This window comes from Cupressus sempervirens, chromosome 6 (genome assembly GCF_028749045.1).
Source record: "Cupressus sempervirens isolate cs-2001-9-10 chromosome 6, ASM2874904v1, whole genome shotgun sequence".
Lineage (NCBI taxonomy): Eukaryota > Viridiplantae > Streptophyta > Pinopsida > Cupressales > Cupressaceae > Cupressus > Cupressus sempervirens.
This window is the reverse complement of record NC_143123.1, coordinates 239605002-239677090: the sequence shown is the minus strand read 5'-3', so window position 1 is coordinate 239677090 and position 72089 is coordinate 239605002. Positions and strand designations below refer to the sequence as shown.

Here is a 72089-nt window from a genome sequence, read left to right as displayed (position 1 = left end):
CTGGAGAACATTGTGGAAGAAGTTGAGAAAAGACTTGAAATTCAGTTCCACACATCACTTGCAGACTGACGGCCAAACAGAAGTGGTAAATAGAAGTCTGGGCAATTTGCTAAGATGTTTGGTTGGGGATAAGCCCAAGGGGTGGGATTTGATTCTACCATAAGCAGAGTTTTCTTACAATAACTCTATAAACAGGAGTACTGGTAGATCACCATTTCAAATTGTATATGGAAGTAGCCCAAGGATTGCACCAAAATTGAGGAAGATAGAGGAAGGGGAGAGAACAAGTATTGAAGCTGAAGAATTTGCTGAACATATCAAGCATCTACATGAGGAGGTCCAGGCACACATTACTAAGATGAACCAACAGTATAAAGCTAGGGCTGATCAAAGGAGAAGACATAAGGAGTTCCAAGTAGGGGATCTAGTCATGGTACACTTAAGAAAAGAAAGATTTCCAGCTGGTACTTACAACAAGCTGAAAATGAATAAATTTGGTCCTTGCAAAATTTTGAAGAAACATGACTCAGGAAATGCATATAAAGTAGAGTTGCCAGATGGAATTCACATTTATTCTATTTTGAACATTGTAGACTTAACAGAGTATCATGATGATGGTGCAGATGCAAAGTTGATATTAGAGCCATATCCAATTCCTACTTCTAATAAGGAGGAGATAGAGGAGATTCTAGATAGTCATGTGGGTAGGAGTACCAGAAATAGGCAGTATGAAGAGTATCTGGTCAAGTGGAAAGGACGGCTAATAGAGGACTCAACTTGGATATCAGCAGCTGAGGTTTCCCATTTGGGATTTCCTCTACCATTCATAAAGTGACAGGGTCACTTTTCTATCTACCCTGGGTTTATGATGCAAGAGCATCCAGAGGTATAAGGGCAATCCTGTGTCACCCAAAAAAATGTTCCAATAAAGGTTCCAACTCTCACAGTTCCACTATCAGTGTTCTAAGTTAGAGTGTTTGAACACCTTGGGATATGTGTAAATGTCAAAAAAATAGGAGTATGTAATTGAGCCATAATTTTGGTAAATTAGAGGGTGTAAATTGGTCGGATGAATGTAATTGTAATTTAGAGCATTCCAAAAAAAGAATCAGGTCAAAAGGCCCCACGGTTTGAAAGTTATCGCAGTTTTTCAATTTCTGGAGACCTCTTAAGAATGCTTCAAAGTCAAGTTAGGGGCATTAAATGACCTCGAACAAGGCCAAAAAATGGGGGATGAGCAAAGCTAGTCCATAGGGCTATAGAGCACTTTGAAAGCTTTCCAAAAATGTAAACGGTTTGTCAATCAAAGCTATGGTTCAAAATTTATGCCTCCCAAAAGTTTGGTTACCATTTCTAGATTCTTCTAATTTTGTGCCGACTTCTAATGTGACTTCTGGAGCCTTCTATTTGGTCGGTGGATGCCAACTAGCACTTTCTAGAATGTATTCCTAATCCTTAACCCTTCGGGGTCTGTTTAAGAACATTTCTGGCATTGTAAAAGGTAGTTCGGAGTGGAGTTTGAGAGAAGGTACTGGGAGAAAAATTTATCTTCAGATTTATGCTATTGTAAGCCCATAGGGCATGTTTTGGAGTTTGTTTCTCTGCACTAAGTGTACTAGCATATTTTCAAAGTTAATAAAATTTTCCCTTTCCTGTTGTGTCCATTATGTGCTTGGGTTGTGTCCCCATCATTCTTACTTCTTGTAGAGTAGCATTCCTTACTAGTAGATCTTGTATGGTTGCATCTGCTTCTTCTAAAATTCTTTCTTTGCAAAGCTCTTTTATTCTTTCTTCTATGTATAGATTTCCATTCATCTATGTAGCCAATTCTTTTCTTCTCTTTAGAGAGTGAGTGGGTTGCTCCTTGAGTTTCTTGACTTATTTCATAGCCATATGTAGATCAAATTTGTCATTCTCAATAGCTTTCTCTAACTTATACACTTTAATTTCCTTAGATCTTTTCTCTTAAGCTATTAAGCCTCTAATAAGAGAACCTTTCTCTAATACCAATTTTAGGAAATGTAATGACAAATAGTTGATTGGGGTAGGGGGGGTGTAAATCAAGAACCACTAAAAACATTTGACTTAGAATACTTTTTCTTTACTTCATTAGATTATCTAATCTACTATCATGCATGAACATAAAGCAACAAATAAATCAACACCTTGACACAATATTTGATAAGCCAAAAACCCTCCAAGGAGAAGGTAAAATTGGGGTGGGGATGACACGCACAATGCTTCACTACTGCAGTAATAAAGTTGGCCTGTTAGGACTTACAATTGATCACTTCTAGTGATCTACTCTATTAGGAATATGAAGGACTATTGGGTCCACTTTGTGACAGGATTTTATAATACAATAAAGTATGTACTCTATTAAGAGTTTTACAAAGGACTGTTAGGTCCACCTTGTTAGAAGATTTACCTAATGCAACTATTAGGATGCAATCAATAGGATGATCCTTGTTAGTAACTAATTTGTTGATATATATCCTTTGAAGATTGTAATCCCTTGACTATGATAGATATGTCTCTTCTTTGCCCTTTATATTGCTTGGTAGCTTGTTTATCCAATCTTCTCTATCTTCCTTTTTTATTCCATATTCACTTCTCATTTTTTTCACACCTTAGAGAAACTAATTTTCTTTCCTTATATATCCATAAAACAATATCTCCATTCCAAGTCAGCTCAAACAAGAGATGTCTTAATAGTAACCAAATTATACCTTCAAGTTGGCCAAATGTTGATGCTTGGGTCACACTATGCATTTTAGTGTTATGTTGATGCTCATGAAATATAGTGAGCTTGACTGATACTGTGTCACTTGGGTAGCACTGGATGCTCGAGTGATACTCTGGCACTCAAGTGACACTGAAGCATGCCTGATTTGAACTAGATGCTTAGTTCATACTAAGAACTTAGGGAATACTGTGAACTTGGTTCACACTGCTAGCTTGGTTCACACCAAGAACTTGGTTTATACTATGAACTTGTTTCATATTGTAGAGTTCAGTTAACATTGGACATTTTTTATCTTCTCGAGCTACACTGAAACATGTTGACTAAAGGAAAGCTTGGTTGTTGTATTAACCAACCTTCCCATATGTCTTAAGTTATTTGTCACCAATTGACAATATGTCTTGCCATAGTGTCAACAAATTTTGACATTATAAGTATGGAAATTAGTATAAGAACAATATCTAGTCCTTATTACTTAGCGCCTAATTCCATTCCAATGTCCTAGAAGAGAACACATTTAAAATTTCAAAATTTATTTAAGTACCCAAGAGGAGGGGTCTTGCAGAAGAGAGTTGATAACATTAGAAACTTAGGCAAATGATTAATAGGTCTCATAAGTATGAGATTTCTCTTAACCTAAAGCATTGTTCCTTCAGGGTCACTAAAGGGAAGCTCCTTAGGCATATTATTTCTAAAACTAGTTTTTCAATTGATCCATAAAGGATGGAGACTATTCTAAATTTGATACCACCTAACAACATGAAAGAATTAAATTATTTCTTCGAGAAGATCAACTTTTTTTGGAAATTGATTAAAGGTTTTATAGATATAGTCTTCCAGTTGAATGATATGCTCAAGAAAAATGCCAAAATTAAGTGGACACTGAAAGCAAAGAAGGCATATGAAAATATTAAAACAATGATTTCTATTGCACTAGTCTTGACTACTAGACACCTTTCAAAGTGTATTTGTTTTCTTCATAACATTCATGTGCATGGATACTCACAGAGAAGAAGGATGGAAAATATGAAAGACCCATAGACTTTATGAGTTATTGGCTAAAAAATGTTTAGATGAACTATCCCAACTTAGATAAATAATCTGTTTCTTTTGTCAAGGTTGTTATGTAATTCAAGCATTGTATCGTATAGAGTAAGGTGCATGCAATTATGCTACTAAAAGAGGTAAGACATGTTCCAAGGTTGAGTAAGAGTTTAATCTCAGCAAGGAAACTAGGTGATGAAGGTTGCACAATTACTTTTAATGATAAAAATTGGCAGGTATCAAAATATTTCTAAGAAATAGAAAAAGGTGTAAAAATAGGTACCTTATATGTTTGTAAATGTCATAGTGTTCCTTCTAGTTTAATTTTTTTGATAGAAATCAATGTTTAGAAAGAGTTGTAGTTGAGTAGGAAGCGCATCAAATAGTTATTGCAGATTTTAAAAGAACACAATGGCACAACATGCTTGGGCACATGAGTGAAAATGTATAAAATTTCTCCATTCAAGAAAAGTTTTTCCTGGTCTAAAATGTGTTAATATGGATTTATATGAAATTTATATGTGTGAAAACAAAAAGATAATTTCCTAAAGAGTGGGGAAAAAATGAGAAATTAGAGCTTGTGCATACAAATGTATGGGGACTAGTTCATGTATGTTCCCTCAGTGTCTCTTTTTATTATGTTACATTCATTGATGATGTAACTAGAAAAGTATAGATTTATTTTCTTAGACATAACTATGATGTATTTGAAGCTTTCAAAAATGAAAAATCTTGGTTGAGAGTGAGACTTGTAAAAGACTAAAATATCTCAAATTAGATAATTGTCATGAGTATTGTAGTAAATATTTTGAAGATTATTGTTTCACTAATGGTATTTATAGGCATAAAGTTTATTTTAGAAATCCACAAGAAAATAGAGTGGTTGAATGCATGAACATGACATAATGGAGCATGCAAAGAGTTTGAAGTTGTATGTTGGGATACCCTTAAACATGTGGGAAGAGGTTATAAATTTTTTTGTTTATTTAATAAATAGAGATCCCTCTACTCATTTGAGTTGTGGTATTTTAAAGGAAGCATGAACAAACAAGAAGGCGAGTTATTCTTTTCTCAGAACCTGCAATTGTAAAGCTATTGCACATGTAGATTCTAAAAATTGGAGCAAACTAGAATCTAAGTTAATGAAATATATATATTTTGGATATGACTTTGATAAATTTGTATATAGAATTTAGAATTTTAAAAATAAAATTGTAAGAAGAAAGGATGTCATATCCAATGAGAAAGTTTTATACAAAAATCCATTGTCGTAACATGAGAAGAAATAAAATGATAATGTAGTATTTAATGATACTCCAAAAGATAATGTTCCAATGGTTCCTCATGATCCTCGCCAACAACAAAAAACAACACAAAATCCATTGAATGTTAGACAATAAAAAATGCTAAGTAGATGTCCTTAAATTTTCTCTCCCTCTTTTTACTCTATTTTATTAATAGATGTTAGTGAACTAGAAGGATATAATGAAGCTATTCAAGTGGATATACAAATTTAGTGGGAGTTTGTAATGACTGAAGAAATAGACTCATTGCTACCTAACTAAACTCGAACATTATACAAGTTATCTGTGGGTAAAAGGGTTTTACAAAATAAATAGGTTTATTAGTTGAAAGAGGAGGATAGAGGTATAAAAATATTGAAAGTTAGATTAGTTGTAAAAGGATTTGCACCAAAAAAGGGCATTGATTTTGATGAGATTTTTTTTTAAATTGTTAAAATAACTTCTATGTGTATTATTTTAAGTATTCTGGTTACTAATGTTTTGCATCTAGGACAACTTGATGTTCAAAAAAATTTCTTAATGGTGATTTGGAAGAAGAAATATATATAGAACGACCATAAGGATTTGAGGTCAAAGGTAAAGAGAATGTAGTGTGCAAATTGAAGAAAAGTTAATATGGATTAAAGAAAGCACCTTTACAATGGTATATGAAATTTGATTACTGCCATAGATACAGTCTATGTCATTCAGGCCATTGTATTTATTTTAAGAGGTTGGATGATAATAGCTATATTATTTTATGTTTATACATTAATGATATGCTTCCCACAAGGTCTAGCATGAATCACATTAAGAGGTTGAAATAACAGTTGACAAATTCTATATAAATATATATGTATATGTATACATACATACATACAAACATAAAATGAAGGATTTGGGGGCATCAAAAAAAATCCTTGGTATGAAAATTTGGATGGATGGGATGAATAAGAAATTGACTCTATCTCAATTTTATCATGTTTAAAAGGCATGGCAAAGATTGTATATGGTGAATGCAAAATCTATCAACACATCTTTTTTCTAGTAATTTGAAATTGACTAAGAAAATTTGTCCAACGACATAGGAAGAGGAGGTTAGATTGTCCAATGTACCTTATTCTTCAGTAGTAGGTGGTTTAATGTATGCTAGGGTATACACTATCCCAAATATTGTATTAGTAGATATATGAGTCATCTTAGAATTGAACATTAGAATGAAGTCAAATGGATTCTCATATGCTTGAGAGGTACATTCAATAAATTTTTTATATTTTGCAGGTTCTACAATTGATTTATAAGACTTTGTTGACTTGGATTTGGTAGGGATTTAGATACCAAGAAAAGTACTACATGATATGTATTTAGTAATGGTGGGATAATAGTGAGTTGGTTTCTTGATTATAGAGGTGAATGCTTTATCCACTATAGAGGTAGAGTGTGTTGCTACTACAAAGGCAACCAAGGTGATGATATGTCTACAATCATTCATGGAAGAGCTGGGAAACTCGCAAACTAGAAATTCTTTATATATAGATAGTTAGAGTGTCATTCATCTTATCAAAATTTTTTCTTTACATTCAAAGACAAAACACATACATTTGTGGTATCACTTCATTTGATTAGTTTTGGATGATGAAAAGTTAAAGATGGAAAAGACACATATAGATAACAATCCAACACATATATTTACTAAGATGGTACCAAGGGAGAATTTGAAATCTTCTTAAACTTTGGTTGGTCTTCTAAAGTGAAAAATAAAAAAAATAATGAACAATAGAGTCTAGGGAGTATCAATCTAGTGGGAGCTTCAAGGGTAACATTGTGGCTATAGAATTAGTCTCCATGTGGGAAGAAATTTAGTGTGGATATCGATTAGTCCTCAAGTGGGATATTATTAATCTATGTGTTAGAAAGTAAAGTCTACCAAGATAACTTAGAGAGGGGAGTGAATCAGTCATGCAATCAAAATAACATTTTTATTGTTATTAAATCTAAAACATGTGATCACTAGGTGAAATAACCATAAGAAGAAAACCATAGACAATAACATCATATTTTTTAACTAGGGAAACCCTTGATAAGAGGAAGAACCCTGACGGGGATGGCACCCACAAAATGATGTACTAATATATAAATTCCTTGCAAGAGGATGGACTCTCCTAGGAGTCAATGAAATACATTTAGAACATATTAGTCCTTGTTAGGACACTTTGAATCCCTATAAGGAGATTTCAACCATGCTAGGAGTTGTGGAAGGTAGAAGGACCAACTATCCAAATAGTTTCAAGGGAAATACCACTAAACTCGCTATCCAATTGGCCTTTGTATTTTTTCTTTAAAAACAATATCAAATAATCAACTCTCCACTAGCACTCTCTACCGAATATAGTCATTGCATTCATTAATTATGCCTCTGTTGCATCAAATACTTCTTAGATTTCAATACAAGATTTGAAAATTCTCATCACACAAATCCCTTAGATTATTTACTTGCATGCAATTTTCATTTACAATTGACTTTCTTACATTTACACATTCATCACTTTTTAAAAGGAAAATAACTTTCCTTTATACCAAATCCTCAAATTAACTCATTGAGGCAACCTTGAGGCTTTCCCAATTTACAATTACAATATGACCTCATTAAGATAAATCAATGCATGTTATATAACATCTTTTCATAATTATATAATTTTTGAAAAGAGATTTTTTGAACTATAGAACCTATCATATTGTAACAATCATTATTTTGTTAGTGATGTCAATCCTGGTACTTGTTGGTGAGATAATTGCTTTTTGGTCTAAATGTTATCATTTGTTTGATCGATGAAGATATTTTGAAAAGAGAATATAACAAGTGAACCTAGAGAAAGGTTAAGTTATTTAGTGTATAAAAGGATCACTAAGACCAAGCAAGACATTGATGATATTATATATTTTTTATCTACTTAAGGATAAAGTAAATGGTTACCTTAGCTATGCGAAGAAGAAGAGTTTCATAAAAAGTGTCTATGGCTGAGCAAATAGTGTGAGCCAAGAGAATTATAGTTTAGGCTGAGAAGAAAGTTAGTATATGCCGAGGAACAACAAAATTAAGTGTCAAGAATCAAGGAAATAATAGTAGTGACCAAGCTAAGAAGATGTTGTTGGCTCTGAGCAACCTAGTGTTGGTCAAGCATTAGAAGATTGTTATTGCCAACTAAATAGTGTAGATGTCGAGTGACAACAAAAAGTCTTAAATTGAAGATTTGGTGAATTTGAGCTCAGTAATTTGATTTCTTGAATTATGTGATGTGTGTAGAAGATACGTATGATAAGCTGGGGGCATAGAATTCAAGATAAACCATTTTGAGGTGAATTCAAGGAAGATTGTAGGAGTTTCTAAAGGAACTAAAATGGAAAAGTGGATAGATTCATTAAATATTACCTAACCCTAAAATGGATGATTGTGGTTAAATAAAAAAAATCTAAATTCTCTATTTATAGAGATAGCAGGCTAGAAGCAAAGGTTGTCATGTGTGAGAACCTAACGAAAATAAGAAGTGGTGCAGCAACACACCTAGAAAACCTCCATTGTTTGGCTTGTACTTGACTCTAGCCAAGTCAAGAGCATAGATTAATTTTTTTTGGACCTTAGAAGGTAATTTTTAATGTTGGCTAGGTGATTTAGTCATTAGGACTAAGGTCGCACTAATAGCCTTTGTTAGTCATTTTTACATTTCATAATGTTAGGAGTTAGGGAGATTAAGCCTTTAAGGTGTCTTAGATGTTAGAGTTTTAATGGTTGTGGAGATTCTATTATGGCCTTAAAAGGCTTTGGATCATTGAGACATGGAGGTTAGAGGTTCTTGAAACAAGGGTAGAGGCATAAGTGCAAAGATGCCAAATGTTGCTAAAAAGTTGTCCTTACAACATTTGCAATTATTGCAAATATTGCATGCAACATGGGAAACTTTGGATTCCTTAAGTTATGGGAAGTTATGATTAACTAATAGGCCCTAGAATTATGGAGATAGCATCATATTTATCCAAGACTCGAATCTAGAAGAAAAATAAGTTACTTTGTATCCTTTTGGTGTGAGGAATAGAATTTTGGACAGTGTTACAACAACATTTTGAGCTTTTGTGTGAACAATGCCACCTTAATCCATTAAGTGTATTTATATAGTTGTTGGAATGTGTTCTATATTGCATCAGAAGACTTTTTCATTTTATAAGTTAAGGGTTTATATTAGGTTTAACATGCTTAATAAATTGTTTTAGCATTTAGACAATTTGGTAGTCTTAGTGAGGCAGAATTAGGAAAAATGGCTCCCACATGAGATTCAACCATGGGAACTCTAAATAAGTGGTTGAATCTTCAATTAGGGCCTTTTTACATATTTTATATAAAGCTATAAGTCCAAGAGAGTCATACTACTATTTTAAATGTCAAGCCCTAGGTGATCTAGGAAGGTTTGGTTAGTGGTTTGACAGTGTTGAATCAATGATTTCATGTAGGGGATAGAAGTATTGTACAGGAAAAATATAGTTTTAGGCAGGGGATAGTCTTATCTTGAAAAACCCTGGAGGTTGAGGTCTTACCAAACCATTTAGGTGAGTTTCTAAACAAGTTTGTGGTATAGTCCTAGGAAATAGGTCTTTTAGTCCTATTTGCCTTATATAATAGGAATCACCTGTATGGATAACTTGAGGTTTAAAGACTTAAAAAATATTTTAGAAAATCCAAAAGGGTGTTCAAATCTAGATTTTATTTTTTAGGTTTCTTGGAGAGTTTCTGCAAGGAAGAGGAATTAGTGGTTTACTAGGGCTAATTGGAACAAGGCCTAATTAGGCTTTTTGAGTCAAAAAATTGAAATTGGTAAGGAAGAGGCCTAAAGATCTTTCTAAGTGGCCACAAATGGGAGAAAATGGAGTAATCTCATGATGATGGATGACCCTACATTGAAGGATGAAGTTAGAGAGAAAATTGCACTTAGATCCTTCTCAGTGAGTGTGGAGAAGAGTACTAAAACAAAGTGTTGTCTTTTGAGGGTAAGTACAAAGGATCAAACTCTTGGAGAGGAGTTTGGATTGGTGTTAGTTAGTCACTTAAACCAATCAAGGACCTAGTTTGGTAGGTTCCTAGAAGAGACAAGTTAGGTCTCTTAAGGAGCAGTGCAAGCAACCCTTGGAACACTCACACCATATTGGTATCAGAGCAAGTTGATTAGACTTGTGGTGGATATTGTAGCCTACAAAATAAATGGGAGATAATACACCAAGTGGAAAAGTAGAAGACACAACCATGGTGACTAACATTGAGTTAGCCAAGAAGGTTGTGTTAAGTTATCATTTTACACGATGCTAAATGACAAGAATTATTGCGAACTCCTCTCTTGAAAAGTTGATTTTGTGAATCAACTCCAAGGTTCTGGGTGATCTTGCAACCTACTAGAACCCACCCAATTGAAGATAAATGTGAATTCTCATGAGGAGGCCTTTGCTAGTGTTTTTAAATTTTGGATGGAATGTAGAATCTGCACACTATTTCAAAAATAACACTAAAAGAGAATTATATTTTTGTATTTTTATGTTTTTTATGAATGCAATCTAATCATGCAGCTAGTATGAAATCCTATTCTAACAAGGGGGTTAATAAAGAAAATAACATGAACTTAAAGAAAATAACATGAATCTCAAAGAAAATAACATGAAATTGAAATCCTAACAAACATAAGCTATAGAAAACAAAACGTTTGTGAGTTAAGCTTTTGAAGAAATCGATGGTTAACCAATGAAAATAGGAGCAACGCTTCTTAGATTCCACTGATGCAATTGTCGATGAGAAATTTCAATAATCGAATGATGTTTCACTCTTCATCAAATCACAAGGCCATGGAAACTGCACTCATTCGAGACAAAGAGTTATGCAAGCACAATTTTGTGATTTCTTCTCGAGCTCGTTACATCAGCAAAATTCGTAAATCTGTAGCAAACACCAGAACTAAAAGATTGCACAACCAGAAATAATGCAATAAACCTTTGGCTCAATCACAATCTCATTAACAAAATTCACAGAATAATGACACATTTAGGTAAGAATCACTACACTCCAAATGCTAGCACCAAAAGCATAATTTTATTACAATAATGGTGGCCTTGATTACATATTACAATAGGGTATTTATAAGAAATCATCTCCTCAATTTGTGTTGAGAGTGAGAGATATTCTACATGTAATAAAATGCTTTTAAACAATAAAACAAACTAAATATATACAAACTAACAATTAATCTCGTGCTTAGTAGGACTCCATCCATATTTTATTCATTAATTGGATGCATGAGCCTTTACATGTCAAAAACAAAGAAATTATGAGAGAAGAAAGAGGAGGAAAGCCTTCAATCAAAGTAGAAGTGTCTGGAAGTGCTAAAAATAAAAGTTAGTCCTTTACTAGGCGTGTGTCGAAGTTAAATTGTAGTCAAAATGCATTCTTGATGCATGTAAAGCACTATTTTTGGAACAAGTAGTTAACTATCGACACACCTCTAAATTGTAGAGCTATGGACCTATGTACCTGCAGACCTACGCACCTGCAGAGCTATGCACTTCGATAAGTTCAAAATCCCAAAATTTTGCTGAGTGTCAAAATTGAAATTCAAGAATCTGGGTTTTGTTCTTCTTCATTCCAAAGCTATTTTTGGATGTTTGCCCTTGGATTTCTCTATAGTCTTAGTAATTTTGGCCACATCCGATAAATCCAAAGCCTCATATTTGTCCTTGACCTTTTGTCTATAATTGTCTACCTCAATTTAGGTATCAGCAAAATCCCTAAGTTTGGTATCTAATTCTAACAATGCTTCTTCAGTTCTGAAGGCTTGTCGGATGTCCTCATTGTCAACAACTTCCGCAAAAATCTTCCTAAAATTCTCAACTACTATCTCTATAGGTAACAACTTTTCTCGTAACTCATCTTCAAAAATATCCAAGAATGCATCACTATAGTGTCTCTCTACTTCCAAAATTCACTCTCGGGCTTGGTCCTTAAGCTGATGAATCTCCTCATGTAATGTTCCCATTACTTTATTGTTATCTGCTATCTTTTCTATCCAGTCATTGATCATATCTAATTCTTCTCCGGTATATATATCAATCAAAATCTAATATCTTTGGCTCTTTATGACTTGCAGGGTTTGTAAATCCTTACTCCAAGCCCATAATTCATCCATAATATTGAAGTCCTACTTCAAAATTGCTACAATTTTATTCACATTCTCCTACGTAGAATGGAGTAACTTCAAATTCCTTGTGATGATCAAGATACCTTTCTCCTCAAAACTTTCCTACCACTGATGACAGGCTTTCAAAAATGGACCAATGTGCACTACTCCCCCTTCTCTAAGAATAGTATTCAAAGTCTTCTCAGGGTGCTCATGATCAAGAGGACCAACTACTTCGATTGGATATCCTTTTAGGATCTCAACCTACCTTCGAAGTGTTTGGAGTTCAGCCTCATCTTGCTCCATGTTATTGAGGACCTCTTTGACCCCCATGGTCATCATTAGTTGGGTTGAATCCCATGTAGGTCTTCCCAACATAACATCATTCAATTTGTAATCCTTAAGACCAAGGCCTTCTCCATTCATGTCTTCTCGAGGGATAGCCACTTGTGCAAACAATTCCTAGATCCATGTACTAGTGACAAATGCTAATGGCATTGCCTCATGTGATGAAGACTCAAGTTTATTCAAAATCTCTCCAATGTCACAAATGTCTTCCTCTGAAGCATGGAATTGAGGCTTAGTACTCCTAATTATTTTCTTCTAGATTCATCTAGGGATGCATCCTGCTAAGCACCTAGCTCTTAATGATGGAGTATGTTCTACAACTTCTTTCCCTTTGTTGCTGCTACTTGGAGTTGTCTCCTATTGGGAGGGCTCTTCTTCTGTAGCCTTAGTCTTTGTGGATCCTATAGCTTGCACCTTAGTGTCTTGGGAAGGTGGTTGACAATATTCCACCATTCGTCCCTCTTTCGACACTTCATCAAAAACCATTTATTCTAGTCCCTCATCCTGTGATGGTTCCTTCTGAACCTACTCTTCCACTAAACTCTGAGGTGGAGGAGTCACTGAACCACTATCTGCCACCATAATTTTTGGTGGAGATGGGGGAGTAAGATCAAGACCCTGTGTATTTGGCAGCATCTGCGTCCAGTCTTCTTGTTGAGGTTAACCTATAGGGGTGTCCCTGATCTTATCCCCAATCAACTCTATACCCACAGACATAAAATCAAAATCTAACATTGAAAAACATCTTCACCCTCTTCATTCTACTCATCCACCCACTATTGTACTTCATCTTTTGAAGAAGAGAGTTCTAAAGGTTTTTCTTGGGTGGATGGTGAGGTACCTGTGGCACTCTTTCTTCTTTGTAACTCTATGACTCTTGCTAGTTGAGTTCTTCCCTATAGGGGCACTTGTTCCTCTTCCTCTTCTAATTCTTCTTCTTCTTCCTCTTCGTCCCCTTCCATAATAGTTTTGGGAATAGATGAAGAAGGCACCAATCTTCTATTGATCCTTTACCTCTTTTTCATCTGAATCTTAATCCTCTTCTTTTGCTTCTTGGGAATAGAAGGAGATGCTGACTCTTGCACAAGAGGAATGGAAACTTGTGGAATCTCTCCCTCTTCTAGTTGGCTGGGCAAAAGAAGAGGCAATTGAGGTTCATCCTAGACTTGAGGAGCTCTAGTATCTTGGGACCCTTGTGTACTCTCTTCTTGATATTGGGGAGGTGCCTGTTCTTCAGCCTATTTTGTTTGAATCCTCTGAGGAGAGGTCCTCTTCCTTTTGTTCTTTCTCTTCCTCTCTAGAGGGTGATAGTATCCAACTAGGTGATCAAGCTACTATACTGTCTCAGGCCTGATAGGAGACTAGGCTGCAAAGGTAGGAATTGTTACTTTCTTCTCTCTACCTCTTTCTAGGTAGGCATGTGCATGAAAGATCACTATATCAAGTATTGGATCAAGCAAAAAAGGCTTCTTGATCCAATCCTTCATCATTTTGATGACAAGCCTTGCCTGATGATTAATATCATTAGCCTCCTCCTTGTCAACCTCAACATTCATAATGGGTCTTTCACCAATTTTGTCTGAGTTGAATAGAGGGTCCAGTAACTCCTTAGAATCCTATTGCCTTATCTCCTCTGGGACGTTCAACTGGAGAGCCTTCTCTGCTAGATACAAAGTCATCAAACAATAGTCCCTTATGCAGACATTGTAGGCATTTGTTTCATTCATCTAGTGATCTTCAACAACATCCTCATGGTGAAATTCCTTTCTTTCCAGACTCTCCACTCTCCCAATATTGTCAAAGTATGGCCAGGGAGAGTTGTATTCTTTGAGAGGATAATTCTCCCATTCCCACTCGAAGGACAAAATATCTTGTTTCTATTTCACCTAGTATGATCCAATGACCAAGGGCCATGCCCAAAAAGGTCTCTGTTGTCTCTTTATCTTCTCATATGCCAACTCAATTTGTTGAGCAATCTCCAATAGCACCAGTTTGTCACTTGGATATCTTGGGAGCTTCTTAGGATTAATGGAGGCACCGGCTACCCAAAGATATGTGAACATTTTGAATTGGATGAAGTAGGCTTCGAGAACTATAATCTGTGCTTTGGCTTCATTAGATAGCCTCTTCCCATAATCTCCCTCAATGAATCGAATGATTACAAAAATGAATGCATCATTCACAATTTTGTAATCCTTGCTCTATGCTAAGAGCTTCTTCTTTACCAACTAAGGGTATACGATGTATGGCCAAGCATTAGGATCCTACATACTACCTCTTCTATACAAATTGGGGTAGTTTGTTTCCCTCGCTACAAGTAGGTATATCATGGAAGAAGTCATGTAAAACTTCTTCTTGTCCTTTACCATCCTCAATTGCTGACACAAGTTTTCACTTAGTGTGGTGGCCCAGTCCAATGGTATCTTTGCCACTCTGATGGTCTCAATGAAGTTGACCATAAAAGTGCTAAGGTGGCCTGTTGCGAGTAGACCCATGACTCTACTTAAGAGAATGATAGAGTATCCAACGTCCTCCTTCATGTATCCTTGAGTCATATCGACTTTGCCCATTATCCTTCCCCTAGGAGGCTTCTCAATGAGGTAAGAGGATTGTATGATGTCAGTTGCCTCCTGCTAGTGCTCCTTGTACCATCTCTCAGCTGCTTCATATGAGATTCTAATGAACTAGTCTACTATTGGGAGTTGGAAGACCCTTTCAATGTTTTTAGGTTGTAGATCTAACACAACCTCTCCAGTGACACTCTTGACTACCCTTTCTTCAGAAACAAAATGTTGTGCTAGTGCCATGATTAGTTCTATTGATTGTACTGATACGAGATGTGATGCTGCATTTACCAGCATGGAATGAATCAGTGAAGATACCAGAGCCGATCTCTTATTTGGTTTATTATATATTCTGAGGAATTCTCCTAGATCTATGTGCCCTAAATCAATATCTATGATTTCTATGTGGTCATCATAAAATCTCAATTTTGAAGGAACACCTTGGAATTTGAAAATAACAAGTTTGGGGGTCATCTCAAATGTGGATGCCATTTAAATCTTTGATCTGTAGGATGTGGAAAATATTTATTAGTTCAAAATTATAAAGACTTGGAAATAAAATACAAAAGTCTTAAAATTAATGAAAAATAAACATAAAGAACAAAAATGAAATGCCCAATTTGGGCACTTTTATTTATTTTTGAAATCTATTCTCACTCGGTGTGTGTGTGTGTGTGTGTGTGTGTGTTTGTGTGTGTATTTTTTTTTTTTAAATTTATTTTTGGCAAAAAGGGGGGCAAAAAGTGGATTACAACCTTATTACAATCAATAATCCCTTATAGCTCAATACTGCCACAAGAACCAATTTTCACATCACAACACTAAAAAAATCTCTAACCTTAAGCCCTTTTATACAAGTATTTTTATTGCTTTAGGGTTATAATTAATAATTACATGTCAGCCCAAAATCTTGATAAAATAGGGCCCAATTTTTTTTATGAAGTATGTACAGTACTTTCTTAATCAGTCACCACAGTCTAACACAAACCTAGTTGCCAGCTCAAGTCCTATGCCTAATCACAATAACAAGCCACCCTAACAACAAGTTTACCCTTCTAATATGTATTGGAAACCAACCCATTCCATAAATATCCATGATATTCACTTAATGTGAAGAACTCCTCTTCCTACACTAATTGAGCCTGTAATAACAAAAATAATTGTTGACGACATTCCACCTAAGGAAGATAGAGTTGAGGATACTTCTATACCTATTCCTAATCCTAGAACCAATCTTATACCATTTCTTCAAAGGCTTTCCTAACATGACACCCCAATTGAGAATGCAGTTGCTAGTGAACTCTTGAATCAATTAAAGTAAATGACTATCAAAATGCCTCTGCTAGATGATATTAAGGAAGTATCAATCTATACTAAGACTATTAGGGATTCCTATGTCAAAATACCTAACAAGAAGAGGAAAGATCCATAGACTATTAATGTTCTTGGACAATTATGTAATCTCATTTTGGAGAAGTTGTATACAATGTAAGTATTCTGATCTAGGATGTCCTATTGTCACAGTTTTCAAAAATGGAGTTTAGGTTCAAAATTATTTGGTAGACTTGGGGGAAAAAATTAATGTAATGAAAAAATAAATCATGTTGCAACTAAGCATTAATAGTATAAGAGAAACCCCTACTATTCTATAGCTTTTTGATAGTTCAATTGTTAAACCTGATGGCATGGTAGACAATGTGATAGCAACCTTAGACTCGTGTGAGTATCCAATTTACTTTTTCTTTTTTAACCCAAAAGTCACCTTGAGAGGGTATCCTATAATCCTAGGTATCCCATGATTGGCCACAACAAATGCTTATATAGCATCTGATTCAAGAAAAATGACAATATTAGATGAGCTCAAAACAAAAAGATAGCATTATATTATACTTCTCAACCTCAATTAGAAGATAATCAAGCCCTATGGTGAGATTTATGTGTATACACAAAAGAGTTCACTTCTCTAAGTCATGTCCAAAGGTTCTCATGGATTGAGAAGTTTGAATGTTTACCTAGAGATCCCTAGTCATGATGTGCAAATGGTGTAGAAGGAATGTTATGTCTCTCAAATGAGATTAGATATGTAACTCCTTGCAAGGTATACCATGAAATAAGAGATTTAAGGACAAATAAAAGAGTGAAAATGTCCAAGAACCTACGTGCAATACAATGCAACTATGGATAAGCTAAATGAGATGCAAATGCAACTATTTAACGAGAAATGAGAGTGTTACAAGCCATCTAATTAAACTAGATGAGATAAAACTAAAGCTAAAAGGAAACTACACTAATGCAAGCATGAACCAAGATTCTATGATGTGCAAGAGATGAAATGATGCAACAACTCTTTAAGAGCTCCTAAGAGCACTTAAAATTCATGTAGCATAATGTTAGTACAAAAATGAGCGATATGAGATGAGGAGAGAGCTCTCCCTTTTGAAATAATGATGGATGATGGAGATTATGAGGTAAGATGAATCTAATCAAGGGTGAAGGAGAGTGGAGTGATCCATGTACAAGTGTTTCCACCAATCATAATCAAGAGTTGACTTTTGCGCCCCATGTGAGACAAAAAAAGGCTTTTATTTTTTTTTTAAAGTGAGAATAATACTTTGTGTGTGCACAAATTAGGATAAGTGGGGAGTGGGGTCTTTTATTTAAGTAAAGGGGGTCATGTTTCTTTTAATTAAATAATGATGACTTAGGGTATAGTGTTCAAACTATAGGTTAAAATCAAATAAATTATTTTTTGAGGATTTGGTCAATAATAAGCAATTTAATAAATTTAGAAAAAATACTAGAAAGGGATTTAATAGTATAGGTGACCATTTTTGGGTGATTACAGTAGGTAACAATGAGATAGAAGCTAATTTAGTAAGCCAACTTATGGTGATAGATCATAACCCATTCATGGTACCTCAAGAAGAGGTTGCTATCCTCACTTCCATCATTTCAAATGAAATATGAAAAATGAAAAGTAAAAGGTGTTATATGATGATGGAGGCAGGAGTTGTGCTAGGGTACTTTATCTTAGCCATGGGTATTCAAGTTGATCAATCCAAGATAGAGGTAATTGTTACATTTCCTACACTAGACAAATAAAAGGATGTTACAAGATTTCTAGGACATGAAGGTTACTATAGAAGGTTTTTAAAGACTCCAATTAAATTGCATCATTGTTGTATAATCTTCTTAGGAAATAGGAAAAATTTTCATGGAGCCCTACCTATAATAAACTATTTCAAAAATTGAAGGACGTATTGATAAAGACACATATATTGAGAGGACCTAATTGGACTCTCCCACTCCATATTCATGTATATGCCTCTAACTTTTCTATGGGTGCATTCCTTGGTCAAAAAGAAGGGACAATAGAGCATGTCACCTATTATATTAACAAAAATTTACAAGGAGTTGAACTCAACTATATAGCCATTGAAACTGAGTTATTAGCTATCATCTATGCCCTCAACAAATTCAGGCATTACTATTAGAGTGGGTTTGTCTTTGCACCAAAAGATTGATCTATCAATGCCTAATACAACCACTCAACTTATAGTACACAGGAGGTAGTTAAGCCCTTATCATGAATCCTAAGGGGAGCATTGAAAAAATTTCCAATAATCTCCCCTCAACGTTACCCAAGGGTTTGAGGATTTGAACATGTGATCAAGCTATAATACCACTTGTTAGAGTGGGGTTTCCATTGCACCAAAAGATCAATCTGTCAATGCCTGATACAACCACTCAACTTATCGTACACAAGAGGCAGTTAAGCCCTTGTCATGATCTCGAGGGGAGTACTAATTTTTTTTTCAGAAATTACATCATAGGGTGGGAAATATGTGTTCGCACATGTCATGCAAACATCAAATATTTAATGAACAAGCTAGTTATCTTTGGGTAGTTGGCTAGATGGCTTCTTCTCATGCTAGAATTTGATATCAAAGTGGTGAACAAATTGGGAAAAATAACTGTGGTTGTAGACTTTATGTCTTTCTTGAAAATTCTAGATCATCTTGCAACCATTGATGAGAGCTTCCTTGATGAGCACCTTTTCTCTATTACAACTCATAATCCTTAGTGATAGCTTCCTTGATGAGTACACTTTTCTCCAAAGGAAAGATAACTATTAGTTGAGTTTTTTAAAAACTTTTCTTGGACAACAAGATGTATGTTCTACACAAGACCTAATAGGCTTAACTAGGTTATGCGTAGATGTATTTGAGAGGATAAAACATATGACACACTTTATGCATTTCTTGATGAGCCTTAAAGGAGGTCATTTATCACTCCATTTGATAAATGGGGAATTTATTTTTTAAGTCACATAAAACCTTCTTCAAATGAAGACAATAAATAAGTTCAAACCTTTTGATCTAGTAAATGGAAAGGTGACTACCATTCACAAAGAGTTTGAGCACAAAACTCTTCACACATATCTGGATTTGGATATTGATTTAACACTATATTAGCATGAAAGGATCTAACAACTAAATGGATTGGATGAATATAGGAAATCTGCATTATAAAATATTGAAATTATTTAACAACAATAGAAGAAGTGGCATGATAATTTCATTAAAGACAAGAATTTTATTGTGGTGGACTCGACATGCCTCTATGACTCTTGCTATAGGAACACAATAGGTAAATTTAAAACCAGGTGGTTGGGGCCATATGAGGTTATCATTGTTTATGACAATGAAGTGGTATAAATGATAACCATTGATCTTATTTGACTCAAGTTATTAGTAAATGGGAATAGGCTTAAGCTTTATCAAAAGCCTCAAAGTAGGGAGGCATTCCTGCTATAATTTCAAAGTAATGAGTATCACATTACTCCTACAATTGAGACTATTAGACACATGACTAGGTTTTGGTGTCTCTTTGAACTTATTCAAAGGATTTCTTATAAATATTTCACATTGAGTGAAATAAAACTTCTTCATGATAAAATCCACTATGTCTTCTCTCTTAACCATTTCCCATCTCCAATAATCATTTCAGCATACTGATCACAACTAGTAGAATGCAATCGATAACATCTAGGTATGTTGTATTGTACATATTAACTCAATATTGTTTTTATCATTTTATTTCTTTTTAGCATTTTTATACAAAAAAAATTCTTGCATTCATTACCAACAGTGTGACCAATTGTCCATTTTTAAGTTGGGAGGTAAATATCATTATGTGTCATAATTTTACAATCTTGTCATAAGTTATATTATCTCAAACTTAAAATATGTCATGTCATGAAATGTAAAGGGTCTTTATCATTATGGTGTGATATGACTTGAGATACATGACACTTAATTTCACATTACACAATATTCATGAAAAAGAATGTAAATTACTCTACTAAATACTTCCATCATATTATGGAGTTATTAGAAGTTTTGAAAATTTGTAGTTTGTCCCTTTGTAAACAAATCTCTTTCCATGTTTCTATTTGCTTGAACTGATTCCCTAAACATCTAAAAAATTATCACTTAGTCAAAAATAAGGGGAGATTTAATACATCATCAACCTTATGTACATGATGTTATATTGTCTTAGCAAGCTTATAGGCCTAAATTCACTACTAGGGGTTGGATGGACTATTTTTAGAAACTCACAGAGTATGACAAAGAGGTGGTATTTGAGATTTTGAATACATTACCAAATGATGAAGCACAAGTGAAAGGGTTAAAGGTAAAATACAATGAGAAGATTATAATAGAAGTCACAAGATTACCATGGGAAGGAGAGAACTTAACAGGAGACTTGGACCCTCGCTCGACTTGAACCCAATTTTCCCTACACTCAAACCCTCAATTAGAGGTAGATAATAAACAAGGAGAGAAGAGACTCTTATTTTGTCTACCCTATATGAAATGCATTATATATATCATGAAGTATATCACATGTGAGGGATGACACAAATACTTGCATGGGATTTATTTCAAGTTACTCAATTGCCTATGTTATGATAATAGACCAGTAAACCTCCTAAATTTTTTGTTGCGTATTATGGAAAAGAGAGTTGGTCAAGCTCAAGAAGGTATGCCTAATTACATTTATCACCATTTATTAGTTAAAATATTAGTATAAAGAGATTTATGAAACTATTCCACACTTTCTTGAGATAATTTTATTATTTTTGAACAATTTGTACAAGAGTAATTAGGCCCAAAAGGGGTATGTGTAGGAAGAAGGGTTCATACTAAGGGAGTGTGACTAGGTTCCCTCTTCTAGTTATTCTTCTCAAAACCTTAGTCACACTCCATTACAAGAGAAAAGGGAACCTAGAGGGTCTTCTAAGACTTCAACCTCAGGACAAGGTAAAAGAAAATCATCCTCCAAAGAAAAACCTCAATCCCCTCAACCTACTATCAAAACTAGGTTTTCTACCTAGAAAGAAAGAGGGAAATCTATAGAGAGGGAAGAAGATCCATTAGAAAAGGAGGTAAATGATGATAGGGAAGGGATTCCACAAGAAGACCTTACTACTAATACTCCTCCTCCCTCTAAGAGGAAACTAACTCAAGAAAAATCTCATGCAACATTTTCCATAGAAAAAACCTCTTGCAAAAAGATCAAGATGATTCCTGAGCCTAGGACATAAATCATTGTTTAGAGAATTGGGTGTATTATAAGAAACCCTAGCTAGGGTATTCCACTAAAATTATCAATTGTTAATTGAATCCTTAGAATCTCCATTACAAAGGATGTGTGCATTAGAGGAGAATGTTGAAGTTTCTACAAAAGGCATCATTGAACAAAGAGGCTCAAAAAAGCCCTTTGACACAGAATAATAGTGTGGAAATGTGGAGATCAGGGAACAAACAATGGAGAAAGATTTTAGGAATGTTCAAGAAGAGGTTCATGTAGATAATGTTGAAAATAGTGAATATATAATTGAGGAATAAAGTTTACTAGAATATATAGATATTAAGGAGCAGACTGAAGAGAAAAAAAATATTTTCAGGAGAATATATAATTTTCAAAAAGAGCCTCTAATGGAAGAAAGCATTGAGAAGGATGTTTTAGAAGGTTCTACTAATAATTTATAGGGTGAATAAAATTTCATGATGGAAAACCCAAACATAGAGGAAGGTTGTGTTTGTAAAAGAAGATAATAACATCTAGGAAGAATTCCTCAAGCTAAAACTAGACATTTTTCTATGAGAATCATGAAGTTCACATGGAATATGTAAGCAATGTAGTTGAACAAATTTTCAATGAAGTAGGTTTAGATACCTTGGCACAAGGTGCAAAATGCCTTAGGACTGACAATCTAGAAAGGGCAATTGTAGTATGGACAAGAATGCCAACTCATGATCCAATGCATAATCCAAAGGTCAATACACATACAACTAATCTTGGACATGAATGGATTTCCATTGGAAATCAAGGACCTTCCTCACCTCTTGATATATTCACTAATGGTAGGGATCATCTTGTATCAAGAAATGTTGATACAAAGAACAATTTGGAAAGAGGAAAAGAAGAAATTATAGTGAATCATCGATGAACAATATCAAGAAATAATTGTAAAAAAGGAGGAAATAACATCGGTAAAGAAAAAATTTACATAGATTACATGTGTGTTTCCATAATTTATGAAATGCATACCCTCAACACAAGTCTATATGCTCTATTTAAAGGAATAATTCTTGAACCTTAAATTTACTCTTATTATTCAAGGATTCTATCCTTCCCTTGATACTCCTCATGAGTTTCATTATGCATTTGCATCTTCTCGTACTCCCATTAAAAACCTATTATGTAAACTATACCTGCATAACTACACTATCCCCAATGATAGAACATGGAATTCTCTTCAGTATGTAGGAGACATTTAATTAACGAATTCATGTCTTGGGTCCAAAATTAATTAATCTAAGAGAATAAATCTAGACCTTATAAACATAAGGAAGTGGATACACTGTTAGCTATAAGATTGCGAAGGATGCCAAAAACTATTATTGTGGCTATTTAAAATTTACAAAAAAAATAATGTTGGAAGCCAACAAATTTATCCTCTTAGAGAAGCTACATACATAGATTATGAGCAAATGAAAAGAAATTAAATCCAAGAGGCCTTAGGAACGATTACTCAGAGATAGATCAGACTGCCAGAGTACTTGAAGATAAAGGAGCCATATTTATTGGATAATTACATTATGACAAGAAGAAGGGTTCTACCAAGTTTCTAGATTCCTTAAGATTTTAGCCTCCAATACTAATATTACTACTTCTTGGCATGAATGAGGATTTTTATTCTCACAATATGGAAGAAGAGGTAAAGAGATGAGAGAAATTGAGAGAATCAAAGGGGTACTATTGGAGCTATGCAAAAGGTGGAGCACATGAGAGCTTACCCTCAAACTTCATGATGAATGCCAGGATCTAGAACTATGGAGTTGTTGGAGGACCAAAAAAAATTTAAGTCTAGGGGAAATGACAAGTCCATTGTATGGATCCTTATGTTCCTTAGTCTAGTTGTCAGTCTAGGGATGTTTACTATTATATTTTTACTGATTACTCTTTGAAAATATTGTCTGTATATAAACCTCATACTGTCTATCTAATTCATATTTTGATGTTTTGATACAAACTTGTGTTAGGAATAGGGATAGAATGAAACAATAATATATACATGGATGAACTAGTAACCTTTTTAATATGTGCTTTTATGGATTAAATGTCTTGCAACCAAGTTAGCCAGAGATTGTAACAATAAGTTAGTTCATTTAATGTTTTTATGGAATGATGATATGATTATAAATTGATATGAGCTTATGTTAGGCATGGGGATAGAATGAAATAATAATATATACATGGATGAACTAGTAACCTTTTTAATCTACACTTTTATGGATTAAATTTCATACAACCAAGTTAACCAGTGATTACAACAATAAGTTAGTTTAGGCAAAGTATGAAGAAAAAAGTTGTTGAGGTTACTGAGGCTCCTAGGGTTGTTATGGAAGACAATTTCTAGAGCATTATAGAGGGAGGCAAGGAGTTAGTGAAGATCATCAAAGAGCCTTTTTATCTACTGATCAAGTTTGCTAGAGAGCTAGTTGCTGGTCCATGTTGGTTTGTTGGTTCTATTTTTGTTGTTGTTGTTGTTTTTTCAGCTTTTTATTTTAAAACTCTAGGTTTTAGGTCCTTGTAAAACCTAGGTGCACTTCTGATTGTTTACTCTAGTGATTTTAGGTCCCTATAAAACCTAGTTTTTATTTTATGTCATGTGGTGAAGTTTAGGTTTCAGGTCCTTGTAAAACCTAGTGATGCTTCATGTTTATCTTCAGCTTTTGTAAAGGATTTTGGGTCCCTTCAAAACCTATTTTTGGCTTAATCTAAAACAATAAGTTAGTTTATTTAATGCTTTTATGGAATGATGATATGATTAGATGTTGTGAGTATGACATGTGCTACTAACCTTTTGTAGGATTAAGTTAGCGAGATCAAGGAAACACAAGCAAGAAGGGGATTGAATAGTTCAACAACTGTTATAAGAAGTGGGTAGCTGACTCTCATAAAGGTATTTATATTCCAATGAAAGGGTCAAACCAAGAGTCATCCACCTGAGTACAAATCTAGAAGCACAAGACTCTATATTTCTGGTTGGGCAGTTAGTAGGAAGACTTATTCAGTAAAAATGAGAAAACATCTCATATTGTTGTAAATCAATTAGAAATCTACTAGATTTCATATGGTTAAAAGGATTTCTAATATAAGAAGTTAATAATGATCTTTTTTCATAAATAAACTTCCTTGCAAACTTTTGATAGTTAGTTTTCAATTAGAAGTTAAATTGCAATCTCAAGCATTGTTAATCAATAAAGTCTTTTGTTTTTAGCATTTACTTAGTTTCCCAAGTATGAATAAAATGAAAATTCCAGTTTCTATTAGTTTATCTTAAGTATTTTCTCTATTCGCTCATCCATGGGGACCACTTGGTGAGTGAGCCTTTTTGTTAGATTTACTTTCCAACTTTCTTGCAAATTATTTAACACTCTATTGTTCCTATAGCCATAAGATAACAAAACCCATGGTTGTTTTTGCAATAATAATAGGTAGTAGAAATTCTTGTCTAATAATTTAATCTTTATTAGTAGTTTAAATGTCTTTTTTTCCTAGATTCAAATTATGATTGAATTTTTAGTATTTAACTTCAAGTATTTTATTTTGATAATGTAGTCATGAGAATCATTATGGCTTAGAGCATAGACTTTTCTACACCATTTCAAGTTAATGTCCTTAGTCTAATAGTATAAATGAGCTTAAGGATTCAATATTTTCCAACCTAATTAATTTACCAAGCAATTAGCTTGATAGGCAATGAGTCAATTGATAGTGAGCCAACCTGCAATGAGAAAATTTGATAATTAACCTTGGTAAAAATCACCTTAATTGGTGTCAACCCAACACATGTTCATTTCCTAAGAATTGATTTCTTTTTGGTTTTTCCTAATTTTGGTTTCTACATAATTCTTGGTGTTCTCTATGTTGGTGTTTTTGTGCTTTTATATTAACATCTATTGAGAATCCTTAATTTTCTTAATTGATAAGTTATTATTGTTTAATAATCTACTAATAGAGAAAAAGTTTTATAAAGTGCATGGCAATAATTGATTCACCCCCTCCACCCACATCACTATACTTGCACTAAAATATCACTTGGATATGAGACTTTGAGTGTCAAACCATGTCCTCAAATAGAACACAAATTCTGTGCATGTCATCATCAAACTCCAACTCTCCAAAACACTTGTTGAAATACACCAAGAAGCACCACATATAGTAATTGACTTTATACCATCATAAATATCACATTAAAACATTCACTTCTTTAAGGGACTTCCTCTTGACTTGTTTGGATGCTCACACAATCAGACCTCAAATTAGAAGAACATATACATGTTCAAACTAGTACACAACTCTTCGCTCATCAAACTAAAAAAATAGCAATATCAATATTAGTACATTGAACCTGTTTCCCAATGCATATTCAAAATTGGAACAATGATTTTGTATGCAAAATTTATGCTTCAAATTGAAAAAACTAAGAATATCAAATATCAAACTTTCATGTCCCAAAAACTAGTTAAAAAGGAAAAATCAAGGAACTAATCATGTATTACTATGTAGTGCTCAAAACCAAATTTCTATTTATTTTAAGAAGTTAAAAATATAATATTACCAAGGCAGAAGCTATGCTCATTTTAAATAAATTTCAATTTGAGTATATGGGAAACATTAGAATGACCCCTAGGTGATACAGTAGTGTGGTGACATGCCAACAATTCAATTGGGTGTTGTCCCTGGGTAAGTGCACCAAGTTGTGGTGCCAAAAGGGGGGTATAAGTGGACACCTTTTTTCTAAAATCAGAAATTTCTAAACTTTAACAAGAATTTGAAGATAGTTATGCTCAAAATTTTAAGATATGACAAAAACAAAAGTAGTAGTCATTTGAATCTAGTTTCTAAACTAGTTTTTTTTTTTCAAAATGGTTTAGTTTTAGATCCTCAAATAAGGGGCCCACAGAAAGTGGTACTGTTTATTAAAAAAAAATAACATAGTACAAAGTGTGGCCCCCCTAAAATTTTAACTTTTTTTTTGAAATTTTTTAATTGTTCTGGTCAAAAGTTACCTAACATTGTGTAGTTTATCCTAGATTTTTCGGGTAATTTTATAATGTGTATTTTTTTTTATGAATTTTTTAATTGGATACATCCTAAAAACATGAAATATATGTGTGCTCCCCCTAGAAATGATTGAAACTAATCTAAAAACAAAACTTCTTTTTTTTGAAGTGTGTAGAATGGAGTCTAGTTTCTAAAAAACTAAGTTGTGAAATTTGATGAACGAGCTAAAATCTACAACCCAATTAGTACATGTTGGTTTTTGACAAAAAATGGACATACATTCAAAAAAAATTATAGTTTAAAGGCTTGAAATAGTTCAAATAAAAAATAAATTATATGGTCATATAGCTAACACAAAGACCTACAATGTCATGTAACCTCATTTTATCGATGCTCAACCATGAGGAAACTTGAAGGAGAGCACACAAGAAAAATCAATTTTTTTTGTATGTTTGTAAAAAAAACACATCTCATAGTAGTTTAGAGACTCCAAACCTTTGGGTTGGATTCCCAAGACAAAAACAAGCCTTAGGCTTGGTAGAATGCAAAACTTTAAATAGCATGTGTGCACTATAGTGTGCACGCACTATTTAAAGCTTTTTAAATTTGAGTCTTAATAGCACATGTGCACTTTAGTTCATATGTGCTTTAGTGTGACCAAAATTTCAATAGAGAGGGAAGGAGAGAGGCAGAGAGAGAGAGAGAGAGAGAGTAGAGGGGGGATGTGAGTGTGTGTATGTGTGTGAGAGAGAGAGAGATAGTAGGGGATGGGAGAGGGGAGAAAGAGTAGGAGATGGGAGAGAGAGGAAGTGTAAGAGAGAGAGTAGGGGGTGGTAGAGAGAGAGTAGGGGATGGGAGAGAGAGAGTGAGAGTAGGGGATGAGAGAGAGAGAGAGTAGGGGATGGGAGAGAGTATAGAGAGAGTGTGTGAGAGAGAGTAGGCAGTGGGAGAGGGAGTGGGAGAGGGAGAGAGAGGGGGGGATGGGAGTGTGTGTGAGAGAGAGAGAGAGTAGGGGATGGGAGAGAGAGTGTGAGAGAGAGTGTAGGAAATGGGAGAGGGAGAGAGAGAGGGGGATGGGAATGTGTGTAAGAGAGAGAGTAGGGGATGGGAGAGAGTGTGAGTGTGAGAGAGAGTAGGGGGTAGCAGAGAGAGTACAAGATGGGAGAGAGATTGAGAGTAGGGGATGGGAGAGAGATAGAGTAGGCGGTGGGAGAGGGAGTGGGAGAGGGAGAGTGAGAGAGAGAGGAGGATGGGAGTATGTGAGAGAGAGAGAGAGTAGGGGATGGTAGAGGAGAGAGGGGTGGGGGATGGGAGTGTGTGTGTGTGTGTGAAAGAAAGAGAGTAGGGGATGGTAGAGGGGAGAGAGAGAGAGTAGGGTATGGGAGAGAGAGAGTAGGTGGTGGGAGAGGGAGTGGGAGAGGGGGAGAGAGAGGGGGGATGGGAGTGTGTGTAAGAGAGAAAGTAGGGGATGGGAGAGTGTGAGAGTGAGAGAGAGAGTAGGGGTGGCAAAGAGAGAGTGAGAGTAGGGGATGAGAGAGAGAGAGAGAGAGGGAGAGGGAGAGAGAATGAGAGAGAGTAGGTGGTGGGAGAGGGAGTGGGAGAGGGAGAGGGAGAGGGAGGGAGGGAGAGGGAGTGTGTGAGAGAGATCTAGAGAGTAGGGTATGGGAGAGGAGAGAGAGAGGGGGGATGGGAGTGTGTGTAAGAGAGAGAGTAGGGGATAGGATAGAGTGTAAGAGTGAGAGAGAGAGTAGGGGTGGCAGAGAGAGTAGGAGATGGGAGGGAGAGATTAAGAGTAGGGGATGGGAGAGAGAGTAGAGAGGGAGAGAGAGAGAGTGAGAGAGAGAGTAGGCAGTGAGAGAGGGAGAGAGAGGGGGGATGGGAGTGTGTGTGGGAGATCTAGAGAGTAGGGGATGGGAAAGGAGAGAGAGAGGGGGGTGGCAGTGTGTGTGTGTGTATGAAAGAGAGAGAGTAGGGGATGGGATAGGGGAGAGAGAGAGTAGCTAGAGAGAGTAGGGAATGAGAGAGAGAGTGTGAGAGAGAGAAGGTAGTGGTGGGAGAGGGAGTGGGAGAGGGAGATAGAGGGGGATGGGAGTGTGTGTAAGAGAGAGTAGGGGATGGAAGAGAGTGTGAGAGTGAGAGAGAGTGAGTAGGGGATGGTAGAGAGAGTACAAGATGGGAGAGAGAGAGTGAGAGTACAATATGGGAGAGAGAGAGTGAGAGTATGGGATGGGAGAGAGAGTAGGTGGTGGGAGAGGGAGTGGGAGAGAGAGGGAGAGAGAGTGTGTGTGAGAGAGAGGAGGATGAGAGTGTGTGAGTGAGTGAGAGATAGTAGGGGATGGGATAGGAGAGAGAGAGGGTAGATGGGTGTGTGTGTGTGTGTGAAAGAGAGAGTAGGGGATGGGAGAGGGGAGCGAGAGAGAGAGAGTAGGTAGTGAGAGAGGGAGAGGGAGAGGGAGTAGGCGGTGGGAGAGGGAGAGATGGGATGGGAGTGTGTGTAAGAGAGAGAGTAGGGGATGGGAGAGAGTGTGAGAGTGTGAGGGAGAGTAGGCAGTGGGAGAGGGAGAGAGAGTAGGTGATGGGAGAGAGAGAGGGAGAGAGAGAAGGGGGATGGGAGTGTGTGTAAGAGAGAGTAGGGGATGGGAGAGAGTGTGAGAGTGTGATAGAGTAGGGGGTAAGAGAGAGAGAGTACAAGAGAGGGGAGGGAGAGAGAGAGAGGGGGGATGGGAGAGAGAGTAGGGGGTGGGAGAGGGAGAGGGAGAGAGAGAGAGAGTAGGTGGTGGGAGAGGGAGAGGGAGAGAGAGATGGGGGATGGGAGTGTGTGTAAGAGAGAGAGTAGGGGATGGGAGAGAGTGTGAGAGAGAGTAGGAGGTACAAGAGAGAGAATACAGGATGGGAGAGAGAGTGAGAGTAGGGGATGGGAGAGAGAGAGTAGAGAGGGTGAGAGAGAGAGAGAGACTAGGGGATGGGAGAGAGAGAGAGTAAGAGAATGTAGGTAGTGGGAGAGAGAGTGGGAGAGGGAGAAAGAGTGAGAGAGAGAGTAGGTAGTGAGAGAGGGAGTGGGAGAGGGAGAGTGAGAGGGAGTAGGGGATGGGAGAGAGAGAGTGTGAGAGAGAGTAGGCGGTGGGAAAGGAAGTGGGAGAGAGAGAGAGAGAGTAGGGGATGGGAGAGAGAATAGGTGATGGGAGAGGGAGAGGGAGAGCGAGAGAGAGGGGGATGGGAGTGTGTGTTTGTGAGAGAGAGTAGGGGATGGGAGAGGAGAGAGAGAGAGAGAGAAGAGGATGGGAGAGAGAGAGTGAGAGAGAGAGAGAGGGAGTTTGGGAGTGTGTGTAAGAGAGAGAGAGTAGGGGATGGGGGAGAGAGAGAGAGAGTAGGTGGTGGAAGAGGGAGTGGGAGAGGGAGAGCAAGAGAGAGGGGGGATGGGAGTGTGTGTCTATGAGAGAGAGAGTAGGGGGTGGGAGAATGAGAGAGTAGGGGATGGGAGAGTGAGTGAGAGAGAGTAGGGGATGGGAGAGAGAGAGTGAGAGAGAGTAGGCAGTGGGAGAGGGAGAGCAAGAGAGAGAGTAGGGGATGGGAGAGAGAGAGAGTAGGTAGTAAGAGAGGGAGTGGGAGAGGGAGAGCGAGAGAGAAAGAGAGAGAGATAGTAGGGGATGGGAGAGGGAGTAGGTGATGGGAGAGGGAGTGGGAGAGGGAGATAGATAGATAGAGAGAGAGAGTAGCAGTGGGAGAGGGAGTGGGAGAGGAGAGTGAGAGAGAGGGGGGATCGGAGTGTGTGTAAGAGAGAGTAGGGGATGGGAGAGGAGAGAGAGAGTGAGAGAGAGTAGGGGATGGGAGAGAGAGTGAGAGAGAGAGTAGCTGGTGGGAGAGGGAGTAGGAGAGGGAGAGCGAGAGAGAGAGTAGGGGATAGGAGAGGAGAGAGCGAGAGAGAGAGAGAGTAGGAGATAGGAGAGGAGAGAGAGAGAGAGAGAGAGAGTAGTGGATGGGAGGGGAGGGGAGAGAGAGTGAGAGAGAGGAGAGGATGAGAGAGAGAGTAAGCAATGGGAGAGGGAGTAGGAGAGGGAGAGCAAGAGAGAGAGTAGGGGATGGGGGATGGTGGGATAGGGAGAGATTATTTTTCACATAGTATGTACACACTATAGTGCATATGCACTATGAAAACACCAAAAAATGGTCATAATGCAAGTTTGGCTCCCTACTGATCCATATTCTGCTTTTTATCTATTGTGTATTGTATTGTTGTGACAGAAAACATGGGTTTTAAGCTTTTGGAAGATAGTAAACACTATTTGAAGTTCTTGCTTAACATTCTTTCATTCTATTTGAAGCTAGAAAATACCAAATTCAATCATTGGATACACTATTTGAAGGCTTTTTGAATATTCTTTCTATAGAAAAGGTTATTGTTGTCCTTTTTAAATATTCTTTATTACTATACAAAGACAAGTTTGATTATAATTTGAGAATTTGTTTAATATATAGTGAATTCATTGAAATTTGTTTGAATGAATTGTTATTTAGAAATGGTTAGAAATTTGACAAGTTGTTTTATATATATTGTGTATTCATTGAAATAATTGTAATTTGTATATGTATTTGAATGATTTGTAATTTACAAAGTGTAAGTAATTCAAATGTTTGAATAATTTGACATATAGAAATCATCATCATGCCAAGGAAGAAACTAAAAACCCAAACAAGAGAAGAGAGGGAGAGAGATTTGGCAATTAAAAGAGATAAAATAAAACTACTATGTGAACAAAGAAAATTTCAAAGCAATAATGAAGAATTAACTTTCGAAGAGGAACAAGAACCACTGATACAAAGAAACAAAGAGGAAGAATTGGAAAGACAAAGAGAACAAATGAGACTATTACACTCAAGAAGACAATTGAATTGTGAAGCTAGACCATCTTCCAATATTGGAGTCATCATCATCTCATGTTGAAGAGACACTAATTTGTAGATTTGACGATGTACACACTTTATTATATCATGTTGAAGGCACAACATCAACATATCAAGTAGGTGATATTCCATCTTTTGCATCTTATTGCCAAGGCACATCATCTTCGGTTCAAAGTACACAAAGCACTCAACCTTATGTTGATGTTTAAAATGTTAAGAGAATAAAAGAGATTATAACACCTTCTACAATTCATTTTAGAAGACCAAAATATTTGATTAATATTGATACTAACATTTGAAATCAATGCCTAACAAAATTAGCAAGCGTACTTGTCAAAGAAAAGTTAATTATATGTGAAGATTTTTTTTTAAAGAATTAAATATTACAGGTCAATGCCAATTATTTGTTAAAATGATGAGAAATTTGAAATTTAGGCCTATCATAAAGATTCTTGGGCTAATTATGATGGAGAATTCAAATGAAAAAGCATTGTAAAGAATCTAATGAGTTCTTATAACAAAGTGGGTTCTAAATCACGCACCAAAGATAGTAATATCACAAGACGATTACTTACATTGACAATAGTAAGTACCCAAATGAAAAAAGCTTGACTCATGAGAAAGACAAGTAAAACATTGAAAATCGGTAGAGGTACTCTAAGGAGAGCCATGCTAAGTCATGAGAGATTGGAAGAACCAACAAAAAAAGAGTTATGGACATTTAGCGATATACTATTGCAAAGGATAAAGAAATTAGTGAAGCTTTGAAATCATTGATCAAAGATTTTTGGACAAATAATACACATGTTTCCCCTAATCAAAGAGATGTTGTAAGAAGGAGGATTGGTAGCCAAAATTGTGACCCACATGCGAAACATTTTTTGGACTCAACTCAAACACAATTTTTTGCAAAATTTATTGGTATGTATCCTCAAATTTGAATAAGTCAAAGATTTTTTGAGATGGGTAAACCTTTTTATGTGAAGATAAATCACACATGCACAACTTGTTGTTGTAGGATGCATATTGAATTTTCTAAGCATTTTAATATTTTTAGGCATATATGTGTGTTTTTATATTCTAAGTTTGTTTTTTAAGATTGTGACATGAATGAGCCACCTAGATCTTCAAGGGAATTCATATCCAACATTTTATATAAAATAGGGGATGACCAGCAATTTTACAAGACATCATGCTTGGATGGTACGTGCTTATTTTGTGGTTCTTTGCAACTTTTATCAACTTGTGAACATATGGATAGTACACATGCAATTGGAAATAAAATAATATATTAAAAAAAATATAAGATAGTGACATATGCTCTAAAAGATGGGAAACATGGTAAAAGATGTGATTTTGTCATTGAAAAGATTCCAATGTATAAGTTCATGAAGATTTTTCATGAAAAGATTATTTATGAGTATGCAAGGCATACACATAGAACTCGATGGTTGCATTTGCAATTCAAGTTGTGCAAGGATATGTTTCTACTAGATACCATTGTTTCGGTTGTCGACTTCGCATAAAACTACACAGTACAACTAAAAAATAGGTGCAAGCAAAGTATTATACTTCTCAATAGGTTTCCATATTTGTTCACATCACATTCATGCATTCACCTACAAGTATAGAGGATGACAGGAAGATTTTGAGGAGTACCATTTTTACATCAGCGATGATCGATCACATTCTGCAGAGTTTGTACATAGTTATTTTCAACTATTTTATGGAGATTTAGCTAATAGGGACATACCATATCATCAGCACATTATTTGGTCAAATAATTGCACATCTCAATACAAGAATGCACGAATGTTCTATTGGTTGAGTAGGATGCACAGGTTGTCTAAAATTCAATATATGTGAAATTTCACAAAGGTTGGTCATGGAAAGGGAGAGCATGATGGTGCAGGCACATGCATCAAAAGAGCCTTAGCTCATGAAGAACTAAAGTACAAAGATGGAGCAATATTGACAAATGCAAAATCCATCATCTAGTGGTGTAACTCTATAATGGGTCCAAGTAAGGAAGGTGAGTCTATAGATTGTAGATTTTTTTGGTTGATAGATAATACTAACATTGCACCATATGAAGATTGTTGCACACTAACATGATCAAGTGATTTGCACTCTTTTAAAAGCTCTGATGCAGGTTCACGGAGTATTCACACACAAAAAATGACATGCTATTGTCCATCATGTCTAGAGGAAACTTGGGATGACTGTAAGTCAACTGAATGGGTGGACAAATGGGATATATGAGTTTTGGACCCAATTGACACCTATCGTCCCCCACAAGCACTAGAAATGGTAGAGATGGATTCATCCATTGACTTTGACCACTTGTCTAATCTAGTGCAACTTGGTAATATATATATTTATATATCTTTGTAATTTCAATATACAAATTTATAACTTTTACCTACGTATTTTCTAAATTAATGACCGCATTTTGTACATTTATCACTACAGGCCATATTTTTTCTATTATTGCACTTGAAGACAATGAAGAAGGGATAGATTATTATTTGTGTTGTTGTGTCCAAGCCAAACAAAAATTGGATCACTCAATTATAGATGGTGAAGGTTTAGAGTACCATATCAGTACAGTGGTTGTAACTGGCACATGGCTTAGACGATATTCTATGAAAAACCCTAACTTGTGGTTATTCGAAGATTGGCAAATAGAGAGGAAGATTCTTTATTATTCAAACCTTTTTGTCGCATCAAATGTCCACTTGATAAAATATGGTGAAAAATCACATAATAAGACTCTTTGAAAAGTTTGCAAGTTAGACCACAAGGCAATACTTGAGACATTAAAATGTAGAGAAAATTTAGTTGGTTCATTAGATTGAACAAGGAGAGGGAGAGGGAGAGGGAGAGGGAGAGGGAGAGAGAGAGAGAGAGAGAGAGAGAGAGAGAGAGAGAGAGAGAGAGAGAGGTACCTTGAATTATAGGGTCCTCACCTTTTCATTTTTGTTGTGTTACACTCCAAGTGAGCCTTGTAAGTAGAATAAGGGTCATTGGACCTAGGTGTGGTGGTTAGGGTATTGGATGTCATTTAATGTCCTCAAAAGAGTCACTCTATTGGCCTAAAAATCAAGGCATATATTGTCATAGGGCAATGAGTAACCTAAGGGATGAGTCATTAGCTTAGGGAAGGGTCCCTAGCATGGAATTGCTAATGGATAACCTAAATAACAAGTTAGAAGTGTTAAGAAGAGCAAGCAAAAAAAATCCAAAAGTTGTTGTATTGCAATTTTGTAATTTTTGCAAAATGTTGATATTGCAAGAAATTGTGGATTTGTCTTTTAAAACTCGAAGGAGTTCGATGCAAACCATAGGGATGAAGGGGAAAGACCTAGGAGGAGATATAAAGACTTTCCAAACCCTAAAATGAGAGAAGTTAATATCATTGTGTAAAGTTAGCATGCTATAGCATGATATTTGAAGGAAAAATTACTAAGTTTCTAAGTTTTAAGGCATTTTTGACATTGTTTTTGTAGACTGTACTAGTTTCCATGGTATATTGGGTTGTTTAGAACAATTTTGTTTTAGGAAGTTTGGTTTGATTATCTTTCTTTTCATAGTTACTCAAAAAGTTGCTTGACAACTTTTGAGCAACTTCTTAAAAAGTTGTCAAGCTTTCAAAAAATCTTTCACAAAGGGCTAGTTGGTTTAAACCAACCTTATAACTATTCAGGACAACCTATATTAGCCCTTATAGGCAGGTGATAGGTATGATGTACTTATTTTGGCAAGAAATCAATAAAATAACCCATTCTTCCTATAAAATTTCATGTTTCAGAGCATTGTACAGACTGGTACAGACTTTGGGACATGTGCCAGTGACCCTAGGAGTTAGAGGGGTGAGTTATCTTTCATTTTCACTTGGTTTCATGTTTTGATCCTTTTTAGTTTGCAAGTTATTCTAGCTTTGTTGAAGGTGCCTAGAAATCAACATTAAACCAAAGGTTTCACCTAGGGCCTTGTTGTTTTGGCACTTTCCACCATGGGAATTTGATGCCCCTTACTAGAATGCAAGACTTATTAGTGTACTTCATGATTTTGCAAGTTCTACAGATGGCCAAGCAAGGAAAGAATTTTGCCACCATATCCTAGGTGTATTGCTTCATACATGCATCATTCAACATTTCACCACAATCACTATAACTTTTTCTTTAGAGTGATCCAAGGTCTACAACTTTAGATTTGGACTTGTTTTACATGCCCTTAGATGTTCCAATAATTTTTTTGTATATTTCCATGTCTAAAAGGGTACCTATAGTGTAACTGTAGCCTAATTAGGCTTATCAACACTTTCCAAATGTTGTTACAACAATGGCTTCTAGTCTCTTCCAATTTGTGAGATTTACATATGTTTTATATGTTCTGAAAGGGTGTTTGAATCTCACTTTAAACTATGTCTTCATGTGGGGTTTTTTGATATTATGTTCAATTTATAGTTTGAAGGGCTGCTAGCCTTTTCAATGGAAAACTATTGTAACTATATATTAGTGTTGTTTGGACACAACATAATCACTTTATATATTATATATAGACCTTAATAGGTCTAAGGTGTGTTTGTATTCTATTCCATGGTCATTGTTCTCTTTTCATTCATGTTTGGGGGTATGTTCCCTTATTAGGCATTTGGAGAATCCTTATGTTTTGGTGCTTTTGAACTTAGGCAAACCTAATGATTAGGTTCCCTACCTTGTTTGGGTTGTGATAACCTATGATAAGTTCATTATTGATGCTTGTGATAAGTGTCCCAGCACTAAACCCTCTCTTTGGGAAATTTGAAGGATTCCAACCTTGTCTAATTGCCTAGTGGCTTGCCTTTTAGAAGCTTCCACCGTGTACTATTGCATCACATCCTAAGTGCACTATCTAGGATCCTTAGGTGTCTTCTTTGATGAGTCTAGAATGGGTGCTCCTACACCAGTCATCTACTTGACTAGGACATGTTTGGGAACTGACAATCTCCATTTAAACTCAAATCTCCATTTAAAGGTGGCAGTGAGCTTTTTGTTGTTCTATTAAGATCACTAATATATTTTGATGAAAACTTTGAGGGATCATGCCCAACTTGAGTATCCTGGCTTCCCAAGTCTTGTAAATGCAAGGCCATTGATGAATAAGCATTTCTAATTAAAACATCTATGTTGTTGGAATGAAGTGTGTGACTAGATTCTTTGCCTACTAATGAGCCAATTTGAGGCTTCACTTCACATTGCTCTATGGAAAATTCTATAGCACTTGTTACTTCTCTATCTGAAAATTTTGTGTCTGTGTACATGTGCACTCTTTCCTAATAGCTGTAGATTTTGTCTCTTCATCATAATTAATTGGCATACCTTGAATGGCACTAAGATAACCATTTTCTTCTAAAATGTCCTTTTCTCTTAGATTAATCTCTCTATTAAGCAAGTTTTCTATATCTTCCTTTGTATATTTAATAGATGTAGCTACAATTCCTCTGTATATTAAGCTTTCCATCGTAGGAATGAGAAGGCATGGGAAGTGAGGCCAATTGTTGGTCACTATATTAAAAAGTCAGTTCTTGGCCATGCCACTGATGGGAATCATTTCAATCTTATTTTCAGAATCAGTACCTCATTTTTCTTGAAAGAATAATATATATTGTTTTCAATGTCTTTGAAATATCTGTAGTTGGTAACCAATTGTTTATTCATTTCCTTTCAATATTCATGGAAAACTAAGGTATTTGGTTACCTAATAGGTCCTATGAATCTTAACTAGGGTCCTAGAATAGTCCTAGATGGACCCATTTGACCTAGCAAAAATTGCTCAAAAGTTGCAATGTTGCTCATAAAGTTGCTTGAGCAACTTTTGCAATTTTTGCAAAAAAAGTTGTAAATGAAAGTTTGGGAATTTTTAACTATCCATGCTTGGGTATATGAGCATGGAAAACATTTTTTCGAAGGTTAGAAGGTTTCCAGTCAGATTTGCATTTTAAAGCAACTTTTACAACTTTTGCAATTTTGCACAAAAAGTGCAACTTTTGCAAAGTTCACTATATTTCACTTCTAGGACTTGGAAAAGGTTCCAAACTATTAAAAAAAAACTAAAAACACCTAATCGAAGGCTATCTTGACAAAAAACTCAAAAAGACCTAAATTTCCCTAATTAGTAACTTTTGCTCATATCTTGCACAAAGTGGGCTAGGCATACATATCTTACTCATATCTCTCTCACCATTCATGGTGGGAATGAACTATCTATTATGTTAGCTCTGGGTGGATGGGTCAACCCTAGCCCCAAGCTCTTCCTATCTTGTTGAACACTCAAACATTCTCAGGCATGATGAACTGAAATGTCCCTAAGAGTCACTAAATGTCATAGGGAAGTGATCTTTGACAAGGTATATCTTGGAGCTTGTACAAGGTATGGATGTGATTATGGTGCTATAGGAATATGTTTTAGAGACCTACAATAACCTCTCTTTCTTTTTGGAGATCTTACTCCATTTTGATTTTGTGATGCCATCTCGTGTGATGCTGAAACTTGTAGTGTTGGCTAGTACAAAGTTGTCAACTGCCAAATCTCCCTCACTGTCCATCATGGGATCAAACTATCTATTTTATTAGCTTTAGGTGGTTGGGTAAACCCTAGCCTTAATCTCATTCCATCCCTTTGAGTGCTTGAACATTCTCAAGCACACCGAACCGAAACGTCCTTGAGAGTCACTAAATGCCATAGGGTAGCAATCTTTGATGGGGCATATCTCGGAGCTCATGTGAGGTATGGATGTGATTCTAAGTGCTATAGGACCATGTTGCAAAGACCTAAAATAACCTCTCTCTCTTTTTGGATATCTTATTCCATTTTGATTTTGTTATGCCATCTTAGGTGATGCTAAAACTTGTTGGCCAATACAAAGTTGCCAACTACCAAATCTCCCTCACCATTCGTTGTGGGATCGAACTGTCTATTCTATTAGCTCCAAATGGTTGGGTAAACCCTAGCCAAGCTCATCACATCCATTTGAGTGCTCAAATGTTCTTAGACACATTGAACCAAAACATCCCTAATAGTTACTAAATGTCACAGGGCGACGATCTTTGACGGGGCATATCTCAGAGCTCGTACGAGGTATGGATGCAATTCTAGGTGCTATAAGACCATGTTGTAGAGACCTAAAATAACCTCTCTCATTTTTTGGAGATCTTATTCCATTTTAATTTTGCGATGCTATATCGGGTGATACTAAAACTTGTAGTATTAGCCAGTACAAAGTTGCCAACAACCAGATCTCCCTCACCGTTCATCATGGGATTGAAATATATATTTTGTTAGCTCTAGGTGGTTGGGTAAACCCTATCCCCAAGCTCATCCTATCCCTTTGAGCACTTGAACATTCTTAGGTATGCCGAATTGAAATGTCCCTAAGAGTCATTAAATGCCATAGGGCAACGATCTTTGATGGGGCATATCTCAGAGCTTGTATGAGGTATGGACGCAATTCTAAGTGTTATAGAACCATGTTATAGAGACCTACAATAACCTATCTCATTTTTTGGAGATCTTATTCCATTTTGATTTTGCGACGCCATCTCGGGTGATGCTAAAACTTGTAGTGTTGGCTAGTACAAAGTTGTCAACTGCCAAATCTCCCTCACTGTTCATCGTGGGATCAAATTGTATGTTTTGTTAACTTTAGGTGGCTTGGTAAACCCTAGCCCCAAGCTCATATCATCCCTTTGATCACTCAAACATTCTCGAGCACGCCAAACTAAAACGTCCCTAAGAGTCACTAAATGCCATAGGGCAGCAATCTTTGACGGGGCATATCTCAGAGCTCGTGTGAGGTATGAATGTGATTCTAGGTGTTATAGGACCATGTTGTAGAGACCTAAAATAAATTTTCTCAATATTTGGAGATCTTATTCTATTTTGATTTTGCAATGCCATCTCGGGTGATGCTAAAATTTATAGTGTTGGCTAGTACAAAGTTGTCAACTGCCAAATCTCCTTCACCATTCATCATGAGATAAAATTGTCTATTATGTTAGCTCTAGGTGGCTAGGTAAACCCTAGCCCCAAGCTCATCTCACCCCATTGAGTGCTCAAACATTCTCAAGCATGCCAAATCAAAATGTCTTTAAGAGTCACTAAATGTCATAGGGCAGCAATCTTTGACAGGGCATATTGTGGAGCTCATGCGAGGTACATGGATGTGATTCTAGGTCCTATAGGACCATGTTGCAGAGACCTACAATAAACTCTCTCACTTTTTGGAGATCTTATTCTATTTTAATTTTGCGATGCCATCTTGGGTGATGCTAAAACTTGTAGTGTTGGCCAGTACAAAGTTGCCAATTGCCAAATCTCTCACCTTTCATCGTGGGATTGAATTGTCTATTCTATTAGCTTTGGGTGGCTAAGAAAATACTAGCCCCAAGCTCCTCCCATCTTGTTGAGTGCTCAAATTTTCTTGGGCATGCTAAACTGAAACATCCCTAAGAGTCACTAAATGTCATAGGGAAGTGATCTTTGGTGGGGCATAGCTCAAATCTCGTGCAAGGTATGGATGCAATTCTAGGTGCTATAGGACCATGTTATAGAGAACTACAATAAGCTCTCTCTCTTTTTAGAGATCTTACTCTATTTTGATTTTGTGATGCCATCTGAGGTGATGCTAAAACTTGTAGTGTTGGCCAGTATAAAGTTGCTAACTGCCAAATATCCCTTATCGTTTGTCATGGGATCAAATTGTCTATTTTGTTAGCTTTGAGTCACTGGGTAAACCTTAGCCCCAAGCTCATCCCATCCCTTTGTGCGCTCAAACATTCTCGGGCACACCGAACTGAAACATCCCTAAGAGTCACTAAATGCCATAGGACAATAATCTTTGATGGGGCATATCTCAAAGCTCATGCGAGGTATGGATGCGATTCTAGGTGCTATAAGACTATGTTGCGGAGACCTACAATAAACTCTCTTACTTTTTGGAGATCTTACTCTGTTTTGATTTTATGATGCCATATCGGGTGATGCTGAAACTTGTAGTGTTGGTAATTACAAAGTTACCAATTGCCAAATCTCCTTCACTATTCATTGTGGGATGGAACTATCTATTCTATTAGTTATGGGTGGTCAAGTAAACCCTATCCCCAAGCTCATCCTATCTCTTTGAGCACTCGAACGTTCTTAGGCATGCCAGACCGAAACGTCCCTACGAGTCACTAAATGCCATAAGGCAGTGATCTTTGATGGAGAAAATCTCAAAGCTCGTGCAAGCTATAGATGTGATTTTGGGTGCTATAGGACCCTGTTGCAGAGACCTACAATAACCCCTCTCTCTTTTTAGAGATCTTATTCTATTTTGATTTTGTGACACCATCTCGGTTGATGTTGAAACTTGTAGTGTTGGCCAGTACAAAGTTGCCAACTACCAAATCTCCCTCACTGTTCATCATGGGATCAAATTGTCTATTCTATTAACTCTATGTAGTTAGGTAAAACCCATCCCCAAGTTCATCCTATCCCTTTTAGTGCTGAAACATTCTCGAGCATGCCCAACCAAAACATCCCTAAGAGTCACTAAATGTCATAGGGCAGCGATCTTTGATAGGGCATATCTCAAAGCTCGTGTGAGGTATACATGTGATTCTAGGTGTTATAGGACAATGTTGTAGAGACCTACAATAACCTCTCTAGCTTTTTGGAGATCTTATTCCATTTTGATTTTGTAATGTCATCTCAGGTGATGTTGAAACTTGTAGTGTTGGCTAGTACAAAGATGCCAATTGTTGAATCTTCTTCACAATTCATTGTGGGATCAAACTGTTTATTTAATTAGCTCTGAGTGGTCGAGTAAACCCTAGCCCCAAGCTCATCCTATCCTATTGAGTGCTCGAATGTTCTCGAGCATGTCAAACTGAAACATCCCTAAGAGTCACTAAATTCCATAGGGCAGTGATCTTTGACAGGGCATACCTCAAAGCTCGTACAAGGTATGGATGCAATTCTGGGTGCCATAGGATCATGTTGTGAAGACCTACAATAACCTCTTTTTTTTTGGAGATCTTATTCTATTTTGATTTTGCGACGCCATCTTAGGTGATGCTAAAACTTATAGTGTTGGCTAGTACAAAGTTGCCAACTGCCAAATCTCTCTCACCTTTCATCGTGGGATTGAACTGTCTATTCCATTAGCTCTAGGTAAACACTAGCCCCAAGCTTTGATCTCAAACATTCTCAAGCATGCCAAACTGAATCATCCCTAAGATTCATTAAATGCCATAGGGCAACAATCTTTGGCTGTGGTGAATAGATATTTCATCTTATTCAATGATGGAGACTCATGATAGAAGGTGAAGGGGTGATCATACACCTCATTTTGAACATATTTTTTTTTATGGTAATAAGGTAATCCTTGTTTGTAAGGTCAAGGAACTTGAGATCACCTATAAACCCAAGTTGCCTTAATCCTAACGATTTTACTTTTTTTGTTGTTTTTGTTAATAAGTTGACTTAATAAGTATTTTGAGAGTCATTACACCTTATATAGGTCCTATTTGTTACCAAAAACCACTTGGTTAAGTTCTAGGAAGAGTTAGTGCAAAGATTGCATTTTGCAATAAAAGCTACTGACAACTTTTTGGCAATTTTAGCAATATTTTGGAAAACTTTGAAATTAACCTTGCAACCAATCAAAGTAACTAGTAATTGGTTGGAATGGATGTTAAATGATAAAAATACCCTCTATTAACTTAGAGGAGGAATAAGGTGTTGGTGATTATTAAGTTTTTTTTATATGGCAAGGAATCACTGCTGATGTTAAACTTGTATATAGGATCATTGAGTTATTGTCAAATATCATTACTTCTTGTTTGGAATAGAAAACTCATATTTGGTCAGAATGAAACACCACTTTAGTTGCATGCTATCACTAAATGGGGTTAGTGAAATACAGTAAGGATCTTCTTGGTTGTCCTAATAGCCATTTCATGGGTTTGAAACATAATCACTTCCCTTTGTGAAGAGTTGTCTGAAAATCAACAAATTACATGTTGTTGCAAAGAAAATACAATCATAGGATGTTAGAATATTGTTTTCACTCATAGGATGTTGAAGAATCTCTTGGAAGGATGGAATAGATGACAAACTGAAGTTTGTGAGATAGTTATTAGGTGTTCCTTGAAGTGTCTAAGATGTTAGTTTAAAGTCAGAAGCTAATTATGATCCATTTCTCCAATTTGCCCATTTTTCCCTTATTTCTTCACAAGCCTTGAATAGGGAAAGTGATCAAGTAGTTTTGTGAAGTTGGGTAGATGTTTTTTCAATGTTGTAACCAAGTTGGAAAGAGTCTTTGAAGACACTTACGAAGGTGGGAAAGGTAGTTTTCCTTAAAAGTGTTCTTGCTGGGAATCCACTAACTTTTGGTGTGAGCACTCTGCATCATTTTGGATGCAATTTACATTAAAATGAAATACATGAAATGTACTCAAAACATAAACAAGAAAAACAAGATATATAATATGATAACCAATAACATGTCATACATAAACAAACATATAATATATAATGATAACCAATAATGTCATACATGAACGAACATATAATATATTATGATAACCAATAATGTCATACATGAATAAACATATCATATATTAACTATAATAATGATAACATCACTTAATTAAGGATTAAGATAGCCACAAGTTGACTATTCATTACCCTATATACACCAATATTAAGGGAATAGCATGCCCCCTCTTTTGAAAGAAGCATTGTCCTCAATGCTAACCAATTGTTTATTATTTTGAATGAACTCTGCATCCTCCCATGTGGCCTCTTCAACTAGTAAATTCTTCTATTGGATGATATATTGATTCAAGGTTATGTTCCTCAGCTTCTTCGTGCATGCTTGAAAAATGCATTCTACTTCCAAAATTATTATTCCTTCTTAATCAAGTTCTGGTAGTACTGTTTGAGTAGGAATATTTTGCCCAATTACCTTCTTCAAACAATAAACATGAAAATTTGGATGTATCTTTGCTTTTGGTGGCAACTCAAGCTTGTAGGCAAAACTACCAATCTTTTGCATGATTTGGTATGGTCCATAATATCTTGGAGACAACTTATTATTCTTTTTTTGTTGCGTCATTGAGATTTGTTTATAAGGCTGCAATCTCAAGAAGACCCAATCCCCAACTTCAAAATTTCTTTCACTATGATGTTGGTCTACTTGTTTCATTTCATTTTTTGTCATAGCTAAATTCTCCTTGAGTCCTGAAAGTACCTGTTGTTGATGAAGCAAGTGGTCCTCTACTACCTAAACTCTTGGGGACACCTTTAATGATTATGTGATGGAAGGAGGATGATATCCATAAAGTTCCAAAAATGGAGACATTTTTGATGAGCTATGAAAAGAAGTATTGTACCACCATTCTGCAAGAGGTAGCCAATCTACCCATTGAGATTGTTTTTCTAAAGTGAAACAACATAGATATCCTTCAAAACATTTATTAACAACCTTAGTTTGCCCATTTGATTGAAGATGGTATGAAGAACTATGAGCCAATTGAGTACCCAAACATGAGAATAAATCTTTCCAAAAGTAACTAGTGAAGATAGGATCACTAACAATAACCTTAGGTGTACCATGTAGCTTTTGGATATTTTCCAAGAAAACTTTTGCCACTATACTTGTTGTAAAAGGATGTGATAATGCAATGAAATGTGTATATTTAGTGAGGCAATCGACTACTACCATGATGACATTATGACCTTTAGATTTGGAATGCCCTGTGATGAAGTCCATGGATACCTCTTCCCAACATTGGCTAGGAATAGATAAAGGCTACAAGAGACCTGGTGTCTTAATTGTTTCCCCTCATTTCTTTGACAAACCAAACATTTAGCCACAAATTTTTGAACATCACCTTCTAGCCCTTCCAAAAAAAATCTTTCTTGACCCAATGATGTGTCTTCAAAAATCCTGAATGACCATCAATTGGTGACTCATGTAGTTATTTGAGAATCTTGTGTTTAAGAGTGGAATTCTTATAGAGATACAAGTGCTCTTTATACCAAAGAATATCCCCCTTTAAATAAAACTTATCTAAACTACTAGGGTTACTTTTTATTTGTTATATGAGATTACTTGTTGCAACATCATTTTGCCACTCTTCTTTGGCTTCTACCACCCAATTTTCTTGTAATATTGAAAGAGTACACAATAAGGCTTCATCTGTTTCATCCTTCCTGGAAAGTGCATCGGCCATAATATTTCCCTTCCCTTTCTTGTAAACAATTTCGAAGTCACATCCCAACATCTTAGTGACCCATTTTTGTTTCTCTTTTGATGATAGTCTTTGTTCCAAAAAATATTTTAGGCTATCGTGATCTATCTTAACCTTGAAGTGTTGACCCATTAAATAAGGCCTCCATTTTTTAACTGCATGAAGGATTGCTAGCATTTCCTTCTCATAAATAGGTTTGAGTTAATTTTTACCTTTTAATTGACAACTCTCAAATGCAATTGGTTGACCTTCTTGCATGAGAACTGCTCCTATCCCATTTCCAAAAGCATCACATTCCACAATGAATTCCTTAGTGAAGTCTGGAGTGGCAAGCACTAGAATTGTACACATAGCCTTCTTAAATTGCTCAAATGATATATTAGTAGATTCATTCCAATGAAAAGAATCCTTCTTCAATAGAGTGGTAAGGGATGTTGCTATACAACCATAATTCTTCACAAATCTTATATAGTATCCTATCAATCCCAAGAAACACCTTAGCTTCTTATAGTTTTTGGAATAGGTCATTCCATGATAGCCTTAATTTTGTTAGGGTCCACCTTTACTCCTTCATATGAAACTATGTGTCCCAAATACTCCACCTCCTTAAGATCAAAAGTACACTTGGATGTATTAGCATAGAGTTGATGATCTTTGAGTATTTTTAATGCTTGACCTACATGTTGCAAAAATGTTCTTCCCAAGTCTTGCTATAAATTAATATATCATCAAAAAACACTAACACTAAATTTCTCAAGAACCTCTTAAAAATGGAATTCATCAAACTTTGGAATGTAGATGGTGCATTGGTAAGATCGAATGGCATCACCAAAAATTCATAATGACCCTCATGAGTTCAAAATGTTGTCTTAAATATCTTCCCCCTTATTCCAAATTTGGTGATAACTCGATCTAAGATCTAACTTGGTAAAATACATAGCTCCATTTAATTCATCTAGAATAGGAAACTTATCTTTAATGGTGTACTTTTTGAGCACTCTATAATCTAGACACCTGCACCAAGTTTCATCCTTCTTACGCACCGTCACAACAGGTGAGGAGTAAGCACTTTGGCTATGCCTGATAATTCCTACCTCTAGCATTTCCTCAACAATTTTTTTCTCACTTTTTTGTATGTTTGGATACCTATAAGGCCTAATGTTTGGTGGTTGGCTCCCTAGAACTAGTTGTATGGCATGGTCATGATCCCTCTTAGGAAAAACTCCTTTAGGCATATCTCCAAGAATCACTGAGTGATGATCAATTATTTCTTGTAAACATGGATGAGTAAGAGCATTAGATTAAGAGACTTCTAATGAATAGCTGGGCCACAAATCCATCTGCACCTTTCTTAAGAAACTTTTGCATTTGATGAAAGCTTACCATCTGTGGGGATTTTGCCTTCAATCCCCTTAGCTCCACTATCTTTCCTTTTGATTGAAATCGCATGAATAGTTCTTGGAAGTTCATCTCAATTTTTCACAATGTAGTAAGACATTGTACTCCCAAACAAATATCTACTACACCCATGGATATCACATACATTGGTGTATCAAGTTGATAATCTCCCATGGATAATTTGATTTTATGACACTTCCCTAAACAACTAACTATGCCCCCATCTGCAACTAAAACCTGAAACTTTGGGGCAAGATATATAAAATAATTTAGAAGAGTTGCCAACTTTTTGTTGATGAAATTATGAGTACTACCTAAGTCGATCAACACTGTAACCCACTACCTTGAGAGTTTGTGGTGCACTAAAACATGAAAGTGCATGACAATAAATGATTGGTGAGAATCATGTGATTCCTCACCTGACTCCCTATCCTCCTTTAATATGGGCTCATCCTTTTCTTCCTCACTTGGACCTTCAATATAGAACAATTTCTTTTCACTACATTTATGTCCTCGACTATATTTGCTATCACAATTGAAACACAACCCTTTTTCTCTTTTCTCCTCAATTTGTTGTGGAGTCAACCTAATAGGTTGAGGAAGATAAGGTGTTGAATATCTTTTTTCTTTTGTTACATTATCCCCTTGCTTTCTAGGAATCAAGAATTTCTCCTCTGCCCTGTGTGCCAATATAGAAGACTCATTTACTAAGATAGGAAAAAACCATGTGTACCTCATGTTGAATGTGATCCTTGAGACCACCCAAGAATAAATCATTCAAGTTCTCCTCTGTAATTGTATCCACTCTTAAGGATAGATTTTGGAATTTTGGAATATAATCCTTAACTGATCTTGTTTGTTGAAGTTTAGCAAGTTGGCTAAAGAAGTTTTCTGTCACACTATTTCTATATTATGCTCGGAGTTCTTCTCTAAAAATTGACCATGATACAGTGAGACCCTTTTTCTCCTATGAGTACAAAGCCAATGATACCAAATGAATTGATTTGGTTCTAGATATAAGGAAGTCATTGTGACCTTTTGTCCATATAGGATTTGATGTACTTCAAAAAAATTCTCCATTTGATTTATCCATGTTAGAGGATCCTTGCCATCAAATTTGTGCATATCCACCTTTGGAAAATAATTCCTAGATCTTGTAGGATTAATAAAATTATTGTTATTATTAGTTGACTTGAAGGTTTCACCTTGATTGCTTGAGAGCTCGTTCCTTGTTTCATTCATATAGGTGCTTAGCATGCTTTGTATATCTTATATATCTCCTTGTAGGTCACATGTATCCCTCTTAAACTCTTCCTTGAACTTACTATGTTCCTCATTGGGATTACTATCCTCTTTTTCTTCCCAATCTTGATCAGAGGATTTCCCTAGTGTGGTAGCATTCTTTTTGCCTCTTATTGAAGACCTTGTCATGATGGAAACCAATATTTTTGAAATAAATAACACAAATGAAATGTAAATTTTTTGAATTATTATTATTATTTTTTACTGTAACTTACTAGGGCCAAGATACTTAGAATAATGTCATGCATCAAATATATGTCATACATCAAATATAAAATGTCATATATATCAAATGTATATTGAATATGTCCACTGACATAAAATCCAACATATATGTCCACTAATGCCTATACATGTGTGTCTATCAACTATATCTTCTCCTTCCCATGAGGGGAAGGAAACAAATTCCTAGAGGTTTTTGGTTGTCGTATGGAGGGAGATGATGGGGATGATGGGGTCTTCCTCACATGCTCACTCATCCTCTTGTTTAGGCTCTTCTCTAACTTGAGCTGATACAAACAAAGTAGCTATGAATCAATAATTATTATACATTGAAATAAAATATATGTACACATACAATTAATTATTTTCTTACTACCATCAAATAGTCACTTTGTACATCCACCTTAAAGGCTCACGGATGATCAAGTGTAATAAATCCCTACAAAAATTCAATCAATATAATCACTTATAAATAATGTTAGAAATTTTGATACTAACTATTATAAACAACAACTAAAACCAAGAAAATTATTTCATACCTCAGTCAATGGCTCTGAACTAGCCATCGTTGTAGTAGCTCCATGATCAATGGACTGGCGAAGATGAGGAGTCTCAGAATCAATAGCTACATGTCATATAATACAATTTACATGTAACATGAAACATGAAACAAATATAATCAAATGTATTAAATTAACATGAAACAAATGTACCTCTACAAAGCTCTTATCACGCCTAGGCTCGGAGTCCCTTGTGAATGTCTATGGTCCAGTAGAGAACTAATGCACATGCATACTTTTTTTTTTTTCAATCCTTCATATGATTACTTAATAAATATATGTATTAATTTATATGATTAAATTGATACATACCTTTTGACTCATTGATAGGACAAAAAATGGGGCCAGGGAATCTGTACTAGGGCTGCCAACACTCTTACCCTAAATTTTGAACAATGTTAATACATGCTAATTAATTAGTCATTCACTATACATACAAAATGTGATCAAATTAGTTTATTATAATTGTAATTTACCTATGTGTCAATGTTAAATGTGTCACTCAGGAACTCATCAGTAACTAGCCCATCATCCATAATATCTCCAACATGATTGCCAAATGTGCATAAGGATCCACATGATGTGCACATGTGGCTGCGACACATAGAAGGCTCCTCCTCAACTAGTGGACTCATGTAATGAATGAGGTTCTGCATCAAAGCATTAATAGTCCCTAGAGTGTTGGTCTCTACATGTTCCTTCATAATTGAAGGAATAATCAAATGCTCACCCTGTGGCTTGACAACAGGTGCCCTAACTACATTAAGGTCATGACGTATCCCCTACCTCTCAAATGATGACCCCCAACCTCTACCATAAGATTATAATATATCAAAATTATTGGGGATCTCCCCAAGGACAAATTCACAATACAATTTCTTTAAAAAATACATTGGAACCTCGTGATTATTCCAGGGAGGGGCATCAAAGACCATCCACCATCTATCCCAAAAGTTATTTCCAATACCATCATGTATGCACCAATGGACGGGGAACCTTTTAGTTGTATGTTTAACAATATCTTGTTCTCCAAGATTTTTAAACAATGCACAAATGCTACCTTTTGGTATTTCCTTTTTTTTTTACATCTTGATATGATAATTTGTTTGCATAATATCTTCTTTGTTCAACCCTCTTAACACATCAAATATCCAACTGACCACTAATAGAAGCTACATGGGTCATAATGGACTCGAGGGAGGATGCCAATTGTGCTCTCATCGGATCAGTTCATCCAAAAGCCTTCAACCTACCAATGACTACTTCTAATTCATTTTTCCCTCTTTCTATTTCATTCATTATGTTGTCTTGGGTGCCAGGAGGAGGTCTTCCAATCGGTGCAAGTTGCAAATTTTTTTACTCTTGTTATGGAGGGTTTTGATTTTCATCTTGTGGAGGGTTTTGATTTGGATCTTGTGGAGGGTTTTCATTTTGATTTTGTTGATTTGGCTAGGGATTTGGTGCTTCATTATTCACATTTCCTGATAAGAAACCAATTGATATCCAAATAAATAAACAAATTTAAAAAAAATTGAAAAAAACCTACAAAACAATGTAAAAACTTACAAAACAACGCAAAAACATATAAAACAATGCAAAAACAAAAGTAGAAAATATACGATGTGATCCCGATCTTGAACTTTGGTGACGAGGAGGCATTTTGAGAAGGCGGGTGACAAAATTCTTCAATTTCTTCAATCCGCATGCACGTTGTGAGTAGAAATGCAAGAAATATAAAATGGGTTGTGGGTTTGCAACCCATTTATGAAAATTCTTCATTTTAAAAAGCATGTATACGCTATAACACACATGCACTTTTTAAAAATTAAAAAAAACTTCATGTGTCATGTCTTTGGCACCACAACTTGGTGCACATACCCCCCTATGAGGTAGCAATAGAAAAAATAATTTTAATGTTTTAAATTTAGAAAAGAAAATGGGTGCTTAACACTAAAAAAATTAAGAGAGTATTTAATAATATATATTTTTATTTTAAATTTGAATGGTGAAAACTCTAGTTAGAGGGGTTAAAAACCCGCTAGGTTGATGTCGACATTGTTGGACTAATTAGCTAGTTGCCGATGGAGGGAAGTGTGTATTGTGCATACTACAAAGTAGTATGTCCTATGCAGTATGTAAAGCTTTTATTTTTTAAAAATTTATCAAGAGATTTGGAAATAATACCCCATTGATGATTTTTTTTCTTTTATTTACAAGTAAACAATTGTTGAAGCTCGACTACATAACATTAGTTTTTAATTTTTTTTTGACAACCAACCTTCTAGCTTGACTATATAATTGTATGACTAGGGTTAGGGGAATGTTTTTGCACCTTTTCCAAATTTTTAAAATTGGTCAACTGTTATGTTGAAGTTTGTCTCTTAGCCATCTCTAATCTAATGATGAGGTCCATTTTGTCCAAAAAGGCTATTCACAACACTTCCCTATAAAAAGCTCATTTGAATGCACACCCAAGAAACATTTTTAAACCAACATTTTTCACACCCCAAATTCACAAATAACCCATTATAAACTCAAATATCTTTAACAAACAACCTACAAAACCCTCATATCTTGCCATGCCTTCATTCTTTCATGCACGTCCATATTCAAATTTAATTATGTTTTACTATACCAAGTGTTATATAACTACAACCATGTGTCTAATAAATGAAATAAAACTTATAGCCACATAATTATAATCTCCACACAAGCCCAAAGTTTAATCTATGAAAAAATAAAGTAAAATATTATATGCAAAAGAATGAACAACACAACCATCAAAGTATGAAAATAGATATATCCTAGGAAACCCTACAAGAGGGGAAAACCTAGCCACCAAAAGTATCAATTATTCATGTATTATTTTGCAACAAAACAATTCAATAAATCTTCAAAACCTCCACGAACACCTTTGCATCAAGCCTCTTAATGTACATTCTACATGTGTACACACATAAATAACACATCACATGACATGCTTTGCATATACACTCTTTAGAAGAAGACTCAAAACCCTAACTAGCCAACCTTAGACAACTACCCTTTTGTTTTCTTTCAAAGCAATAAATTCATACAAAACCATCAAATCGTATTTACTAAAACCATGAGATAACAAAACCATTGACCCCACATTTACTATTGGGTACAATTTTTATAGTGTATTAATATTTTTCAGATATCAAATTAATAAGTTTATTAATATTTTTCCAATATCAAATTAAATATGTTTTCCTAATGTGAAATCCCATATTAAATATATTTCCCAATGTTACATACAAAAAAATTAGTGGCCCCATGAATTTTAGCTCCTACTAATGTACACCCATATAGTTTCCCCTAGGTACAACACACAAATAATAAATTAAACATCATAAACATTATGCCAGACATACAACACCTAATTTTTTAACAAAAGGACAAATAACTTATGAAGAAACTACAATTAAGAAAATTCTTTTCTCTTGATACAATTGTATGAACAACCTTATTTGATGCCTACATCATCTTTGGCAATCTAGATTTTAAAGCTCTAATGACACAATTCCCATTTGTGTTGGATCCACAAGATGATATATCATTTGAGATATTATCTAGCGGCTAGTGTAACACCCCACTTGGGAACCCAAGAGAAATAAACCTAACATGTTACAATGTTTATTGAACATTTTTTTAAAGTTTAAACAATATCAAATAACATTGCAGAAGCAATATACACATACAAATCAAGTACACATAAGCAATTACAAATACAATTTCCATTCCTCAAGGGTTCTTTCACATTGAGTTGCATTAAGAAGTTTGTATTAACTAGTTTAAGTCTCAAGTACATTGTCTCCTGATCATAAATAAATAAAAAATATATCATCTCATAAGCTAAAGCATACATATAACTGATACAATGAAATATCTCCAATGAATAACATCCACTGCACAAGTTGCAAGGTATGTGAGAACACACACACACACACACACACACACACACACACACACACATTAGAATACAAGATACATGATCACATACATATATACATCAATTGAATAGAAGCCTCCAAGATAGGAATAAGAATGATAATGGTACAACTGGAACCATAAACATCTAATATATGTCAATATGAGGGGGACACAAATGGTAAGAAGTCACTACCTATTGATCATGTGGTCATCTGGTCATGCTTCCAGTCCCATTGTGAAAGGAAGATAACAAACAATTGGCATACATATAATCAAACCATCTAACAATCCTAGGCAAGAAATCCTAATAGTTAAAACTATCTCAAGTGTACACAAACTACAGAAGAAGAAAAGATAATCAAAATTGAATGAATACTTAATTCAATACCAACACAACATACCAAGTCAACATAAAAATACCAAGTATAAAATAAGTATTAAAAAATAGAGACATAGTCATCAAAAGAGATCCACTTTAAGTCAAAAGCTACATGTCAAAGAATAATAACCCACATATAACAACCATCATTAATAACAATAAATCACCAACAGTAAATACATTCAACAATAAGTTCACCACCAATAAATACACCATCAGAGGCAAATACAAAATGTATGGAGGAGACTCACACTACATACTGAGGAGTGTCATCACATGGTCAAACTACTTGAGTTACCTTGGACTAGTCACTTTGGACCCTAGACCCTCAACGTGAGACATGTGGAGCTAGAGTACCCTCTTGTGAAGATGAGGCAAACCAACCATACCTCTCACTAAGTATCATCTCGTTATCATCCTTGGCCTATACAAGCACTCAAGGCATATACAAAGCAATATCTGTAACTTATATTTTTAGTGTGTTTCCCTAAATATTAATTACTAGATTATCATTTATTACATAACTTATAATAGGTTACCCTGGTACTGACCACTTTGGGTCCTAGATCCCTACTGCAAGCCAGTCCCAAAGACATGCACTTAGTCAACCTCTCCTACGGATACAAATCAAAGTTGTGTCCCATACCACAACATCTATAATGATCGAACTTGGCTCCTTAACATGCAACCCAAAAATAAGTTGATTTTTCCAACCCAAGTAAACATAAATGCATCATAATCAAAACTCATAATGCAACTTCCAGTTTAAAACACAAGGCATCATAATATCTAGAACAAATAAACATCATATAAGAAAACATGAAAAGAAAACCTCTAGTGTATGCCAAAGGTGGCCAACTAAGCACTCCCAAGTACATGAACCACCATGAAAAGAACAATATATAACTCTAAGTAAAACATCGAGAAGAACATAGACATCCAAATCACATGGTTAACATTGCTTGTTTTGAGAAGTCTTCTTCGGCTAATAGGACATCATTTTAATCAACAAGTTATACTTGGTTTTAAAATCAAACAATGCCCCTACGAACTAAATATTTAAATCCATTCAAAGTTTCATTGATAGACAAAATTAAATGTTATAAGTCAATAAGATCATCATGTTTGAATCGATGCATTTAAATACCAAACTTCTTTAGAATAATAATGATATTTAATTATAATAATTCTAATTATAGAGTATACATTTTAGAAATCATAATTAAGTTTAATATAAACTCATTTCAATATTTAACAAATCCAAATTTTAAATTAAAAATAAATCTAAACACATTTTTAAAAATAAAAATAAATAAATATATATATATATATGATAAAATAATTAATGATTTAATAATTTAATTAATTTAAAAGTAATTAAAATAATAATGAATTTCAAGAAAAATAATAATAAATAATAAACTAACCCCATAAAGGGGGACGCGGTCTACTAAAGTAGCTATAGGCTGCCTTAGGTAGTCGCAGGTCAGGGGGGCATAAAAACCCCTCTCAAAAATATTTATTTATTTATTGTTATTTGTTCTTTAAAAATATATATTTTTACTATATTTTGCAATAGTACTTTGACGAACGATTTTTTTTTTTCCAAAAAGCTAAGTTTTTTTTGTTTTTTTTAAAAGTAGAAGAATTTTAAAACAAATTGTCAATACAATCTAAATAGATTTCAATCAAACCCTAGCCCAACAATTTTATTTCCTCTCTAAATATATTCTTCTATAGGAAATTGATTATGGTTTTCATTTTGTTTGCACATATCTAAGCTAATCAAACGTGATGACAGTCAAGAATCAAGCACCCAACTTTTATGAAGCAAATAAATCTTTTCAAATGAATAATTCTATTATGGGTTTCAAACCCTACCTCATGCCGATGTTAACCATCTGGCACCCTAGTGAAACCCATGATCTGAAAAACCTCTATAGAGCCTTGGCTCCCTTTTAGGTTTATGTCTCTAAAAGCCCTAAAATATTTAATTATTTTATTTAGTTAATCTTTTCATGCTCATTTAACTCGCTTTTTAATTACAATATTCTTTTATTTTATTTTCCCACTTTATCATTTAATGCAAGCTTGTTAAAAATAATTATTTATTATTTTAATCAATAAAAGTAATTAAAGTGCATTCTTTAAATGCAACTCTAATTTTAATCAATATTAATTAAATATTCTCACTAAAAAAATATTTAATATTTATTCATTTTAATTTAATTTTCTAAATTAGGACTTTTAAATTGAATCTTTTAATTTAGCCAAATATTTAAATAATTCCAATGAATTAAATATGGTCTTATTTTAATATTTTCCTCTTTTTAGTTAAATAACATTTAATAATTCAAGACAAGCACTCAACCAAGCAACCACAAAGTCAAATAACATGAAATGCATATGAAAAAACCAACCAAAGGAAAAGTCAAACAACATATGCACATAAAAACTCATGGGTTTAAAAAAAGGGTAGCCAGTCAGTCACAAGTCCTCCTTGCAAGACAAGTATTTAGGCTATGGCTAGAATTGGACTTTGATCATTATCTTCCCATTCTTACCATTGAGTTATTGCGATAGGACATGCTCATCCTAGCACTTCAGGGAAGTCGATGTACGATACCTACATTCTATATAAAAGATGAGCATATAATGACAGTGACTGTGGTACATCATATAGATCCTAATTAGCAGGTGACTACATCTCCCTCCCCTAACCACATCATATGTGTTAGACAAAAAAGTAAAACAGAGACATAAACCATACACATGCAAGTATGGGGTAAGTACCATAATAAATCACAAGTGATCAAAAGATCGAATGCTCAGATATAACAATACATCATTATGAATATAAAATAATAATCATTAAAGACATATCATTTGACATTGTTATGAAAGCAACCACATTCACTAACTAAGAATCATTAAAGCATCATTAATATGCAAGTAATCATATTCATCAAATAACACATGAAATATAATCAACTATGTAATTCATCACTAATATATATGCAACCCAAGTCATGGAACAATCTCATATAACTATAAATCAAATATCTCTGAAACTAACACATGCATGAAACATACCTAAAAGAGTTTGGCAATTAGAACATAAAAGCTACCTATGAGTGGGTATTACAGCTAGGTTGAAGTTGACGTATGAGAAAGTGATGAAAATGATTACTGATAGGAAGAATAGAAGGGAATAAGGTTGTAACTCGATTAAAGTGAATGATAATTCACATTCTTTTATGATCAAAGTCACTTTGATACTACACATTGATAAAATACCTGCGAAGTTGGAAATATTGATAGATGAAATTAAGGAAGTGGGGTACATGCCTAAAATTAAGTTATATGCTTCATGTGCTCGGGATAATAAGAATGAATGCTATCTAATGCACCACAATTACAAAAAAATAGTGACTACCATGCGTGGGTGATCGCTAGATTGTCATCAAGATGTAAATAGTTTCAAACACTTAAGGGAAAATTTATCTTGAAATAATTTAATGAAAAAAAAGTATAGAGAAGAGAATAATTAGGAGGAAACCTTTTGGCAAGACTTACACAAGATAGAACTAAATAGAATTAGGGAAAAATGAGGTAGGCGAAGGAGTAAAACTCATTAAAATTTTCTCTATGTAATAGACATTGATTAGAGTTATAAAACTCTCATCACTCAATCTGTGTAAGGTTTCTTCGATGAAGATGCTTCATGAGCAATTTTGAACTCTAATAAACATTTATCACTTCTTAGCAACTGTAATAACATATACGTAAATATTTTATAATTTTACATTTATATCTATAAACTCTTGTGAATATAATTTTCCAAATCATATAAGCCTAGTAATTTATTATAGGATTTGTTTAATATTAGTTTTTAACTTTATATGCCTAACAAACATATTAGATAGTTGCGATGTGAATATCAGGATTTAATTGTGTGATTTTGAGTCAAACTCGATGACCCATGTTTCATGAGTAGTGATTCAACATGAATCCATCTCTCATGAGAATAAATGGAACACTTAGCACTCATTGGATCTAGGTGATGCTCACAGGGGTGAAGCACCGGGACTTCCCGGGAGGTCACCCATCCCAGTACTACTCCAGCCTGAGCGCGCTTAACTACGGAGTTTCCTCCACAGTTAAACCCAAAGCTTGCAACCCCATTTGCAAAACCTTCACCAAGTGTTGTGTCTTATGAACCATTTATTAGAAATCCCCTTAAGCTCATCAATTGATAAGTAGGAGATGATTTCCACAGCTAGTCAAATTGTGATGTGAATATCAGGATTTAACTGTGTGATTTTGAGTCAAACTCGATGACCCATGTTTCATGAGTAGTGATTCAACATGAATCCATCTCTCATGAGAATAAATGGAACACTTAGCACTCATTGGATCTAGGTGATGCTCACAGGGGTGAAGCACCGAGACTTCCCGGGAGGTCACCCATCCCAGTACTACTCCAGCCTGAGCGCGATTAACTATAGAGTTTCCTTCACAGTTAAACCCAAAGCTTGCAACCCCATTTGTAAAACCTTCACCAAGTGTTGTGTCTTATGAACCATTCATTAGAAAGCCCCTTAAGCTCATCAATTGATAAGTAGGAGATGATTTCCACAGCTAGTCAAATTGTGATGTGAATATTAGGATTTAACTGTGTGATTTTGAGTCAAACTCGATGACCCATGTTTCATGAGTAGTGATTCAACATGAATCCATCTCTCATGAGAATAAATGGAACACTTAGCACTCATTGGATCTAGGTGATGCTCACAAGGATCAACTATATTAGATAGTTTCTAAATAAACCTAAAGAACTTCCTTGATTTAAGAATATGAGAGCCTGGTTCCTCTTGAATGCAAACCATTTTGGGACTTCACTTCCCTAAAGTTGATATAGCGATGAAAGAGCGGGCTGCGATATCACCTTGAGAAAAATCTTGCTTCCGCGATGAACAGTCATAAGGTCATTGCGCTGCTGAAAAGAGCCACTGAAACTAAAGACATACATCTAGGCAAGCTTATCCACGCTCTCCTTATCAAGACTGATTACCAGGTTAATTTTATTTTTGGTAAAAACAAAGATTTTCTTAACGACGAGCGCCAAATGCTATAGTTGGGAAATTGCACAGTATCTGTTTGATAAAATATCTCATGGATTGTAATGAATTGCAGTGCATGCCCAGTTCGGACACTAACCGAAGACCTGCAAACCCTCCCAACAGATGGAACAGAGAAGACCATCGCGAAGTTGCTTCACCATCGGATTCGGCTTCAAAACCCGTTCCGATATAGCAGCTACTATTAAAGGCAAACGGACTCGCGCCCATGTTGTAAATGTCGGATTAGAAGGCGAAGTCTTTATAAAAAGGGCTGTGGTTGACATGCTACGAAGTTGGGGAATAGGAAGGATTCACGCAATCTGTTTGAAAAAATGCCCGAATATGCCATGGTGCCAGGGACGCCGTAGTGGCATTCTAGATGTAATGTAAAATGTGTATCTATTGAGGGCGCTGTTTATTTTATTCGATGGTATAAATCCAAAACCATTCGTCTATGAATTTTGAATGATCTCATCTGTGCATGGTTATTCGTCTTGTGGGAAGTTATATATATGATAAAGCGGTATTTTCTAAGTGTTATATCTAAGAATATATGATGACATTTGAAGAAGTCTTTAGTGTTGGCTACTGCATATTACAGTTGAATGTAGTAATCACTGCTTTTGATGTATGCTCTTGTGTCTATAAGGTCCTTGGGTAATAATTTGAATATTCTGGTTTGTTGTTACGTTGACGGTTTTGTTGCTAATATGTTTCAGACAGTGTCATGAACATTTTACTGGTTATTTAGCTCTCCAACCTATAAGTAAGACATGCTTTGATGGTAATTCTTGGGGTTTGAATAATTAGTTTTATTAATCGAACTGGTTTATGCTGTAAGCTTCATAAAATATTATCTTGTCCCTTTAGCCTACAATCGACTAGATGCCATTAATTGTCTCTAATAATAACAAGAACAATAATAGCATGGTAAATAGTTTATATTTCAGCTATACATGCCTTTGCTTATTTTAGCAATTGGTTAGAAGTAGCATATCTTTTTTTCCTTTTCTTCCTCTTTTATAACCCTGCACCGTTCCCCTGATCACTTCCTTGCCCTTCCATCCTTGTAAGTGATAAATCAACAAATCAAATCACAAAATTTTGCTCATTTTGATATTGAAGCACTTATTGATCCAAAATATTGATCCTAAGATACCTTTCATGCATGTCTGCCATTGAATTTGGTTACATCATTTTGCCCAATCTCATTGTTTTGTATATAAGTTTTGACTAAATGTTACTGCGTGTTTTCTACCTATTTTTCTAGTTTGTAATTATCGTTAAATTCAGTGACCTGTATAATCTAAGGGCCATAACAATTGTTAAGGTTGACATTAATCTTTGCAGTAACCATGTGAATTGATGGCCCATTATGAATGGACACACTTTTCATTGCCAATAATTTAACATTTCGCTGAATTGGCTGAAGTTTATTTTCTATCACCTTAGGAACTAGCTATAATTTACTAAACAAATGCCACTTTACACTCAGTTTCGGTGACCCTTTGAAGCATTGATCTTCTAGGATTGGTGAAAGTTTTGATGCACATGTGGTACTATTGAGATTTCCTAATAGTTTTAACTGCTATACGTGTTCCAGTTATGATCCTGTATGGCAACAATGTCAACTATTGGCCATTTATTTTGCACCTTTCGCCAGCAAATTGCATACACAAGAGTAGTCAGTTTCTCTGAACGGAGCTTCTAGTAAAATTGTACAATTAAGTTATGAAGTCACACTAGGAAATTTCCTGACTGTCAAAGACAACAGGGGATGGTGGAGTACTTCCCAATCCTTCCTCTGAAATGTCTTGTCTGGCATGTACTTGAGATCTTGGGTATACATCTGCGTGGATTCCCTATATTTTTCTTGAGTAAATGTGGGCCATTTAATTCCAAAAAAAATTGCTAATCTTTTTGCGAAATGATGTCAAGTATTTTTGTGACAGGCTTTTAGATACAAATATATTCAAATTTGATTTTAAAATAATTTTAATTGAATTTCACTGTTGTTGGTTGTGTGCGTATAACTCTGCTCAAAAAATAGAGCTCAGTATTTCAGTATCAATTTTTAGTTCCAGTATCAATATTTTGAAAATTAGTGCTTTATGTTGTTCATAACTTCATATCATATGAGTCTGGTCCCAACTAGGAGCTCCAGCTTAGCCTTCCATAACGAGGTGGTGGTCAATGAGGTAACCATGTCTATTATCCTCACTCCTGACAGCAAATCTACTACAGTTGGCAAATCCTCTGATGCTGACAAAGAGCGCCAGACCAGATCAAGACTAGGAACAAGAGGGCTAATATGGGGACGGAAAGCAAAGTTGGGAGACCATCTGAGAGGGTGCAAAGACATAAGGTTGTGGCAAGGGAGATTGCCTGTTGTAGGCAGTTAACCCTAGATGTCAACCAAAAGACTAAAAGATGAAGTTCCTGAAATGGAACATTAGGGTGCTAAACAGTCCCCAAAAGTAATCTACTATTAAACACTACATTCTTGATCATAAAATTGATATTTTATTGCTGCAGGAAGTCAAGATGTTGTTTAAACTTTCTCCATGATTGTTGACAGATTTTGGCCAGGGGCCTCATTCTATTACTGTGAGACTGTTGGTGCCTTGAGAGGGATTGCAACTATGTGGAATACAAGTAAAGTTGAGGGAGAAGCTCACGTTTTCTCTCAAAATTATCTTGCTGCTACTTTTAGAATGGGAACCTTATTATATTACTCTTAAGGCTGTTGGGGCCTTGGGAGGGATTGCAACTATGTGGAATTGAAGTAAAGTTGATGGAGAAGCTCATGTTTTCCCTCAAAATTATCTTGCTATTACTTTTGGGATGGATAGCCTTCGTTGGCATCTCTGCAACATTTATTTCCCCAATAACTGCATGGGTAGAATGTTGATCTGCGAAGAGATTGCTGATAGCATTCTTGATGATCAAAATGCCAGTTAGCTGGGGATTTCAACTCCCTCTTATTCCCCTCAGATGACCTGGGACATATTATGGATTACATTTACAGTATGAGCAATCTTTCTTTACTCATCAGCAAAACAGGTCTTTTTGATCCAAAGCTTCAAGGTAACCCCTTCACCTGCTCCGACAATAGGAAATGTGCCTACCTCATCCAGGTTAGGCTGGATAGATCTTTGATCTTCTTCACGTGGCATATGGGATTTAATACTACTCTGAGAGCTCTTCCTAGGACTACTTCTGACCACAACCCTCTTTTCCTACACTGGGTTGATAAGCCTAACTCTGGTTCACTTCCCTTTAGGTATGAGATTATGTGGACTGCCCATCCAGATTTCAGGGACCATATTTGAAGATGGTGATCTACTCCTATCCGTGGTTCAGCTATGGATAGTGTTTCAAAAAAAGGTGGAGTTTATTAAGAGGGAGGTGAAAGGATTGAATAAATCTACACTTGGGATATCTTTAAGAAGAAGAAAGAGATCTTTGCTCAATTGGATAATATATAGAACCAGATGGCAGCTGGGAATCTCTCTCAATCCTTACATATGGAAGAGGATGAATGCAAGGCTAATTGGAAGGAGAACCTTGCAAAAGAGGAAATCTACCGGAAACAAAGATTGACGGTCCAATGGCTGAAAGAGGGAGACTGAAATTCTACCTTCTTCCACAAAACTGCTAGTAACCATAAAAATAAATAATTATCAAATGTTTACTAGATGAACATGGGCAGTCGTGGTCATAGATCATGCCCAACTTGGTCAGATTGCTTCCTCTTATTTCATGCAGATGTACACAGACAATAGGGACATAACTTATATTGAGCTACAAGACTGACTTTTGAACCAGCCCTCATTGGTCATCAATGAAGAAGATAATGGTCTTCTCCTTTCTTCTGTCTCTGTAGAACAGGTCAAGCTGGCTGTTTTTGCCGTGGGTGCCTATAAAAGTTTGAGGTTGGATGGGTTCCCCCTGCTTTCTTCCAAGACTTGTTGGACATAATCAGCTTTTATGTTACTATGGCCGCAAGGGATTTCCTCAGGATGTGTAATTTGCTGTTGAAGATTAATGACACTTACATTGTTCTTGTCCCTGAATCTTAGGACCCTAAAAGTATGACTGACTTCATGCCGATCGGATACCATCTACAAGATTTTCACTAAGGTGTTAGTGAATAGATTAAAACTGCTCTTGGATGATTTCATCAACTCTAATCATAACTGGTTAGGCAAATCTCAGATGTTGCAATTACAATACATGGGATAATTTACTCCATGGACATGTGTAAAGACCTAGGTGTGCCTTTTAAGGTAGACATCTCTAAGTGTTATGTTAAAGTGAATTGGTGTTTTCTCTATAAAGTTCTACTAAAGCTTGGGTTCAGTCATAGTTTTGTTGAAATAATCAGGGATCATGTGGAAATTGATCAATATCCGGTTCTGGTAAATGGGATCCTTGGGGGCTGTTCAAGGCTGGTAAAGGCATTGGGAGGGTAATCCTTTGTTCCCCTATCTATTCATTATGGTTGTAGAGGTCCTTGGCTGAAATGTCATGAACCTGGTCTCTACGGGTAGAGTCTGGGGAGTCAAAACTGCTTCCACTCTCCTCCCTTTGTGTCACAACAATTTTTCGATAAGACCTTTTTCTTTGGTATATCCTCAGTTGTGGAGGCAAGGGAATGGAAAAATCTTCTTGGGGATTTTGCTAGACCCTTAGGCCAGAGTATAAATTATCATAAAAGTACTGTATATTTTTTCAACACTAAAGTTGATCTTCAATCTAAAATTCTTAACATCCTAGGTTGTCAATCTGCAAAACTTCCAAGTACTTACTTGGGCCTTCCCCTAATGGTCAAGGAAGCTTCCTTGAACTTTTGAAATACTATCATGGAAGAATCTAGAGAAAACTAGCAGGTTGGAAAGGAAAACTTTTGAGCAAAGTTGGAAAACTTCAACTTTTCTATCCAAGATTTTTGGGTCTATGACTCAGAAACTAGAGAAAATTCAAGGAACTTTTCTCTAGACAAGTGTTGAGGAGAAAACAAGACCGGCTCTAGTTAAGTGGGATACAATTTGTCTTCTCAATGTGCGGCGGGGAATCCGCAAGCTTATTGGCCCAGATAAAGCTCTGATTTAAAAAAGTGGGTGAAACCTTATGGTCGGTGCTATAGATTGGTGCAAAATTATGGAAGCAAAACACCTCATTAGAGACTACTTTAATAGAGCTCTAAATACCTAGGATTTTCCCTCTAGATCAAAAATCTAGAACAATATCCTCAAATGTGGGACCCTCTTGAGAGTTGGATTAAAATGACAAGTGGGGGATGAAAGAAGCCTTAGATTTTAGGAATATAATTGGATTGATGACAAGCCTCTTGGATGGGCGGTTTTGTATTTTGAAGAGTAGGCTAACAGATCATTTTGGCAAGTACATTGTCGATTATGTGGACCTTGGGGGGATATAGAAAAACATAGCGCAGTATTTTAGGGATAGGTCTGCCATGTCTATTAGAATTGAGGATCTTCAATCTGTCTTGGAAGGTTTGAGGATACCCATGTTTGCTAGAGTAGATAAAATAATGACTTAGTCTGGTGCTTTTACCATCAAATCGGCTTACAAGCTGCTAACAAAGAACCAAAGTGATAAGAATTCTTCAAAAAAAAGTTTGGAACTTGTAGCTAATTCCGAAAATCAATTCCTTCTGGTGGGTTGTGATGCATGGAAAAATTCTGACATAGGACAATCTTGTGAAGATAGGTTTTGTCTAGCCATTAGATGTGTGTTGTGCAAAAGGGCTGAGGGACCGTCCACCACTTATTCATTCATTGCTAGTTTGCTTCCTACATTACGAATAGGTTCTTTGCACGTTTTTCTTTAGTGGGTTTTCGGGTGGAATATTCAACAACTCATTATTGAATGGCCCTCCTCCTCGGATCTCACTTTTATTAGGCAACTTTGGAGGAAATCCCTCCTTATGTCTATTGGAGCATTTGGAAAGAGAGAAACAATAGGATTATCTAAGGATACAACCACTTCTCTTGACAATGTTTTTCTTTTTTGCTGCAAGCTGTTACTTGAAAACATATCGGGAACTAGTTGGGAAATCCCTACTTTCCCTCCAACTATGGACAAATTAATTGTGGAATGCTCGAGGTTGGAGGAGAGGTTATAAGGGACCATAAAGGTTAGTTTTGTTATTTTTTTGCTTAGTTACCTGGTTTTGCAGTTTTGCCCCTAGAACCATGCCTGAGTTCAAACTAGTTTGAAATACTGGTCTGATTCAGCCCAGGTTCGAACATGGTTCGATTTTCTTAGGGTTGGTTTGAACCTGCAATCTAGGAATTCAAACCCAGGCGAATTTCAGCTGCCCAGATCGAATTTGGTGTGAACCTGGGTGAATTTTCGGCAACAAACGACTTTCAAGGCTTTTTTTTATAACAAATTTGATATTGTTTTGAGTTCCGCAGCACTAAAAACTGAATGTAAATAGGTTATTTTGGCTTTTAACATCATTTGTGGTGTGCAAATAGGTGATTTCGTGAGCAAATAGGTGATTGAGCAAAAGTAAGTTTGTGCAAGGTGGAGTTGGAAGATTGTATTGTTGGCTATATTGAAGTGTTTGTGTCTCATTGCTACATCTTTGCAAGCTTACAATGGCAGGAAGATGATGAATATGATGAATATTAAAATTTTATACATTATGATTAGTTGAAACTTGAACTTGAAACAATGATACTTGAACTACTTGTTATGATTTATGGATCATGATTTGATTTTGATGTTTTCAATTTGAATCTTTGATGTGATTCATGGATCATGATTTAATTTTAATGTTTTAAATTTGAATCTTTGATGTTGAATTTGAAAATTGAAATATGTGATGGTATGATCTTGATTCATGATGCTATGATTACATGTTTAAAGTTTATGCCTATGGTGTTTTTCTTGTTTAAATGATTAAATCTTATGGATTTATGATACTCTATGCTTCTAGGCTTCATAAATATGTATATTTATAATTTTTTATAATTTTTACATTTTTTTGTACGAACAAACCGAAAACCTTTTCCTAAATTTTGCCATACCGGCAAATTGGTTATTCGCACCCGTATTTCAAATCGAAGGCAGACCGGTTACTAAGTTTTTTGGGGGTATTTGAAGAAGAATCATATTGTGAACTAGGCGGAGGGAATGACCCTCCTTTGGGGTCTAAAAATTGCTATTTCAATTGTTACCTTGAGATTGCAAGGGCATTAAACTTATTATTGAAGTCACCTGTAGGCCTACTTAAACTAGATGGAGGGTTGAGGGCTTTATTATGGACATCAAAATGCTTTTTTCAAGCTTGGGTGGCTTCACCCAAAACATACCTACAGGGAGGGAATGTTGCAGCTGACTCATTAGCTACTTTGGGATTGTGGCAAATCAGCTTACGTTGTCAGAGAGATGGGAATCTATTGCTGAAGACAACTAAATGTCTCTTAAGGAAGGAAGAATACAATGCCACTATCGACAATGATGTTTGAATTTGCTTTCTTTCTTCTTTGGGTTGGCGCTCTCACACTGATAGGGCGTAACTTGAACATTACCTCTTTTTTGAATTTGAAGTTAGCACTCATGGCTGATAAATAGGGTGGATGGTAATTGATCATGTGGCCAATACCTTTTGACATGTCACTGCCTCTGTATCCTTAGTGTTACAAGATGGTTGATTCATAATTCAAATTGGTGCCAAAGTACATTGGTTGGAAGTTGTGATATTAATGACCCCATTTTCCCTTTAGATTTCTTTGGATTTGGTGATAGGTTGGAAGGCATTTCTAGCCATCTTGGCTTATGGGTGATGTACTCTTCGCATGTGATGGTGGTTTCTCTGATAGAGGAGATGTGCGACGATGCTTATCATAATAATTACACCATTTATTACTGGAAGTTGTCTGCTCATCTAGATGTTTCCATTTTGAGACTTATTTTGCTCAATTTTTTCGACCTAGATAATTTTCAAACCAGTTCTACTATTACTGCTCCTTTTAACTTAGATACTATAGTGCTGACAGGCTTCTTGTTAAGCTCGACAAGGTGGATGGTTACATGAACAATCCTGTGGTTTGGGTCATTTTTAAAGAGGAAGTTATTGATCAATTCATGGAGAACATGGTTGGTTTCTATGAGAGCTTGTCTCGTTAGTTTGTCTCTTCATGGGAGGAAAGAAGAGTAATTATTGGTGGCATTAGCATTGAGGTTAATGAGGATGTTACTGCTCAAGCTATCGGTCTCTCCATGGAAGGCAGAAAGTGGAAGAAACTAGTAGGACAAGTGATGTTATTATCTTGAACCAAATTTTCCAAGCCAACAAACACCCTATTAAATGTCGTGGTGGGTTCAACAATGAAAAGTTTCCACCTTCCTGGGTCTAGATATTGTTGATGTTAGTTTTTGTACCACTACATAACATATTAGCAATTGAATATCTGATACGGGGTATCAAACACACAATTCCTCTCTTGAAAAGTTAATACTTATGCAAACATAAGCAAGAACTCCAATGTTCTTTACACTTGTGGATACTAACTTAGTATATCGATGTGATTCGCTGGTAATCACGTAGGCGGCCTTACACTATTTGTTTGAGGATGACTTGGACTTTGGTGGAATGCTGGTGATGGTGATTTGGTGTGAATGCTAGATGATGTTGATGGAGAAGGTGATGGTGATGGAGGGTGAATGTTCTTGTGACTTACGGCTTCCTAACTTTCCTCTTCAAAACTCCAACTCCTAACTACTTGCTATTCTACTCCTACTCCTATGAATGGAAAGATTAGCAAATGGACGGGGATCAAATCTAATGAAAGTTAACCAGCGGCTCTACCTCCATAGATGCAATGATTCAGAGGAAAGTGAACTAGTTTACCACACAAGGCTTTTCAACAAGCCACTAGGATGCTAGTGGCCTAGTTATAAATACCTATCAAACATCTACTAATACTACCATGCAACTATCCATCTACTCTTTATCTTACTTAGCAACTTCTTGAAATGAAACTTACTTTAACAACTTCAAAATAAAAATCTTATTCTAATTAGTGGAAGTAGAAACCATGCAACAACACCAAAAACTCTTAATCACCATGCAAGTCACAACAATGAGAAAGAAAATAATTTTTTTGGTATTATCTTTGCAACAATTTTTTTTGACCTTTACAAATGAGAGCAAATGACCTTTTATAGAGGCCAGAATTTACAACCGATGGTAGAGATAAAGAGGCAAAATCAACGATCCAGATTGGATCCTAGAAACCCTAATTAGGGTTGCTACCCTATCAACCAATGAGAAGACGCCACCTCATTAATGGACCAATGAAAAAAAAAGAAAAGTGGTAACCAATGAGAAGGCACCAAAATGGTTGCCAATCAGAATTAGAGACTTGTCCTATCCTAGAAGAAGGAGAAATTGCCACTTGGGCTTACATCAAATGATCTTCTAATATAAATCTCCCTTTTTCTTTCATTCTTTTAGCGAAGGCAATGAACTTAGCTAGCCTTTTGTTGACTTCCTCCATGGGAGGGCAAGGTGTATGCTTTATCTTGAGCTTAGACAATTTCATTATGCTGTTTGTTGCTTGTAGTGTCTTCTCATGGTCTTTCTCATACTCTTTTGCGTATCCAATAAAGGCATTGAGGGAGGAAAGTGTGCCCAAATGTTTCTTGTTGATAGTAACCTTTCCTAACTCATCCAATCTTGATCCAAGCCTTGTCTCGTTGATGTCCTCAAAATCAAGTGCCACTCCAATGTTGCTTATCATGGTTGAAATGGAAGTGTCGATGCTTGGGTTGTGTTGTGCAACTGCATTGTGTATCTTCTCGAGTGTTCTCAATTTGGGTTTAACTATGGAGGAAACTCTGTAGTTAAGCGCGCTCAGGTTGGAGTAGTACTGGGATGGGTTACCTCTCGGGAAGTCCTGGTGCTTCACCCCTGTGAGCATCACCTAGATCCAATGAGTGCTAAGTGTTCCATTTATTCTCATGAGAGACGGATTCATGTTGAATCACTACTCATGAAACATGGGTCAATGAGTTTGACTCAAAATCACACAGTTAAATCCTGATAGCAATAGCACAATTTGACTTACTGTGGAAATTATCTCCTACTCTGATGAGCTTAAGGGGCTTTCTAATGAATGGTTCATAAGGTACAACACTTGGTGAAGGTTTTGCAAATGGGGTTGCAAGCTTTGGGTTTAACTATGGAGGAAACTTTGTAGTTAAGCGTGCTCAAGTTGGAGTAGTATTGGGATGGGTGACCTCCCGAGAAGTCCTAGTGCTTCACCCCTGTGAGCATCACCTAGATCCAATGAGTGCTAAGTGTTCCATTTATTCTCATGAGAGATGGATTCATGTTGAATCACTACTCATGAAACATGGGTCAATGAGTTTGACTCAAAATCACATAGTTAAATCCTGATAGCAATATCACAATTTGACTTACTGTGGAAATTATCTCCTACTTATCAATTGATGAGCTTAAGGGGCTTTCTAATGAATGGTTCATAAGGTACAACACTTGGTGAAGGTTTTGCAAATGGGGTTGCAAGCTTTGGGTTTAAATATGGAGGAAACTTTGTAGTTAAGCGCGCTCAGGCTGGAGTAGTACTGGGATGGGTGACCTCCCGGGAAGTCCTGGTGCTTCACCCCAATGAGCATCACCTAGATCCAATGAGTGCTAAGTGTTCCATTTATTCTCATGAGAGATGGATTCATGTTGAATCACTACTCATGAAACATGGGTCAATGAGTTTGACTCAAAATCACACAGTTAAATCCTGATAGCAATATCACAATGTTCTCAATCTGGTAGTCAAGGAAACAAACCAAGACTCTACTGTACTCAATCCTCCTTCATCAAACAACTTGGCCCTTTCCAAATATTTATCTGGTAGCCCAATGAACACATGTAGCCTAGGAATAGCTAAATCCTTGATTGGAAGGAAATCCTTCCACTCCTCTTCAAATAGTTTGAATTTATTTCTAACAATCACTAATGACCGGAATGTTGATATAAAGGAAGGCAAGAAATTCCGCCCATCTTGGATTGTATCATGGATCCAATCCTTGACTTCATGCAGCTGAGCCGATATCTCTTCTAGGTTGCTCCCGTTGTCTTGAGGAAGGGCTGCTTGATGCAACTGTTGGATAGGCAGGCAATCTCTCCAATATTTGTTCTCAGCCTCCAACTTTATGATCCTTTCATTTGCATTCCTCAACCTTTCTCTGATTGAAACTATACCCTCTTGGATCTCCTCACATTCCATGTCATTTGTGTTTCTTCCCAAGTTGTGCTCTGCTATTTCATATTCTTGTGCTGCAATCTCATCCAATGCCTTGTTGACTGTTGGTATAGCAATTTGAACCTTTTGGTGACCATTATTGTTGCTCCTAATTACCTTTTCAACTGTTTTTGCCATTTGTTTCTGGTTCTCGTTATCACCCTTTTCTATTAATCTTTGGATGTCCTCAACTGTTCGGGCAGTCACTACCTCGCCTCTTGGCATAAGCATTTGCCTTAACCATAGTGGTGCGGTGCATCTCCCCAAATTTGGATTTGGTTCGAATAACAAAGCATCACCAACAGCCTTGGGCGCTTGGCTTATTTCCTCAATGTCAATCGGCCCATCTTCTTCTTCACTAGTAACTGCCATGTCATCTCCATGTTGGTTTTCTGAGAGAGGAGAGTACTCAGTACTATCACTGTAACCACTTGACTCTGAATTAGAGCTTTACCTTGACCATGGTCCTTTGTTCACTTGTGTTATCTTCTTGACCTTTAGCCTTAGTTATACTTTCCCTTGACGGTAGTGCGTGTTGTCTCTTTGCTGGAGGTTGCATTTCTCAACCTCCAAATCTCTCTTCTTGCTTCGAACTATTTCTTGTTGCCGGCTACTTCCTTTACCCTTTTGTCCCACTGATTCTGTTGGACCCTCTTTTGGCTTCATTTTTTCATAAGTAAGGTGTATCCTTTGACTTTGTAGCTTCCTTAATCTTTCATTGTACCACGACTCGGTATGCAAATCAACTGTCCTTGTAACTGCCTCCAAGGAAGGATCTTGATGATCATCCCAATCTATTGGATTCAACTCTGTTCCTTGTACTGTAACATAATCTTCTCTTAGCACATCTCCATCATCTTCTAGTTGATCAGGAATATCAAGGCCTCCTCCATCTGATATCTCTCATCATGTTCAACGACAATCTCGAGAAAGCTGGCTTTCTCACATGAAAGCATCCTTGGCATTGGCCCAAAAGTCTTCTATAGTGGGAACATGTTTAAATGCATTTTCGTGAGATACCTTGATAATACATTAGGATCAAATCCTTGCCTTGCTCTGTACCATCCTAGATGATACCATTCCAATTCCTTCTCCGCAACTGCAAAGGCGACACGATTGGGGCAACTATCATTGCCAATTTCGAATGAGAAGGTAATTCCTATCTTACCCTCAAGTTTCATTATTTTGTCATAATGCTCAAGTTGCCTAGCTAATTCCATCAAAACTATCTTGTCAGGTGGGTATTATGGAAGCCTTTTGGGACAAATTGTGCTTTCTGCTACTCTAATGTATGTAAATTGCAGAAATTGGATGAATCAATTCCCATATTTCTTAATCTTTGCTTTTGCTTCCGATGAGAGCCTCCTAGCAGGTGTCCCTTGTAATACCCTTATTGTCTTCATGGAAAAGGTGTCACAAAACATTTTATAATCTTTGTTGTTGTGCAAGTGAAGCTATGGATAGCATTCATGCACCAAATATTGCCCCAACCCGTTGCCAATTTCTCCTAAGGCCTTAAGTCTAGGGTTTTTATACAATCTAGCAATCAGATAAAATAGATAGGACCCCATGTAGAATTGCTTTTGATTCTATACAGTTCTAAGTTGCAACTCTAGATTCTCGCTCATGATCCTAGCCCAATCAAATCTTCTTTTCCCTTTTTCAATTTCATCAATAAAGAAGTACATCCAGTTTTCGAATTGCATACCTTGAGCTAGGCCCATGATCCAGTTGAGAAGCACAATGAGATCTCCATATTCTGATTTGAAGTCTGCTACTTTGAGCCTCAATGATCTGGTGACTCCTTTCTTTCCTTCATGTAGCTAATCCTGTTTTAGATGCATGAAATAAGCCTCTTGGTTATCTTGAAATGGCTTGGCCACTTGGTCCATCATTACTATTGTCATACTTTTGTACTGAGGGATGTTAAATGCTTCTTCGATCACCTGTCCGTCGATGTTGACCAACACTCTCTTTCCATCGTCAAAAATGATGGATTTACTAACCAAATCAAACCTGGATGCACATTTCATAACCAATATGGACAAGGTAAGGTAGGAGGGAAAGCCGCTGCGTGTACAATTCCTCTTTTGTAAATCTTCTTTGCCATGGGGGATTGTCCTTCCATTAGTCTATCCTTTAGCTGTATCATGTTCACTGTACCAATATTGGTATCGGTAATTCGCCTCATTTTTGAGAAGGTGGTTTTGGGCATCATGTCTTCTTTGTCTTTCTTAACATTTGTTCCCTTAGGGTTCTTACTTGCACTAACATCTACCATCCTAAACACTTATTTTTGCCCCTTCGTTCTAGTGATATGGACTACCCTTATTGATCTCCAACCTCCTTTCTATTGATGGATTCTAATAACTTATTTTTGCCTCACCAAGTCCTATCACTACACTTATCAATCTCCAATCTTCGACTTAGGGGTGGGACTACCACTTTTTTTTGCCTCTTCATTGCTTTAGGATGGACTACACTTATATCTCCCAACTTCATTCCTAGGGTGGTCTGGCTTATTTTTGCCTCACCAGAATCCACTTATCTCTCCAATCTTCAACTTATAGATGAGATGATTAAGTGGTGGATGATGAATGCAAGAAGAACCAAGAGAAAAAAAACCAAACAAGAACAAAGAGTAAAATCTGCTTAAGGACCACCTTTCAACTCTAGAATGAGTTGAATTCACTTTTACCAATGGCTGGGTCTTTTTTGAAGTTCGGATCAGACCTAAGAATTTTAAGCCCTTTGCAAATAATGATGCCCTAGTTGAAGAAATCAGAATTTTGTCCTTTCGAAATTGCCCATGCATGTGTCAAAAAAAATCAGA

The 72089-nt window shown here is 35.9% G+C and overlaps 1 long non-coding RNA gene across 1 annotated transcript; it reads left to right on the top strand.

Moving 5' to 3' along the window:
- Positions 1 to 57664: 57664 nt before the first annotated feature.
- LOC149552140 (uncharacterized) lies at positions 57665 to 58493 on the top strand. The gene is made up of 2 exons (XR_016353351.1): positions 57665 to 57907; positions 58027 to 58493. It is a non-coding gene; the product is annotated as an uncharacterized LOC149552140 (long non-coding RNA).
- Positions 58494 to 72089: the final 13596 nt, after the last annotated feature.